A 72,089-nucleotide genomic window follows, 5' to 3' on the forward strand; every position below is an offset into this window, starting at 1 on the left:
AGTGTAGAAAGAAGGAGGTGGTTTTAATGTTATGGCTGATTGGTGTTAGTGTTGCAGGTGCAGCAGTGTTGTTAAGATTTTTAACACCTCAGTGTCAATGCTAAGAGAAGAATAATTCTCCAACCAAAACATTAAACATAAAGTCATGAGAATTCTTTAAACTTAATTTGTTTAATGATTAAAGACAAGGGGAAGATTACCATACATTGTGCATGGAAAAATAAGTTCACCACCTAAACCATCTGGTCCAATGGGGGTCCTTCAATTAGTAAATAAGGAGAGGGAACAAGTGTACAGAGGAATAAATATGCTACAGTCAGTAGTTGTATACTTTAAGGTTCATCTGTATGGTAGTTGTAGCTTATAATCTAATCAATACATGTACAAAATCCATCTCTGAAAAGGTTAATACTTTAATAAGAAAATAAGCTAATAAGAAGGTCTTAATTCTAAAGAACCTTTTATTTAACTGACAGAAGTACAAGGAAAATATTTCCAATTTTTTATGGACCAAATTAATTGTATTTTGCAAATAAAAACAAATTAAGAATGTTAGGCCTGCAGCAGACTTAAAAATGTTGGGACAAAGCCATGTTTACCTCTGTGATTCCACACCTTTCCTAATAAATACACTTTTTTATGGGGATACTAACAGTTGTAGTTTTGCAAGTAACATTTTTGTCCAATCTTGCTTGATACGTGACTCTGCTCAGCAGTCTGTGGTCTCCTTTTAAAGATGCAGCATACATTTTCAATAAGAGACAGATCTGGACTGCAGTAAAGCCAGTCAAACACATAAACTTTAAAGTCATGCTATTGTGCATGCATAATGAGGCATGGCTTTTTTTTCACTAAAACAACCATGCCTTGTTTTGCACCTTCACACATATGTAGGTCACCCATGCCGTGACAGATGTTGGCTTTTGCACCTTTGGCTGATAACATTCTAGATGGTGCTTTGCTTCTTTGGCACAGAGAACTCGACGTCTGTTTTTCCCAAAAACGTGGACTCCTCTAACCACAGCACACATCTGTCTTACAATCTACAACCCCAAATCAGGAAAAGTTGGGACAGTATGGAAAATGCAAATACAAGAAAAATGCAGTGTTCCTTACATTTACTTTTACCTTTATTTGATTGCAGACAGTTTGAACTTATTTCATGTTTTGTCTGCTCAACTTCATTTCATTTGTTAATATACCTCCATTCCTGTATTTGAGGTCTAGTCGGGGGGCAATTTAGGGCTAGTAATGAGGTGAAAAAACTAAATAATTATGTGATTCCAAACAGGTGATTGTAATCATGGTTTGGTACAAAAGCAGCATCCAGGAAAGCCAGAGTCTTTGATGAGCAAAGATGATCAGAGGATCTCCAGTTTGTCAACAGATGTGTGAGAAAATGATTGAAATGTTTTAAAACAATGTACCTCAAAGAAAGATGGGAAGGAATTTGCATATTTCTCCCTCTACAGTGCATAATATCATTAAACCATTCAAGGAATCGGGAGGAATTTTAGTGTGTAAAGGCCAAGGGCACAAGCTTAAGCTGAAAACCCGTGATCTTTGATCCCTCAGACGGCACTGCATCAAGAACCGCCACTTAACAATAGCTGATATAACCACATGGATGAGGGATTACTTTGACAAACCTTTGTCAAGTACTACAATACAGAGTTACATGCACAAATGCTACTTAAACCTTTACTGTGCAAAAAAGAAGCCTTATGTTAACCATGTCCTGAAGCGGCGTCGACTTCTCTGTGCTCAGAGGCATCTAGGATGGACCATCACACAGTGGAAATGTGTATTGTGGTCAGATGAATCAGCATTCCAGGTCTTTGTTTGAATATAATGGACGCCATGTGCTCCGGACCAAAGACGAAAAGAACCATCCAGACTGTTATCAGCAACAAGTCCAAAAGCCAGGGTCTGTCATGGTATGGGGCTGTGTCAGTGCCCATGGCAAAGGTCATTTACACGTCTGTGATGGCAGCATTAATGCAGAAAAGTACATTGAGATCTTAGAGCAACATATGCTGCCTTCAAGACGCCATCTTTTCCAGGGACGTCCATGCATTTTTCATCAAGACAATGCAAAACCACATGCTGCACACATTACAAAGGCATGGCTGTGGAGGAAGAGGGTACGGGTACTGGACTGGCCTGCCAGCAGTCCTGGCCTGCCTGCAGTCCTGACCTGTCCCCAGTAGAGAATGTGTGGAGAATTTTGAAACAAAAAATGCGACAACGACGACCCCGTACTGTTGCACATCTTAAGACATGTTTGCATGAAGAATGGGACAAAATAAAAGCTGAAACACTAAATCACTTGGTATTAAGTGTGGTGAAAAGGAATGGTAACATTACAGAGTGGTTAATGCTTTACTGTCCCAACTTTTTTTGGAATGTGTTGCAGGCCTGAAATGCAGGAATGGATGTTTATTAATAAATGAAATGAAGTTGAGCAGATAAAACATGAAATATCTCAGGTTCATCCTGTCTGCAATCAAATAAAAGTCAAAGTAAATGTAAGAAACTCTGTGTTTTTGTATTATTTGCATTTTCCATACTGTCCCAACTTTTTCTGATTTGGGGTTGTAATTTGGGTGTGTTTATTTTAACTAGGATTTAATTAGTTTTTCATATGGCATGAAATGAAATGTTTGGTTTTGATGTAAATAAAAGTGTTGTGTTAACAAATACGTTTTTAACATATACGCGCATTTTCTTATTTTGTCCACGAGGTGGCGACGGAGATCGTCTTTAAACGTGATTGCACTGCAGTGTGGGCTGTTATGTCTCATTTTATTTTCTCATTTTAAGTCTCTGTTGAAGTTTCGAATGACACACAATTGTAATAGAGTGCCAATATACACTGATCAGCCATAACATTAAAACCACCTCCTTGTTTCTTCACTGTCCATTTTATCAGCTCCACTTACCATATAGAAGCACTTTGTAGTTCTACATTTACTGACTGTAGTCCATCTGTTTCTCTACATACATTTTTAGCCTGCTTTCACCCTGTTGTTCAATGGTCAGGACCCCCACAGGACCACCACAGAGCAGGTATTATTGACAATGACATGGTGGAGGTGTGTTAGTGTGTGTTGTACTGGTATGAGTGGATCAGACACAGCAATGCTGCTGGAGTTTTTATATACCGTGCACACTCACTGTCCACTCTATTAGACACTCCTACCTAGTCGGTTCACCTTGTAGATGTAAAGTCAGAGTCGATCGCTCATCTATTGCTGCTGTTTGAGTTGGTCATCTTCTAGAGCTTCATCAGTGGTCACAGGACGCTGCTCACGTGGCTCTGTTGGCTGGATATATTTTTGGTTGGTGGACTATTCTCAGTCCAGCAGGGACAGTGAGGTGTTTAAAAACTCACTCAGCTTTACTGAGTCTGATCCACTCATACCAGCACAACACACACTAACACACCACCACCATGTCAGTGTCACTGCAGTGCTGAGAATGATCCACCAACTAAATAATACCTGCTCTGTAGTGGTCCTGTGGGGGTCCTGACCATTAAAGAGCAGCATGAAAGGGGGCTAACAAAGCATGCAGAGAAACAGATGGACTACAGTCAGTAATTGTAGAACTACAAAGTGTGTCTATATGGTAAGTGGAGCTGATAAAATGGACAGTGTGTGTAGAAACAAGGTGGTTTTAATGTTATGGCTGATTGGTGTATACTTTATTGGGAATTTATTAGGTACACCTACCTTACACAGTTGTAGACCTTTTTATCAGTTACACTTACCATATACAGTAGATTTGGATACATACAGTTACTGACTGAGGCTTATTACCCAGTCCATTAATGTAAAGATACCATAATATTACCACTCCTGGACAGACATTATTGTAGTATTGTTGTATTTAATAAAATAGTCAATGACCGTAAGCACAATGGGTGGACCCAATAAATGACCTAAACTTAATGTAATGCTTAAAAATTTAAGCAATCATCATCTGCACATTTCAAGTATTTATTCATACACTGTCTGTATTACCATCTCTTTATCCTGGTCTGGGTGGGTCAGATTCTTTGGGCGAGAAGCAGGAAACTCCCTGGACAAGTCCGTGTGCAAAACTGCAACGATTAGTATTCTCATTTCTCATTCAAGTTGTTAATATGGAGGATGGTGTAACACAGTGAAAAACATACACCAATCAGGCATAACATTATGACCACCTCCTTGTTTTTTCACTCACTGTCCATTTTATCAGCTCCACCTACGATATATAAGCACTTTGTAGTTCTACAATTACTGACTGTAGTCCATCTGTTTTTCTACATACCTTCCTGGCCTGCTTTCAGCCTGTTCTTCAATGGTCAGGACCACTACAGAGCAGGTATTATTTGGGTGGTGGATCATTCTCAGCACTGCAGTGACAATGACATGGTGGTGGTGTGTTAGTGTGTGTTGTGCTGGTATGAGTGGATAAGACACAGCAATGCTGATAGAGTTTTTAAACACCTCACTGTCACTGCTGGCTTGAGAATAGTCCACCAACCAAAAATATCCAGCCAACAGCGTCCCGTGGGCAACGTCCTGTGACCACTGATGAAGGTCTAGAAGATGACCAACTCAAACAGCAGCAATAGATGAGTGATCGTCTCTGACTTTACATCTACAAGGTGGACCAACTAGGTAGGAGTGTCTAATAGAGTGGACAGTGAGTGGACACGGTATTTAAAAACTCCAGCAGCGCTGCTGTGTCTGATCCACTCATACCAGCACCATGTCATTGTCACTGCAGAGCTGAGAATGATCCACCACCTAAATAATACCTGCTCTGTGGGGGTCCTGACCATTGAAGAACAAAATGAAAGCAGGCTAAAAAAAAGTATGTAGAGAAATAGATGGACTACAGTCAGTAATTGTAGAACTACAAAGTGCTCCTATATGGTAAGTGGAACTGATAAAATGGTCAGGCTCCTTTCTATGCAGAGTTTGCATGTTCTCCCCGTGTCTGCGTGGGTTTCCTTTGGGTTCTCCGGTTTCCTCCCACAGTCCAAAAACATGCAGCCAGGCTAATTGGAGACACTGAATTGTCCTATAGGTACCTATCCGCCAGGATGCATAAACCAGTGCATTGTAGTGCCAGTCCCAAGCCCGGATAAATAGGGAGGGATGTGTCAGGAATGGCATCCGGCGTAAAAACTGTGCCAAATCAATAATGCGGATCATGATCCGCCGGCGACCCCTAACGGGGGCAGCCGAGAAAATAGAGAGATTTAATGACTGCCGTGAAATGTGACACTTTTGTTTAAAGATCCGTGAAATCTGTGATTTTTGGAAAACCTGGGTCCGCAGACATCCCAAGTCTCCCGGAAGTTCCGGGAGTCTCCCGCATATACATAGCAGCTCCCTGATACCTGCAAGTCAGATAAAATCTCCCGGAATCTAGAACGAGCGGCCAAGAGCGCGCACACACACACACACGCGCAACGCAGGTGACACAGACTTTAATCCCGATCTCGTATCAAATCCGTTTTCTGATATAAAAAACGGCGCACAATCTAGCGCACTGTGTAGGGAACATAAATCAATTGTCTAATATACTGTCTAGTGCGCTATGTAGGGAACATAAATCTGTTATCTGATATACAATTTAGTGCACTATGTAGGGAACATAATTAATTATGTAATACACTATCTAGTGCACTATGTAAGGAACACGAATCATCATCTAGATATACTTTCCAGTGCACTATGTAGTGAACATGAATGCGTTATCTAATATACTATCTAGTGCACTATGTAGGGAACATAAATCCGTGATCTGATATACAATCTAGTGCACTGTGTAGTGAACATAAACCAATTGTCTAATTCACTATCTAGTGCACTACGTAGGGAACATATATTCATATCTAAAATACTATCTAGTGCACTATGTAGGGAACATAAATCTGTTATCTGATATACAATTTAGTGCACTATGTAGGGAACCTAAATCCGTTAACTAATACGCTACCTAAAGCATTATGTAACATAAGAAACATAAGTCTATTATCTAGTACACTATCTGGTGCACTAAGTAAGGAACATAAATTATTTTCTAATATACAATCTAGTGCACTATGTAGGGAACATAAATCCATTATCTTTCACACTATCTAGTGCACTATGTAGTACGCATTAATGTGTTTGTGACGCGAACAGTTAGCTTAGTAGCTCAGTTAGCAGCTCCTAAAAGTTCTGTTATCACCAATATCCTTTGGTGTGTGCGAGAGGTTTTTTAGCTTTTTTTTTGGGGCTTGGGGGGTCGGGGTCGAGGTCCGGGGGTACCTTCCTGAAATGAGTTTTTGCAACTTGGGATGTCTGAGGTCCGTGAAATTAAGCGCATTTTCCCGTGAATTTAGTAGGGTCATACTACACCGTTGGCTCTATTTCGGCTGTGCAGTGGCTCCCTCTGGCGGAGCGTTTTTTTTTTACTGTGACAGCTGTTACAGAGCCGCTGTGAGTACTGAATCTTATCCAGAGCGCAGTGTTTGATCGCCCACTCTTGGTGATTTTCCTGCACATCACCAGCTGACGGTCTCCCTCCGGCTGCTGTTATAACTGTCAACAAAAGGGAACGGTTTACAGTTTGTGTTTGGTAAGTATGTAGATTATTATAACGCGCTGTGTATTTATATTTAGGATAACAGTACGTTGTTGAGACTGGTGAGCAGAAATAAAAGGGTGCGGGTGTTTATATTTCGTCTCTTGCTTGTGTTAACGCCGTCTTTGCGAGACAAAATACTCTGCGACGCCATAGCACTGTTCTCCGTTTGTTAATAACAAACCTTGTTTGAAAATAACGGTTGTACGCGCGTTTGATTTTCAAATCGTTTTATTGATCTATTAATGTTTCTTTTATTGATTTAAAGTTCAAATTAAGCTTAATTTGTCAGATGGAGTAGCTGAAGCGCTCACAAAATAGCGTTTTTAAAACGTGTCTCATATTGGCGTAGAATGTGTGAATACATGTCGCTCACTGTCTTTTAACAAATATGTCTATATTCGTTCACAGGCTGGTGGAAAGGACAATATTGAATAAAAATGGTTAAACTTGGTGGTAACCTACAAGACAAAGGGGTTAAAGCAGTGAGCGTTGAGGATGGATTTCAAACTGTTCCCCTAATCACCCCCTTGGATGTTGGCAATCTTCAGTACCAGGCTCCAGACAAGGTAAGGGCATTTTCTCTTAAAAATGGTCAAATATGGCAGCAGATTGTGTTATATATATTAATAAATAGTGCCCATTATGTTTGTAAATAAAGATTGTATTGGACTGTAGGGCTCTTAAGAAGAAAGCCTGATCAGCCATAACATTAAACCCACCTTCTTGTTTCTACACACATTGTCCATTTTATCAGCTCCACTTACCATAAAGAAGCACTTTGTAGTTCTGCAATTACTGACTGTAGTCCATCTGTTTCTCTGCATCCTTTGTTAGCCCCCTTTCATGCTGTTCTTCAATGGTCAGGACTCTCAGGACCACCACAGAGCAGGTATTATTTAGGTGGTGGATCATTCTCAGCACTGCAGTGACACTGACATGGTGGTGGTGTGTTAGTGTGTGTTGTGCTGGTATGAGTGGATCAGACACAGTAATGCTGATGGAGTTTTTAAACACCTCACTGTCACTGCTTGTTTGAGAATAGTCCACCAACCAAAAATATATCCAGCCAACAGCACCCCGTGGGCAGCGTCCTGTGACCACTGATGAAGGTCTAGAAGATGACCAACTCAAACAGCAGCAATAGATGAGCAATCAGCTCTGACTTTACATCTACAAGGTGGACCAACTATGTAGGAGTGTCTAATAGAGTGGACAGTGAGTGGACTCGGGTATTTTAAAACTCCAGCAGCGCTGCTGTATCTGATCCACTCATACCAGCTCAACACACACTAACACACCACCACCATGTCATTGTCACTGCAGTGCTGAGAATGATCCACCACCTAAATAATACCTGCTCTGTAGTGGTCATGTGGGGGTCCTGACCATTGAAGAACAGGCAGGATCCTGTGTGCATGTTTATTACTTGCCTAAGAGTGCTTTTGTCCTCATGCTTACAATACACATTTTAACACATTGCTTTATTCATTATTTGCATTGTGTTTTGTAGACATGTATATTATATTTGCCGCAGTAAGAGCAATTAGGTATTGCTCAATACACCCTTAACTAGTAATTCTATTTACATGTATAGTTTTGTGTATACTGTAACGTTTTGCAACAGAGGCTCTCAACATACAGACAGTGGGTTATTTGCAGCCCTTGACACATACAGTTGCGCCCCACACTTATACATATTTGCCCTATAATTTTGATACAGTAATGCATATGTGTAATGCAATGTCCACTTCTGTGGCTAATTTTGGCCCATCTGACAAAGCTGTGCACCAATGCTCTACATGAAACATTTCATGCACATTTTCTTCTGTAAATTTAATGCACACAACTTCTATTTATTTGGTAGATTTAACATCTTTGAAAAGATAAATAGCGTCAAGTTCATAAAAACAGTTCTGTCAGTGGATGCATAGTTCCAACATAGTGAACTAAAATAGCTTTTCCCAGAAATTTCCCGATCCACTAACACAGACTGGTTTCAGAATTTGACTTTTTTAGGCATGTAGATTCAAAAAAAAAAATTGTGAATAATTTATGTTGACTGATCCAACACAGATTCACTTAGAACACAATGTTTTAAAGCATGCTACCATAACACCAATAAATCTCTGGATAACTTGCAGTGAGTTGGCTTAGATACATTGAAAATCATTTTGAGTCTACAGAACAAAAAATCGTCAAAATTTGTTACCTTTGCCCCAGTCTGAGGTCCAGAGCACTCTGGAGCAGGATATCATCAAGGATGTCTCTGTACATTGCTGCAGTCATCTTTCCCTCGACCCTCATTAGTCTCCCAGTTCCTGCTGCCGAAAAACATCCCCACAGCATGATGCTGCCACCACCATGCTTCACTGTAGGAATGGTATTGGCAAGGTGATGAGTGGTGCCTGGTTTCCTCCAGACATGACGCTTGGCATTCAGGCCAAAGAGTTTAATCTTTGTTTTATCAGATCAAAGAATTTTGAGTCCTTTAGATGCCTTTTGGCAAACTCCAGATGGGCTCTCATGTGCCTTTTACTGGGGAGTGGCTTCTGTCTGGCCACTCTACCATATAGGCCTGATTGGTGGAGTGCTGCAGAAATGGTTGTCCTTCTGGAAGGTTCTCCTCTCTTCACAGAGCAACGCTGGAGCTCTGTCAGAGTGACCATCGGGTTCTTGGTCACCTCACTGACTAAGGCCCTTTTACCCCGATCGCTCAGATTGACTGAAGAGTCCTGGTGGTTCCAAACTTCTTCCATTTACGGATGATGGAGGCCACTGTGCTTATTGGGACCTTTAATGCTGCTGAAATTTTTCTGTACCCTTCCCCTGATCTGTGCCTCGATACAATCCTGTCTCGGAGGTTTACAATTCCATGGACTTCATGGCTTGGTTTGTGCTCTGACATGCACTGTCTACTATGGGACCTTATATAAACAGGTGTGTGCCTTTCCAGATCATGTCCAATCAACTAAATTTACCACAGCTGGACTCAAATGAAGTTGTAGAAACATCAGAAGGGTGATCAGTGGAAACAGGATGCACCTGAGCTCAATTTTGAGTGTCAGGGCAAAGGCTGTGAATACTTATGTACATGTTATATTTTTGTGTTTTATTTTTAATACATTTGCCAAACAAACTTTTTTCACTTTGTCATCATGGGGTAGGGATGTCCCGATCCGATCTCAAAGATCGGAATCGGGGCCGATCAAGGCATTTTTTAACTGATCGGTATCGGCTTTACTAAGGCCGATCCTAAGCCGATCCTTTGTTTTAAGTCAGCATGTCCGCTGTGTGGAAATACTTTAAATTGGAAAGTGAAACAAATCCAACAGCGAAGTGTAATGTCTGCACTGTGAGCGTTTCACGAGGCGGTAGGAGCAGAGCTGCGTTCATTACTGTAGAATTTTACTATTTATATGGTGTGTGAGTCAAGGATCACGCCGGTTTACAAAACAATAACTTTTAATCCGAGTATGAAAACTTCAGGACCATAACATACAGCTTTTACGAGTGTGTTGTACGTGTTACAAGACTGAACGAAATCTCAGTATCAAGCACTCTGATTGGCTTAGTTATGTAACCGAGCGTCGTAGTGATGCACTTGCTTAAAATAAGGAAATAAATACACGGTATATTCACAAATTGTCGGGAGCATAACACTTTATTAACTACTTCTGTTACGGTACCGAATAGCGGACAGCTAGAGTCATCGCGTTAGCCAAGCACACTATTCCATGCACCATGGAAGCCCCAAAGGGTCAAAACACACTCACTTTGCGTAGAAACAAACCAGATAGCATTTAACCAAACAATCTACAATTACTACCAATTTGATCTGGCACCTAAAAAATAAACACTCAGTCGAATACAGCAAGTTTATTATTATATGATGAGAAGAGGAGCCACCTGTCCGCTAACATGGCAGAGATGCTGATTTTCCTCAAAAAGAACCTTCACTTCATTTTGAGTGTTCTAGTTTTACTACTACAATGCTGCACTAAGTTTGTTTACTTTTATTTTGTAAAAATAAAAGAACATTAAACATTAGCTTGGATGCAGGCAATTTTTTTTGGATGCAGGCATTTTTTTTCCTACACCACTGCAGAGCTATTCAGTTGTTAAACATATACATTGGATTAATTTGAATAACTGTAATGTACTTGAAGTGAGCACTGTGTGAACAGTATTATCTACTGTAGTTCTTATCTAGACAATATCTAGAAAATACAAGTATCGGTTTGAGACTTGGTATCGGATCGAGATCAAAATTAAAGATCGGGAACAAAAAAATGTGATCGGGACATCCCTATCATGGGGTATTGTGTGTGTGTGTAGAATTTTGAGGGAAAAAGTTAATTTAATCCATTTTGGAATAAGGCTGTAACATCACAAAATGTGGAAAAAGTGAAGCACTGTGAATACTTTCCGGATGCACTGTACACACAGGTGGACTATCCCCTATGTAGGAGATGCAACCTGAAAGAGATTGAAGACTGTATGTGGTGGCAGATCATCAGATGCTGGTCTGTAAGATGTCTTTGGAGGTGAAGAGGAGAGAAATAGTGAGGGAATCAGCCAAGAAGATACTTGCTGTGACATCTGGATAGAGGAAGGAGGAAAAAGATACTTGGTGGTGGAATGAGAAAGTGTAAGAGAAGGAAGAGTTTAAGAAGGCACTGGGATCTCCATAGAGGCAAAGAGAGTAGACGTGGGTACATACAAGAAGCTGTATGAGAAGTTGAACACTAAGAAATGACTTGTACCTATTGGCCAGACAGAGCTGGAAAAGATATACAGCAGACTAGAATGATAAAGCCTGCAGGTGGGAATATGCTGACAAATGAGGAGAGTGTTCTGAGAACGTGGAAAAGTATTTTGAGGAGCTGATGAACGAAGAAAATGAGAGAGAAGCTTTGATGATGTAGAGATAGTGAGCCAGTGAGTGCCTCGAATTAACAAGGAGCAAATGAGGGCAGCTATAAAAAGAATGAAGAGGTGTGGATTTGTGAACAACAGTATGATTTCATGTTAGTACAGTGCCTCACAGATGTTTGCTTCGAGAATGTTGATGGAGATGTATAGGGGAGCAGAGAAGGGGTTGCATTAAGTTTAAGGATTATAGAACTATCCACCAAGGTCAGAGCTATTAAGAATATTTCCACTGCTTTGAAGACTAATAGTTATGTGCTTTAACCTGTGCATCTTCTTAGATTTGGATATCAAAGCTTGTGGTGGAAACCTATTTGTAGCCTTGGTCAAAGGATTTGGAACCCCTGCACTTAAACAAATGCTTTATTGTTCACATTTATTATTTCTTTTGTTTACATTGGAACAATACAAAAAGCTTAGAAAAAGGTCAATATCATTTCACACTCAACTACAAAAATGACTAAACTATTGGCTCCTTTAACTTAGAGCTGGGTGGTATGACGGTTCATTTGGTATACCGGCTTTGATTCCCTGTACTGTATAGATTTTTTATACACCCCCATACCGTAGCACAGTTAGTACAACAGCTGTAGGCTTTAATAGGCAAAATCGATAGCAAATCATATAATATTGTTCGCCGCTAAAAGCGCTAGGGAGCGTTGTGCAGATTAAATTCAGCTCACTTATTAACCAGGTAGCCTTAGCATAACAGTTTTAACAAATGTGAGTGGTTTTCTCGATATGGTGGAAAAAAAATAAACAAACACAGCAAAGAAATTAGCCGTGTCGGCAGTTTAGAAGTTTTTTTTAGTTCTGACACAAATTAAAACACTATATTCTGTATGGTTTGTCAGGACACGGTTGTTGCAAAAAAGCAAGTGGTTAAGTGATGTTACTACTGGCATACCAACAACACCTAAGCAAGCTGAAAGTGTACATACATCGATCAGCCATATCATTAAAACCACCTCCTTGTTTCTACACTCACTGTCAATTTTATCAGCTCCACTTACCATATAGAAGCACTTTGTAGTTCTACAATTACTGAGTGTAGTCCATCTGTTTCTCTGCATGCTTTGTCAGCCGCCTTTCATGCTGTTCTTCAATGGTCAGGACCCCCAGAGGACCACCACAGAGTAGGCATTATTTGGGTGGTGGGTCATTCTCAGCACTGCAGTGACACTGACATGGTGGTGGTGTGTTAGTGTGTGTTGTGCTGGTATGAGTGGATCAGAGTTTTTAAACACCTCACTGTCACTGCTGGACTGAGAATAGTCCACCAACCAAAAATATATCAAGCCAACAGCGCCCCGTAGGCAGCGTCCTGTGACCACTGATGAAGGTCTAGAAGATGACCAACTCAAACAGCAGCAATAGATGAGTGATCGTCTCTGACTTTACTAGAGATGGACCGATCGGGGTTTTTGGCACAGATTCCGATCTCCGATCTCCTTTCAGGGACATCGGCCGATAGCCGATTCCGATCGGGGAGTAGGGGGGACGGACGGGGATTAGCAGTAAATAAACTTAAAAAGAGCCTCACAGTAAAGATAAACCGGAGCAGCGCGCGTGTGTGTGTTTGTGTGTGTGTGTGTTTGTGCCTTTAGAAGAGACGCAGTTACAGAGTTACAGAGACGCAGAGTTCACAGTATCGCTATAAGTGATTCATTGATTCATGAGTTGATTCGTTTTTATGTGAAGCGTAAGTTTCTTTTCTCAGTTATTTCTCCGTGTTTACTGTTATTAATTAAATGTTGTGGTTTTAAATAAACACCAGCTACTACAGAACATTTTGTGTGACTCTCTTACATTAAAAAGCTTCATTAAACTGCTATTACCACAGATCTGTAACCGACTCGTTCCGTCTAAGGAGCTAAAAGTTTTCTAAAAGTTCAGCAGATGATCCTGAACTAACGAATTTGGTAATGAATAAACTTTTGCCTCGGATTGGCTCTGTAACGTCTTCTGTTCTCATCTACATCACAAGTAAGAACCACTTACGATTTACCAAAGTGAACCAGGAGTTTATATAACGTGCTGATAGAATCGACTCAGATGTGACCGGGTTGAATTATCTTTTTAAAGTAAATATTACAATAAGCAAAATTACATCGTATGTATGATGCACAACGTTAATGATGTTATTTTAGGTCATGAAGAGCTTTCACGATGGTTTCTGTCCGATTGTTGATGAATGGTGATGTGATGGTTGGTGCTTCGTAGCTCAAAGTCTGGATCAATCCACTGAGCTGTTAACTTAACTTACTTTTAGGAAATATCGCCGATCGGCGATAGCATATTTTGATTAAAAATCGGCCGATACCGATTCGTAGCCGATCGATCGTCCCATCTCTAGACTTCACATCTACACGGTGGACCAACTAGGTAGGAGTGGCTAATAGAGTGGACAGTGAGTGGACACAGTATTTAAAAACTCCAGCAGTGCTGCTGTGTCTGATCCACTCATACCAGCACAACACACACTAACACACCACCACCATGTCAGTGTCACTGCAGTGCTGAGGATGATCCACCATCTAAATAATACCTGCACTCTGTGGTGGCCCTGTGGGGGTTCTGACCATTGAAGAACAGGGTGAAAGCAGGCTAAAAAGGTATGTAGAGAAACAGATGGACTACAGTCAGTAATTGTAGAACTACAAAGTGCTCCTATATGGTAAGTGGAGCTGATAAAAAGTTTTAGTGTTCACTGATTTTTAGTGTTGACTAAAAATGACAAGTATTTTTATGTATCTATATCTCTTAGTCCCCATCTGAACTGTAGTCCTAAGCAGCCACTCTTGTGCAGTTTATCTTTTCTGTACTTTTATAACATTTGCTTAATAGTGAGCTTTTTATTAGATAAATAATGTGCGTAGGCAGTAGGAACAGTTTGAGACTTTCAAGGTTAGTGAAGTTAAGAGCGGTGAAGTCGAGTGGTGTTGAGACTCTAATGAGAAGTCTGTTGATTTATGCATCTTATCAGAAACAATTTTAGATTTCAGATTCCAAACGCTTCCCTGCCACCAGTCATAGGCAAAATGACACAGCACAATTTTATCTTTGACAGCATAGGTTGCATTTTGTGGCAGTGGACAAATGTAAGTGCAATACTAATGATAACTGGTAACCTTATGTAGCAGAGATACGCAGGCAGAAAAATGGAGGTAGATGAGATTATATTTCAGAGGGGAAGGGATGTCAAAGTTGCAGTGTCCATGATAAGTGGTTGAGACGGTCCTTGCAGACATTAAGACATTTAGGTGGCAGTGATTCAGGACTGAAAGTTAGTTGCATAGCTGAAGATGTACTGTGAGGTGTAATCATATTAAGATACAGGTGTACCAAAAAGTTAAAGAGAAGGCAACACAAACTCTTCAGCAAACTATTATAATAAATAACATTTATTAAAGCACAGCTATTTTAAAATATAGGGGGGTTACTGATAATTACCCATTAAAATATTTAATACACCTATCAGCCATAACATTAAAACCACCTCCTTGTTTCTACACTCACTTTCTATTTTATCAGCTCCACTTACCATAGAGAAGCACTTTGTAGTTCTACAATTACTGACTGTAGTCCATCTGTTTCTCTACATACTTTTTTAGCCTGCTTTCACACTGTTGTTCAATGGTCAGGACCACCATAGAGCAGGTATAATTTGGGTGGTGGATCATTCTCAGCACTGCATTGACACTGACATGGTGGTGGTGTGTTAGTGTGTGTTGTGCTGGTATGAGTGGATCAGACACAGCAGCGCTGCTGGAGTTTTTAAATACCGTGTCCACTCTATTAGACACTCCTACCTAGTTGGTCCACCTTGTAGATGTAAAGTCAGAGACGATCGCTCATCTATTGATGCTGTTTGAGTTGGTCATCTTCTAGACCTTCATCAGTGGTCACAGGACGCTGCCCAAAGGGCCCTGTTGGCTGGATATTTTTGGTTGGTGGACTATTCTCAGTCCAGCAGTGACAGTAAGGTGTTTAAAAACTGTGCTTCTATATGGTAAGTGGAGCTAATAAAATGGACAGTGAGTGTAGAAACAAGGAGGTGGTTTTAATGTTATGGCTGATCGGCAGGGATGGACTGACCATCGGGAGCGTCGGGAGTTTTCCCGGTGGGCCGCTCTGTATGTGGGCCGCTGAGAGAGTGAAAAATAAATTCTGTTTTAAATACTGTATTCCTGAATAATAATCCTGAAGTGTGCATTGGCCCACCACAGTATCCTCACTGCATGTCCATTGGCCAATCACAGAAATGTCCCTCCCCCAGGATAAACCGTAATCACAACCACCAGTACAAAAAAACTATGAATGAGTGCGAGATGGAGAAAGGGTCGAAAAAGCGTAAAGGAGGTGCAGAAAAAGCCTGTGATAAAACACAGAAAAAGCTGCAAGCAGATGCAGAAAAGTGCAGGAAACTGGACAACCTGTTTGGCAGTGAGGAACTACAGCATAGCCAAAGAGCAGAAAAGGAAAAGTTAGTGTTCAGCTTCGTTAGTAACGCCGTTTAAGAAGAGACTGTGGGCCCATCTCAAATGTCGCCTATGCCCTACTTAGGGTACTTCCTAACAGTACTAAACATTTCTTTTAACAGTCACTGCATGATTAATAAGTAGTTATCTACTACTTATTAATGATACCAGGGACTTTAAACCAGCCGTTTTAAGGACGATTTTTGTAAAAGTTCTATGATGTCATGTCCAAGTGCACTACATAGGGCGGTGGATATAATTTGAGACGGTACCATTACTCTCTGCTCTTCAGAAAAAGTAAACACTATCTTGTCCTCTATAATACAGAAAGGAAAATACAGCTGTTCAGGAAATTTTTTAGAGGGATTATGTGCATAGCTCACATGGTTAATTTCCCTTGTCAACATGTAACATGTAAAGTATTTACACATGCGAACAAACGTGAATCACGTGTGAATAAAAGTGCGAAAAAAGCATATTTACCAGTGTTAAAGGTTAAATGAAAAAAAGGTTTAATTTTATTTCTTGTGGTTTAATGAGACAGGATGGGGAAATCCAATAGAACCATTTAAGAAATTGTAAATTTTATGTGTGTGATAGATGGATAGAACTATTAATCCCAAAGGAAAGTGTTGGAAATATATATAATTGTTTGTAGTTATTTTTTTATTATTTAAATTTTTATTATAGTGAGTTAATAACTTTAGTGGTAAGATAGATGAAAACTATTAATATCAATCATCTAACATTTGAGTAGGGGGTGATATGTGTGGCGCGATGTGCTTGTAGTGGGCTGGTGAAGAAAAAAGTCCAGGGCTGAATTTTGTTCCCAGTCCAGCCCTGCTGATCGGTGTATGTCTTTTGTAGAATAGTGGACGACTGTATATATCTACACTTCCAGCTTGCTTCGGTGTTGTTGGTATAACTTTGGTATAGCAATTAAATTAAAGTATTTTTGCCCTGGTAGTAACGTCGCTCCACCGTTTGCTTTTATGCAATGACCGTGCCCCGTCAAACAGAACGGTATATAGTGATTTAATCAGTGTCAGAACAAAAAATAACTTCTAAACTGTTGACACAGCTCTTTTCTATTTCTTGTTGTTTTTGTTTATTTTTTTCCACCATATTGAGAAAACCTCTCATCTGTTAATACTGTTATGCTAACACTACCTGGTTAACAAGTGAGCTGTATCTAATCTGCACAGCACTCTATAGCACCTTTAGCGGCGAACAATATTATATGATTTAAAATGACATGATATGATACTACAGTATATTAGGGCTGCACCTAACGATTATTTTTTTATTAATCTAAACTAATTTATTTATTTTTCTAAAAAGGGTTATTTGGTTATGTGTGCGCTCAGATAAAATCATTTACCAATATACCAATGTTTCAATATTTTCTCTAATCCTCTCTTAACACAATATGCACTTTAGGGCATTATTCTTTAAAATTCTTTATTGTAATGTCAAACATAAAATCTTTAAAACAAAAGCAAAAGCTTGTAAAATTCAAGTAAAGGAATATAGTGCAATACATTTAACAACAACAATGTACAGTCACCTTTTGGATGAATACCACCAGTCTTAAATAAAATTGTTTTACAGTAAAAATGAGTGCAGTTTAAGTAATATTCCTTTAGTCCTAACAATCAACTGGAGGATGCTGTCAGAAAGCTCAGCAGCCATCTGGGGTTTGTATGGACTTGGGTTTCTTTTGTGGAAAAAGTCCTTCACACGTCTTTGCTTGACCCTTAAAAACATATCAGAATTACAGTGATAGTGGCAAAATCACTACTGTGCTGTCAGATGTCTTATCAGAAAAACACTAAACCTCAAATTCAAATTTTTGTGACAGTTTTATTTTATCACAATGTCACAGCAACTCTACCTAAAATATAGAATAAATATTCTACTTAGAAACTAGACTTAAAATGGTTATAACTTGCAACTACTTCATTCTGGTATATGTCGTTAAGGTAATCACGGGTAAATGTATTTTTACATCGATAAAGTGCAAAGAAATAATAAAAAAAACGATTTACAGGCTGTAGCGACAGGCTTCTCGTCCTCCAATGTGACATTAAATTAAACAGAAAAATATAAAACGGCCGAATAGCAATCTTACATAACGCCTGGTGATACAATACGTTACTTCAACAACGGTGCAGAAATTTATTTGTTAAATGCATTTTACTAACATAAGGCAATGAAAACAGTTAAAATCTTTAACTTATAAAGTTTGTAGTTACTACTTCTAACATTAGAACCTTAGCTACATGCGTTAATAACCTCTAAGAAGTACGTAAACAAAACTTAAGTTCGTGTGCTTGTCGTACAGCTGTGATGAACCATCTTCACTTTGCAAAGTTTACAGAGCACCACATTATTGTATCTTTGTGAAAAACACTCCTAAAGTTTAGATGCTCGTGTGCTCGAGATGCTCGAGTTTTTTAGCCACAGCTTGCTCCTCAGAAAAATCCATGTTTTTAGTGGGCGTAGCCATCTTTGCAACGTGTCAACGCACATTTTTGCAAAACGACGTATTTTCGTAATCGGTTACGTCGACTGTTATAGGTAACTGAGGAACAACTATTTCCCCAAAGCTTTTTCCACCTCGCATCAATGTTCACCACCCATCTAAACCCTACACCATGCCCATCACTCACAGGCTGTCTTCCACATACACCCACTCTGTCTGTGGAAGCAAAAATACTCTTACACCTTTAACATCCACTTAGTGTTCATTTTAAACACACTTGGACATTTGCAACTAATCTTCATGCAGAAAACATATTTGCATAACACTTACATTTTGCATATTATAGATGCTTTACCCAACAAGGACATTTTTGCAGAGCTTCAGCCTCAGACACAGTACATATTCACTCCACAGTTCATAAACCCATTCTCATTCATACCTTACATTTTATTTATATGTTATTTAAATACTGTTCCAGGAAGCCTGGACTCTGACACACACACACACACACAAATAAATGAATGAGTGTCCCTATTAGAAGTCACCACAGCCGATTATTCGACCACATATTTCATTAGAGGCACAAGTTGGGTTCTCTTACTGATGCAACCTTATTATTCATAGGGGCTTGTGAACGGCGTTAAGGGTGCCCTGATATGTGTCTCCCTAATAGCTAAGTTCATGTTATGCCATGCACCTTCTGGATTTGTGAGCCCAGCCTCTGATTTGAACCCTGGAACTCAGGCCTTGGCATTACCAGCAGTGTAGCACTTAACATTACACCACACAAGCTTATAATGGAAGAAATTTAGAGACCACTGCAACATTTATAGTATCTCCGGTTTACTATTCATTGGTATGCCTTGGTATTTGAGTAAAATTTTAGTTTTATTCTATAAACTAATTTTAAAATGGTCATTTACAGCATTTATTTGCAGAAAATGACAACTGGTCAAAATAACATAATATGCCCTGTTTTCAGACTCTGAATAATGCAACATCATCAAACATATTAATGTTTAAACAACACAATACTAATGTTTAAGCTTAAGAGTTAATATTAGGTGGAATATTCCAGATTTTCAATCACGTCTGTTCAATCATGTGTTTTATGTTTGCCAGTTTTGCACATTGCTGTTGGGTGACTTTATGCCACTCCTGGGCCAACTGATTCATGTGTCCCTCACAAAGACAAATCTGCCCAATTCTAGTCTTTTTAAAGTACTGATCATCATTGATCTTCCCCCAAATTCTAGAGTGGTTGCGAGGCACTGTGGTTTGTAGGACTCCCTAGGTCTGCAAAACTCAGCCTGACTTTTCTTTGCTTTATAATGACATTGAGTTTTTTTTTTTAACTTAACAACTTTAACCCTAAGAGCCTCTATAGAACTGTCCTTGCCTGCAGTTTAACCCAGATGCTGTTTGACATTCAAATAAGTTGGAGGTTATCCTGTTCAGTGGAGAGTTGTTTTTTGTCCCTCTGTCTGTAAAACCTTCTCTGAAATTTTAAGGGTGGAGGCAATCTGACACTCACTGTACTCCTTTGCCAATATAAAGCCAGAATTTAATCCATCTTTTAACTCAGACTTTTCAACTCGTTTGACATGGCCAATAGTTAATTTTGGATTTCTTGCACATGGTACTACTAATGCCTAATTCACACTACATGATTTGGCTCTCGTTCGATATGTGTGAACTGTCCAACGACTCGATCCAAGCGACTCGCAGACTCAGGAAAAATATCTATCATCTTAAATATCTGAACCAGTCTGCAAATCAAAATCCTCTAGTGTGAAAGGTGTTGCAAGCAGGTTGCGAGTGGCAGTGAGTGCTATGTTGAACATCTAATGAGAATGCAAAATACGGGGTGAGGGGAAACCTGGGGGAGGAGATGTAAAAATGTAGGACAGGGGCATAATATGGTTATCAGAATACATCGGCACACACAAGCTTTACAGTATTTGCGATCTTATCGTCCACGCCAAACCATAATACCAACAATGCAGTGCAAAAAAAATTTTATTTACCTCCAACTCACTACAGAACAGATGATCCTTGCTGATCCAGTAGCCCAATTCAGTGTGATTCATTTACACATCAGCGCACAAGCAACTTTGATCGCTTGCTTCTTGTTGACATGCATTTTTGGACATGGTATCATTAAACCCCTCGTCACTTCTCACGTGTGTTTTCGTGACGAAACGTAGTTTGGGAGACCAGACAGACTTGCCTGCGATTTCTCCTGATGGTAGATTGTGTAGTGTGTGATCCCTATTGCCAATCAGTCGTGTAGTGTAAGATACACGACTTAAAAGACGATTACTAGAGATCCAGTCGTGTAGTGTGAACTGTACAGCCATCTGACAGCTCCAAAAGTTGTGTAGTGTGAACTTGGCATTACTCTGTAGTTCTTCTTTGCACTCTTTGTCTTTTTATGTCAACTTTTCTGAGTGTGTTGTAGGCATCAACATTTTAATTAGTTAATATTTACAAAAATTCCTGTTTTATTGCATTTTACAGAATGTCCCAACTTTTCCAGAAATGGGGTGTATTACTTGTACTGTTATAAAGTATATATATAAGTAATTGTGTGTTGCTAGTCCTTGTGATACTGTCATTGTAATTTGCAAGTCATGGTATTGCTCTTGTCCTTGCCATCGTCCTTATTCTTCTGTTTTCATGTTGTTTAGCTTAGTATGTAGTAAATTATTTAACATTTTATGTTTCTCCTTATATAGGTAACTTAGTTAGGAATATGTGCTTTGTCCCCTGTGTTAGGCATCAGTAAATTGCATTAGTTATTAGCAGTAAGTATATGACTTAGCTTTCCTGGTTATGTTTAGTGTTCGCATTAGCTTAGCTTACAGCACTCAGTATTCCCAGGCGGTCTCTCATGTAGGTACTGACTGAGCCCAACCTCGCTTAGCTTCTGAGATTGAACAAGATCACGCTCAAGGTGGTGTGGTCGTAAGCCATAGGGGCTGGAATTTAAAGCTGTTTTGAATAATGTGCATTTTTGCCTTGTTCCTGTAATATACTGGGCTGAAAAAAGGTTTACGGCACTCAGTATTCCCAGGTGGTCTCCCATCTAGATACTGACTGAGCCCAACCTTGCTTAGCTTCTGAGCTCGGACAAGATCAGGCATTCTCAAGGTGGTGTGGCTGTATGCCATAGGGGCTGAAATTCAAAGGCCTTTTATATAAATGGATGGATGGATAGATAGATAGATTCTTTATTATGCTAACTAACAGCTAAAAACTTTAAAACTAACAAAATGTGCAATTTGCCTTGTTCTTGTAATAAACTGGGCTGAAAAAAAGGCTTACAGCACTCAGTATTCCCAGTATTCTCACTCAGTATTCCCAGTATTCTCACTCAGTATTCCCATTCTCTTAGCTTAGCTTAGTGCTTAGCATATAGGGTAAGTTAGGCTTTAGATACTCCTTGTTATATATTGTCAGCCTGTTCACTGCCTTCCTCTTGTGTTTAGATATAGCCCTCTGTGTTACCCTGTTTTTTTTACTTTTACCTTGCCTTGTTTATTGCTTATTGTCTGTCTGGATAATTTCAGTTAATGCTTTATTTATTAAGTCTTCGTCCATGTCCAATCTTCTCACCCAGTTCAATGTTAGACTTTGTGGGCACTGACATTTAAATAGGTGCCACTAAAAAGTCAGATAAAAATGACTTGTAGCTCAAGGCAAGTAGTTAATTTGGCAGATTCCTACAGGACCAGATAAAAATTTAAAAGACTAAAGCTTTACTTCAGTATTAAAAATGTTCAAACACTTTGTGCAGGTGGTGGTGAAGACACAAAATGACTACCAGACAGAGCAGAAGAACAAGGCAAAGCTGAAGGTGCCCAAGATGGAAGAGTTTACCATTAGCTTCACTGATGGAGTGTCAGAAAGACTGAAGGTATGAATCAGTTCTGTCGTAATTATTCGCACCAAACAAATAAAATCTGCTTAGCAATAATTTTATTTAAATGAAGGATATCGCTGATATTCACTGATATTTATTTAACAATAAGTTGATTTAGTTAAAAAAAAAAAAAATTTTTTTTTGTCTATGCTTCTCCTTTAATATTTCATTACTTTAGTATCATATTCCCAATTTGTGTGCTCACCAAACAGAAAACCTATGTTAGCATTACCCTGTACAGCTACAGGGGCAGCTGTAGCCTAGCGGTTAAGGTACTGGACCAGTAATCAGAAGGTTGCTGGTTCGAGCCCCACCACTGCCAAGTTGCCACTGTTGGGCCCTTGAGCAAGGTCCTTAACCCTCAATTGCTTAGATTTTAAACTGTGGCTTTGGATAAAAGCATCTGCTAAATTTCTGAAAATGTAAAATTGTGTCATTAAAATACAGGTTTAAGCCGCTCAGGTGGCGAAGCGGTAAAATACGCTAGCACAACAGAGCTGGGATTTCGAATACATCGTATCGAATGAACAACGGCTATATGAACAATGTTTGGCTGTTGTTCATCCAGATCCTGATGCAATTATGACCTCTGCTGGCTGAATGATGGCGTCTGTAGAGGAATAATGCTGATCAGGGTGTGTCTCTCTGTGCACAAGGCTGATTGGCATGAGAACTCGCCTCCTGCAGGTGAAAAGATGCAGTCGGGTATTGCTCACCTGTCAGAGGGGGTGTGTGTCAGTTCGCTCTCCTCAATCAGGAGTGGGGGTTACCACCAGTAGAGAGGAAGCATAACACAATAGGGTAAAAATTAGATGCACTAAAAATAGGGAGAAAAAGGGAGAAAATGCATTAAAAAATACAGGTTTAATATTAATTGTGCTTGTTACAGTTATGACATTTTTTTGCTGTAAAGGTTTTTCAGTCCTGTGATAAAATCTTGAAGTGTCCTGTAGTAAAGAATGAATGTACCTCCCTGCCAATCAATAAGAATTTATTTTCCACTAACATGGTGTAAACTGTAATCGATAGACAAAATAGTAAAAATAGTGGCACTGTTAAGGATTAGGTTTTGCTTTTGTCAGTAATAAGCTGTATATCAGAAACCAGTGTTTGTACTAGGGCTGGGCGATATATCGAGATTTTATAATACAGTATATCGATATATTTTCATACGCGATATAAGATAAGACAATATCGCGTATATCGATATAGATGTTACGTTCCAATTAGATCCGACAGTTCGACTTTCTCTTCTCCCAGTTTGTCTCTGCACATGTTCACCTGCCCCGCCCCTCTCCCTCACTGAACACAACTCGCCCCTCCCCACCGCTTCAGTAATTCCTGCAGGCAGCGATAGCATGGAGACGGATAAAGACATGACAGAAGCTATCGAAGAGGAGCTGGTTAGTAAAAAGAAAAATAATGGCTCAATTATTTGGAGATGGTTCGGATTCAAAGTGTCAGATGAGCAGCAGAATAATGTATTCTGTAGAGAACGCCGAAAACAAGTCCAGACAAAAGGTTCCAGCTCCGTGTACCAAATACCAAAGTTGAAAAACAAGAAAACGAGTCGTTATTCGTTTCAAAAACCAATATAAACATACAAGCGCATGCACGGGCTGACATGCACGTTAGTTTATACTGGAGGATATCCCGACGTCCGAGACTCATTTATTTATTTATCTTCTATTATAGTATTTCTTGTTCTCGGCCAATAAACATTCAAAAATTTATAAAATTGCATGAACTAACTCTGCAGTAAACAAGGAGCAAACAGCAATTAAACAACAAATAAATCTGTTAAATAATGATAAAGTGCATGAAGCAGAACGCTGATTAAAATGCATTATATATTGTAATATTTACACAGTAACATGTACGATTAGTTCTGCCTGTATTACAGAACTGAGTTCTATACGGTAAAAAAATATATTAATGTAAATGTTAATGTTGTGGTGACTGATGTAAAACAATGTATAAAGTCCAAACATGTGAGGGGGGGTTTAACGAGAACGCTATATTTAATGTCACACAAGCTCAGTGCAAAACACGCAAGCTCACACAAGCACAGCCGGAAACGGTCAATTTCTGTTATCTTCCCTACACACTCGCTTCCTGCGCCCTATAGTACACTTAACATTCTTAAAGGGCCAGACAATATATTTGTAATTCACATTACACAACAGGTGAGTTGTTAGAAAACTACAAACTTTTTCTTACAATAGTTATTTTTTTTCTTAAGGAAAAATAGTTCTTGTGTGAAGCTTTCCCAGCATGAATATTAATAAAAGTGCCTGTAAAAAATTTGGAACATGTAGCTTCGTCGCAGAAGTGTCTTTTTGTTATTACCTTATGGAATGGAAAAATATCGAGATATATATCGTATATCGCCATTCAGCTAAAATATATCGAGATATTATTTTTGATCCATATCGCCCAGCCCTAGTTTGTACCATAGTGTCCTGTAAAATTACCTTATAGTTTTTGTGTTATACAGCCAAGTAGATATATTTTTTGCCATATAATCATGGTACCCCCACTAGTTACTGGACTAGTAATGTGGTACAAAAACCCTTAATAAAATACCTGCAGAGAAGGATTACACCAACCGAGTCTCACATACAGGCTCAGTGGATGCGATAGCGATAATAACAACAAATATCTTTTTATTCTTCTTGGTGACCTTGTAGGACAGTAGAAGATTCCACAGTTAAAAGAGATTTCATAGCTAGAACATAGGAACTGGTCTTAACCAGCTAGAACTGGGTTTTAGAGGTCATACAAAGCAAGTGACAGATTTTGTATCACATACACCATGTTAACATTCTATTGTAGCAGTATTATTGGAATATAACTACTGGCAAAAATGCCCTAAGCATATCTACATTTTCTAAGGAGTAATTGGTCATGTATTAATACACCAATTCTAGTGTAAATTAACATTTTTCTGTCACAGTTTTCACAAGGTTACTGGTTCAAGCATCACCACTGCCAAGTTGCCACGGTTGGGCCTCTGAGCAAGGCTTTTAACCCTCACTTGCTCAATTGTTATTTATCACAATTTTAAGTCTTTTTAGATAAAATAATCTGCCAAATGCTGTAGGTATAAAGGTAAATGCTCTTTACATCAATTGCTGCAGCTCTGTTCTTATAGATGTTTTTTTAACCTATATTAGGCTGATACTCTTATTTACTGTGCTTACTTTTGTCCTTAACTTTTATTTACTTAGTGTTGTACTATAATACTTGTGTACCTTTTACTTTAATGTATATTGAGCTGCTGTAATAACTGCCCCACAGTGACTAGTTTAAGCTGTCTCTAGTGAATGTCCTAAAGCTAAGGTTGCCATGCACTTGGCCCACAGGGACATCTGTGTTACGCCCCTATCAAATCACTTGACCACTTAGGAAAGTACAAAAAATAGTTACGAGAAAAAGTACCACACAAAGTGTGTGTAGCATCACAGACCTTTTTTAAAAAATCAGGCAGGGATCTCCAGATCTGGCAGGGCCACTCCTATGTCTGGCACTACCTGCAGCCAGGTTGGATCCTGTGTGGCAGCCAGCCCACTGTCCATGTGAACGGCTGCTGGAAAAAGTTAAAAGGACCAACATAAACACAGACAAAAAATAATGCTGGGCACAGTTCAGCCAAGCATACTGGCCTTACACATTGCACAGTCTTGCACACCACACCTCACAAGACAAACCACAATGCACCATTGGTACTGGCACTAAGGCCACAATTTAAAGAGCTCCCATGGCTGTAGCAAATAAACACTTAATAAGGCAGGCTTTAGGGTATAACGGGTGGACATGATACTGCAATCTGATACTACAATCCCCCCCCCGCTGCACAATTAAAAACATCAGTGAAAACATTGAAAGTCTTTACTTTGTACTGCTGTTATTATTGCATTTTGCTAACTGTCTCAAATTAACCTGGAAACAGAATTTGTAGATGTCTCTTACAGGTGTGTGTAATCTAACTAATCGCTTAGCTTTGTTGCTTGGAGCTTCCCAGTGGATCTCACTGATATTCCCTGTTGTTTCTTTGAGTGCAGGTGAAGGAGGATTATTCCCCCTCATTAGATGTTCAAAACAAAGAAAAGCAGAGGTCTCTTGGTATCTGATGCAGGCAAATGGAACATATTAAGATATCATGCGAAAATAAAGAATTTAAATTAAATTATGTAATTTAAGATGTACAGTTGTTGTGTAATTAGTAGTAGATCAACATAAATTTAAAAAGTCCTTAATGTGACCTTTATTTTTAACAAGCTTTTTCCATCTTATGCGCATTTGTTAGTAATCTAAATGGTCCCAGTCTGTTTAAAAAGGTCCAGGCCAGCTATTTGAATACCATTCTCTATGGCTTCAATGCAAATGTTAGAGTTCATAGTTTTTTAATGCCCGTAGCTGCCAACTTCTTAATATTTAGAGTATATTGTTGTATTGTCTCATTTGTGATTAGCAGAGACCCACACTATGATTGTGTTATAATGCTGCAGTAACCGTTGGTGCAAAATTAGATTTTTATAAACACTTTCACTCACACACACACACACACACACACACGTTCTCTTTAGCACTTCACGCAGAACTGTCAGGTGCACAGTTTTCCCACTAATCTGGGCACTTCTCAATTGCTTCAACGTATCGTTTGTCTGTAGGTGTTTGGGCTTTTACGTTTGAAAGAACAATCTTCCAATCTAGTCATAGACAATTACCCGATTGCATTGTGCTTCCTCTTTACTGATGTTTACCTCCATTCTAACTGAGGAGAGCTGTGACTAACACACATCCCCTCTGACAAGTGTGCAGTAGCCAACTGCAGAGATAAAGCAGCTTAATCATGCATAGCATGTAATAAACATCCTCTAGATCAGGGGTTTTTCAATGACATTTTTTTTTTTACTTCTAAAACTAAAGCTATTCATTTTTCACCCATGGGAGACATATTTGATCTTAAAATCATCTTGCTGACCACACACATTTAATGTTATCCAAAAGAAAAATCTTAAAAACAGGGCTAACGGTGAAGATAAATCGGTGACGAACACAATGACTGCTGTTATAGGACGTGTGTGTATCTTTAAGAGAGGTGTATAGTGGGTTCACAGTATCGATATAAGTGAGTTGATTCATATGAAGCAAAGCGTAAGTTTTGTCTCTGTTTTTGCAGTTATTAATGAATGTTGCGGTTTTAAATAAACACCAGCTACTGGAACATTTTGTGACTTGCTTACCTTAAAAAGCTCAGGCCTAATTAAACTGGCTATTACCACAGAGCGGTAACCGAGTCAGACTCGTTCTGCCTGTGGAGCTAAAAGTTTTCTGTCAGTCAAAGCAGATTAATTATCCTGAACTAACAAATTTAGCAATTTATGTACTTTTGCCTCCGCTTGGCTCTGTGAAGTAACGTTTTCTGCTCTCATCTTTATCAAAAGCAAGAACCACTTACGATTTACGAAAGTGAGCCATGAATTTATTTAATGTGCTCATAGAATAGGCTCAGATGGGATCGGGCTGTATTATCTTTTTGAAGTAATATTTTCAATCAGCAAAATTGCATCGTAAGTATGATGTGCACAACGTTAATTATGTTATTTTAGCTGGGACACGGAGAGGGGCGCATTTTCAAAAAAGGTTGAAAATCCCTGCTCTAGATCACTACCTACTTGTATAAAGTTGAGAAAAGCTCAACTTTTACCTGTTTTACACACACAGTTTTTTGTGCAAAATTACGCCTGTCACCACCAAAAAAACAACCAACCAACCAAAAAAAAAAAATTATGTATACCAGTAGACTGAGGCATCTTTTATGCTTTATAACTTAACCAGTCACTGAACTAATAAATGCAGTTTGAAATGGGCCATCACAATCACAATTCTTTACTTTAAAATACTTTTTTCAGAGTGATTTAAGTGGGAATTCATCCAAACCTGTGAATGTGTTCAATAATTTAATTAGCGTCTCAGATACAAACCTTTGAAGCTATTCAGTCACGCAGTGTTGCAGATGAGCTCAATATTGAACACAGGAAGTTGTTTATTGATTGTCTTGATATACAGTTTTCTTCTTGCATTGACCTCAGGCATGTAGAAAAATATTGTTTTTGCTAAATGTGGCCTACAGTGATCAGACGGATGCATACTGTCTGTTAGCTTAAAACCCATGAAGCTTGAGTGATGTGTTTTGTATAACTATGTGAAAATCAAAATAAATGATTAAGTACAAAAAGAATAATGAGTGTGCACAAAATCTAATCTCATTTAAACAGACATGACTGTTCACTGTGGGGAAAATTGGATTTAGTCTATGGAATACAGATTTTATGGATAAATGGATATGTTTGTATAATTAAATTTACTCAGTTTTAATCTCAAGCGCCATATCACTACTCGCTCAAATGTAAGCAGTGCTGATTGATTACACTATTATCTGCTGTTCTGTAGCCTGGCTTTATTATTAGGATTACTATGATAATTCTTACAAGACAAAGCTTTGGATTTATCAGAAAGTACAAGCGATGAGACAAATTTTTCTCGGGGTAACTCCAAAATGCCATGCTGTTAGAGAACATAACAAACAAATTGACTTTTGCATGTGCAAATTAAAAAAAATTAAAAAAATTTAAATTATTACAATTTCTGTTAATTGTTGCCCACAATGTTAAAACAGTAGTACATAATAAATGTTACATTTTTATACTGCAGTTTCATAACACCTAGGGCTGCCACGATTGGTCGACCTAGTCAACGTCAATATTTTAAGTCGATGCATTGTTTTTAGAACTGTTTATAATTTTTTTATTTCTACAGTGTTTCCATTTATATAACAGTTCATATGCTGCGTGCATGACCTAAGTCGTATTTGGTCCGGTCACTGGTTGGCGGCATTAAGCGCAGTCTTATAAAAATGCCATCTGCAGCAGTCAGAGGCCGATTGTAGAAGTTTTCCATGACCCAAATCATCAAAAGTTTGGGAATACTTTAAACTGGCACAAAACAAAAAGGTGTGTACACTGTGCAAAGCTTTGATGGTACCACAGCAGCACTAGCGCCATGTTGCACGTCTATATTGTTTCATTACGCTTCTTAATCGCGGAGATCTTGGAATACCGTATTCCTTAGTGAGTTCAGTTAGGGCGCATGAGACGTGGCAAAACTTTTACTCCTATATTGTTTCATTAAGCTTCTTAATCGCGGAGATCTTGAAATACCGTATTCCTTAGTGAGTTCAGTTATTGCGCATGAGACGTGCCAAAACCTTTACTTCTATATTGTTTCATTAAGCTTCTTAATCGCCACTTTGTTTACATTGCTTAAAATATGAAGTAATTTTTGAGTAAATGTGTAGGTTAGAATCTGGGCTCATTCTGTCTTTACTGTACGTTGGACTTAATGAGACGTGCCTACCTCTAACTATAAACGCATGCCATAAACACATGTTGCACTTTGTTTAATATGGAGCACTTGAGAATTTCATAATATGGACAGAAGCTTAAATGAGATTCTGAATTGAATTTTTTGGAGGAAAATTAATCGTTCAGATTAATTGACTAATCTATATAATAGTCTATAGATTCATTGATAGAAAAATAGTCGTTAGTGGCAGCCCTAATAACACCCTCATCCAAGTTTACATTTACATTTTCAGCATTTTTTATTGTAATAATTACGAGCGTTAGTAAGTACAGTGTATCACAAAAGTGAGTACACCCCTCACATTTCTGCAAATATTTCATTATATCTTTTCATGGGACAACACTATAGACATGAAACTTGGATATAACTTAGTGTAGTCAGTGTACAGCTTGTATAGCAGTGTAGATTTACTGTCTTCTGAAAATAACTCAACACACAGCCATTAATGTCTAAATAGCTGGCAACATAAGTGAGTCCAAATTGTGCCCAAATGTGTCGTTGTCCCTCCCTGGTGTCATGTGTCAAGGTCCCAGGTGTAAATGGGGAGCAGGGCTGTTAAATTTGGTGTTTTGGGTACAATTCTCTCATACTGGCCACTGGATTTTCAACATGGCACCTCATGGCAAAGAACTCTCTGAGGATGTGAGAAATAGAATTGTTGCTCTCCACAAAGATGGCCTGGGCTATAAGAAGATTTCTAACACCCTGAAACTGAGCTACAGCATGGTGGCCAAGGTCATACAGCGGTTTTCCAGGACAGGTTCCACTCGGAACAGGCTTCGCCAGGGTCGACCAAAGAAGTTGAGTCCACGTATTCGGCGTCATATCCAGAGGTTGGATTTAAAAAATAGACACATGAGTGCTGCCAGCATTGCTGCAGAGGTTGAAGACGTGGGAGGTCAGCCTGTCAGTGCTCAGACCATACGCCGCACACTGCATCAACTCGGTCTGCATGGTCGTCATCCCAGAAGGAAGCTGACGCACAAGAAAGCCCGCAAACAGTTTGCTGAAGACAAGCAGTCCAAGAACATGGATTACTGGAATGCCCTGTGGTCTGACGAGACCAAGATAAACTTGTTTGGCTCAGATGGTGTCCAGCATGTGTGGCGGCGCCCTGGTGAGAAGTACCAAGACAACTGTATCTTGCCTACAGTCAAGCATGGTGGTGGTAGCATCATGGTCTTGGGCTGCATGAGTGTTGCTGGCACTGGGGAGCTGCGGTTCATTGAGGGAAACATGAATTCCAACATGTACTGTGACATTCTGAAACAGAGCATGATCCCCTCCCTTCGAAAACTGGGCCTCATGGCAGTTTTCCAACAGGATAACGACCCCAAACACAACCTCCAAGATGACAAAGGAAGCTTGCTGAGGAAGCTGAAGGTAAAGGTGATGGACTAAACCCAATTGAGCACCTGTGGCGCATCCTCAAGTGGAAGGTGGAGGAGTTCAAGGTGTCTAACATCCACCAGCTCCGTGATGTCATCATGGAGGAGTGGAAGAGGATTCCAGTAGCAACCTGTGCAGCTCTGGTGAATTCCATGCCCAGGAGGGTTAAGGCAGTGCTGGATGATAATGGTGGTCACACAAAATATTGACACTTTGGGCACAATTTGGACATGTTCACTGTGGGGTGTACTCACTTATGTTGCCAGCTATTTAGACATTAATGGCTGTGTGTTGAGTTATTTTCAGAAGACAGTAAATCTACACTGCTATACAAGTTGTACACTGACTGCTCTAAGTTATATCCAAGTTTTAGTTCTATAGTGTTGTCCCATGAAAAGATATAATAAAATATTTGCTGAAATGTGAGGGGTGTACTCACTTTTGTGATACACTGTACATGTTAGTTCTTAGCTTCAGTGTTAAGTAAAGAGGTGGGTTTTTAATCGTAGACATTGAGAGACTCAGATGTTCAGACAGACAGAGGAATTTTGTTCCACCACTTGGGTGCAAGTACAGAAAATGTCTTTCCCGAGTTCTGGGTGGAGGACAGAGCGGGGTGTGATGTGTTCTCTAAGGTAGTTTGGAACTGGTCCATTTTTGGCTTTGTAGGTGAGCATCAGTGTTTTAAACTGAATGTGGGCAGCTACAGGAAGCCAGTGAAGAGAATGGTGCTGTTGGGTGATGTGCCAGTGTTTAGGTTAGTTAAAATGAGTTGCAAGGGTTTAATAGTGGACATCAGAGCACCTGCCAGGAGGGAGTTGCAGTAGTCCAGCCGAGTGATTACAAGTGACTGGACAAGAATCTGAGTGCCTTCCATAGAGAGAAATGGTCGAATCTTCTTAATCTTGTAAAGGAGGAACTGGCACGATCTAGCATGTTGGCTACATGAGGAGAGAAGGACAACTGGTTATCCAGGACAACACCAAGGTTTTGTGCCTTCAGATGGTTTGATCTGAAAGTCATCAAGAGAGATTGTAAAAGGTAAATATTCTGAGTTTATTGTATCTTCATTGTATTTACACACAGCTAATGCTGCTGCAGATGATGATCAGCAGCTTGTTTACCTATGCAAAGAATGGTCACACTTTACCTTGGTAGTGTGCAAAAATTTATAACATGCAACTGCAGTTTTAGGTAAATTATATTAAGCTATGGCTTATTTTACTTAGGACATTTCAACAAAAACAACATATTTTTCTCCCCTAATCTAGTTGTGTCCAATTACCCTGATTGCGTCCTCTATACTGATTCTACCCTTCACCACTGACTGAGGACGCCTCTCAACTGACATACGCCGGCACGTACAATCAGTACAGACTGCATTTTTCACCTGAATGAGTCGAGTTCATGCACTTGACGGGCACTGTGTACGGAGGGCCACACCCTCATCAGCATTATTCCTCCGCAGTTGCACCAGTTATGAGGATCTATGATCCGACTTTTTACCCCTAGCCCTATGAACAACAGCCAATCATTGTTCATGCAGCCGCCCAGCCCAGTCAGAAGGCAGAGCTGAGATTCGATACGATGTATTCGAAACCCCAACTCTGGTGTGCTAGCGTACTTTACCGCTGCGCCACCTGAGCGGCAACAATATGTTAGTATGTTAAAAAATCATGTGTATAGTGTTTTGTTTAGCTTCATGTCCAGTTTATATCTAGTTTTAAATTGCAGTGGAAAATAATTACTAAAATGCTGCTTTTCCAGAAATTATCCCCACTTTTTGGACAAACAGCCAAATAATAGCATTGTTCAACACTGTTATTTGAGTTTTACATTTGGCCCAGATACTTGATTATGCATTGTTGTATTATTAAATGAATATCAGTGATTCTGAATTTGTTAGTGCAACATCATTTTGTGCCATGCCCACACAAGCTGACAGGTTTGTTGTTGTGGGTCCAGATTGACAGAAAGTGTAGTGGAACTCTTGAGTTCCTCTTCAAAGCTTTCCCTGTGCATCAGCATTACTCGCTAAATCAAAGCTAAATTTAGCTGGACACCTCCTGCTAGCTGCTTCTTCAGCTTTTGTTCCTGGGCACATAGCTGGTGAACATTAGCAATTTTTGGTTTTCTGCAGTTTCCATAGACACCTTTTAAGTTCAAAGAGTTTTCATGGATGCCATGGCAACATCCCAAGTTCTTGAGTTGCTAGTTTTCTGAGTTCCTGTCTTTTCTCTCTATGGTGATTGTGTTACTTGGAGTCCTTTGGTTCCTGTACGTATCCTGTAAATTGTTCTCTCTTTTTGTTTTCAAGACCTACTTTATGCTACAGTTTATTGGTTTGGTTTAAATATTATCCTGATTTTTTTTTTTCCTGAGTTTTTAGAAACTGAAACTGTGGCTCAGTTTCTCAAAACTCTAAACACAAACTGAAAAGAGTTGAGTACTTTGTCAAATCTCCACAGACGTCTTGCAAAATAAAACCAGCACTCAAAACCATGTTCTCGCTTCTCAAAATTAAAGGTCCCATTAACTGCGGCTGCTGTAAAGCGGCTCAAATTTGGCTTGACTCATTGCCCAGCTTCAGTCATTGTTAGGCCACGATTAATAACATGCTCCAACAAAGTTGCATGTATTTAATTGGAAATGGTGGCTCTCTTTTGCCACCCTCCTCTTCGTTCTCAATGGCCTCCGTGGCCTGCCAAGCTTTCTCTTTCTTGCTGCTCCATCGTCTTGCCGTATACCTGTCTAAGTCACCTGAGGCCTCTTTTATACTCTTTATTGTCTTGCCAGTGATTGAATTCTTCCATTTGGTGCAACATGAGTGAAATTGGTTATCAAGGTGTTGCATTTTGAATGCCAGTGGTGAAAAGTGCCGTGATGCCATTTGGGTTCCCAGGAAAAGAGTACACAGATGGAAAACCAGATTGGATTGAGCCTGGCATCAAGGTTTTACAAAAAAAGAACAGGTGCCAACAGAGGATTTAGCAACACGGTGAAAAAGTAACTGTTGTGTTCAAAAGAGTCTAATCTCTTATACCATGACTGTTAAACTAATACAAAAAACTATTAAAGAAAAACTCCAAAGATGGGTCTGATGGGTTCCTGCTGAGTCTGGTTCCTCTCAAGGTTTCTTCCTGTAACTGGAGTTTTTCCTTGCCTCTGTTGCCCTCAACTTGCTTAACAGGGGTTTTTGGTCTGTTGGTCATGGATTCTGTAAAGTTGCTTTGAGACAATGTTAATTGTAAAAAGCGCTATACAGATAAATTTGACTTGACTTGACTTGATCTGAAGAATATGCCAAGTACAGATTCAGTAAATACTTATTTTATATCTTTTTGGATGCGGCGAAGTTAATCACCCCATTTCTTTTGCATCTCATCTATCAATTTGAATACCAATATATTTATAAAACAACAATCTCTCTCCCGTTCAAACACCCTTATCTCCAAACAACAGTTGTTGTATTGTTTTTAAAAAGTAGTGTTCTCCTTAGTACAATTTAATCTTGCAGGTGTAGTAGTTTAGAAAATACAATGGCCTTGTTAGCACAGTCTAATCTTTCATGTGTTTTAGAAAATACAGTGGCACTTTGTAATCTTCTACAAGGACGCCATTCTGAGGCCCAAGACTGTGAGACCCAAGGACACAGTACTTTCCCATGTTTAACAGTATCATAGAAAGGCTTTTAGACTCATCTCACCAATTATTTATTTCATAAAAACCATGATTAAATCTACATACCTTTACCTGGAGTGAATTAACACTTAACAAGGTGCAACTGACTGATTGGCATGGCAGATATAGGCATGATTCTCTAACTCAAAATGTCAAAATTGTACTATTTCCTACTAACCATACACATTATATGGACGAAAGTATGTGGACACCAAACCTTAGACATCCCATTTTAAAACCATGGCCATTTTCAGTTTGTCCCCCTTTAGTCAAAAAAGCATTCGTGAAGTCTGGCACTAGTGTTAGAGGAGAAGTCCTGCCTTACAATTTACATTCCAAACCTTCCATTACCCAAACCTGTACAGTAGCCGATCGCATCTTTTCACCTGAACGAGAGTTCAGTTCATGTGGAGCTCAGTCTTGCATATACAACCCTAAATCAGAAAAAGTTGGGACAGTATGGAAAATGCAAGTAGTTTCACTGACTTTTATTTCATTGCAGACAGGATGAACCTGATATATTTCATGTTTTGTCTGTTCAACTTCATTTCATTTATTAATAAACATCCATTTGTGCATTGCAGGCCTATCTTGGGTTCAAACTGTCTGCAATCAAATAAAAGTCAAAGTAAATGTAAGGAACACTGCAATTTTATTTTATTTGCATTTTCCATACTGTCCCAACTTTTTCTGATTTGGGTTTGTAGTAAGTCACACACTGATCCTTATTATCCCTCACCTCTGATATAGGCACCATTAATCAGTCAGCAGAGGTCATAATTGCATTGCATGAGGAATCCCAAGCCAGTCATTGTCCATATAGGCACCCAGCCTGCCACTATCAGAGAGTCGAACTCACAAGTTTGAGATGTCAGGTCTGGTGTGCTAGTGTGTTTTACCGCTGCACCACCTGAGTGCAGGAACATTGTTTTTAAACGTTATAATAATTTTTTGACAAACTGGAGATCCTCTGGCCACCTTTGCCTCTTAAGGACTTTTGTGGGTACTGCTGCTGTACCAAATTATGTCCACAATCATCTGTTTGAAAATAAATTATTTATTAATTAACCCTAAACCTCATTTAACTTATTACTAGTGCTAAATGTGTTGCAGGGATGGATGTATCTATATCTTGAGTTCATACTGTCTGCAGTGAAATCAAGGTCCATATGCCTTACTGGTATTCTCCTTAATTTCAGTACACCGCTTATGACTCACATATTGGCTGTCTGTTTGTTCAGGTGTGACGGGGGTAATCGTGACTTAGCTCTGGTTAGCACTACTGCCTTAGCCCTACAATACTGCCTTGATCAGGGAGCCTAGGGAGCAATTACTGCAGTAGTTCTCTCTGCTGCAGAGTCTCTTCCTCTTCTGCTGCTCTCTTACTATTAGCGTGCCCTGTTAGCACAGCTAATAGTGAGAACGCCCAGAGGATTGTAAGAGTGGTACAGACTGCCCTGGAGAGCTGGTCTTGTTATTCTGCCATATCATGGGTCACCCTCATAGAAGCTATTAAGCTAGCCAGCTATTCAAAACTGCACATAAAAACTGTTTGGAGGACGTTCAGAATAGTACTTGGGGAAATTATGCTTTAAACTTTATAAAGGTCTGATAGAAAACCACAAATAGCATTTTCATTTGTGCTTTTAGAAGTAGAAGATGACATTGACATTAAGTTGTACCATCTGTAATGTCACAGTGGAGTTGCGCCCTTTGTTAACTGTCATTCAAGTTGTGGAGTGCAGTGCTCCTGTTTTCTATATGCGGTTGCCTGTTGGGCTGTGTTCTTCCTTAGACTGACTTTAGGCATAACATTAAAACCACCTCCTTGTTTTTACTCTCACTGTCCATTTTATCAGCTACAATTACTGACTGTAGTCCATCTGTTTCTCTACATGCTTTGTTAGCCTCCTTTTGTGCTGTTCTTCAATGGTCAGGACTCATTCATGGTGGTGGTGTGTTGGTGTGTGGTGTGCTGGTATGAGTGGATAAGACACAGTAGCGCTGCTGGAGTTTTTAAACACTGTCACTGCTGGACTGAGAATAGTCCACCAACCAAAAATATAACCACTGATGAAGGTCTACAAGATGACCAACTCAAACAGCAGCAATAGATAAGCAATCGTCTCTGACTTTACATCTACAAGGTGGACCAACTAGGTAGGAGTGTCTGATAGAGTAGACAGTGAGTGGACACGGTATTTAAAAACTCCAGCAGCACTGCTGTGTCTGATCCACTCATACCAGCACAACACACACTAACACACCACCACCATGTCAGTGTCACTGCAGTGCTGAGAATGATCCACCACCTAAATAATACCTGCTCTGTGGTGGTCCTGTGGGGGTCCCGACCATTGAAGAACAGGGTGAAAGCAGGCTAAAAAGGTATGTAGAGAAACAGATGGACTACAGTCAATAATTGTAGAACTTCAAAGTGGCTTTTCAGCTACAGTATTCTTTTCCCTTGGTTAAGTCCCCTGCTGTTGGGTTCATCTTTTAACTTAAAGATGTAGTGTAACGCTTAAAGCCTCATCCACTAAATAAACTCAACAGGGCTTAGCCAGGCTAATTTGATCAGCCTGCTGACCAGGGCCTGGCCATTGTGCTTTCTAAGTTTGAGTGTTGTCGACTATGAGTAGTTTTCAGAACTTTGTGCAAGCACATTATTTTCACATGATCACTCAATCTCTGGAGCAGTAGGCACACGAGACTGTGATCATTTTGGAGACCTTTAGGAGATCTTAAATTGACAAGTAAATGAATGCTGATGGTAATGGTATTAGTTGCTTGATTAATAATTTAATAAATTTGTGCGCATCTCTAGTTCATATTTAAGTCATGCACCCCTATTTAAAACATGGCTACAATATTATTATTATTATTTAAACCAAATTGACATCCCTCTCTAAAATATTAATATCTACCTTATTGTAGTAGTATAAGTATTCATTTGCCCTATACAATTTTATGTTGTCTATGATTTCACATTTTTAACAACGTAGATTTTTTCCCTCCACTTGATCTGTAAAAGACAGTTTGACACCTGTGTGCAAAGTATAGGTGCATCAGCAGCTGTTTGTCACTTTAAAAGACATGACTGTTGTCAGGTTGTCAGGATAGGAGACAGGTGTAAATGCACTAAACATATGACAAAGCTCAGCTACGTCTATCATAAAAAAGTAAAGGACAACATTGTAGGTCAGATCTTATTTGAAAGGAATCCAGGAATACCATTTAGTACAAACATATTCTTTTAAAGAATTTTAAATATGTAAAAGTAACTGTATGCCTCATTTCCTCATCACTGAAGTGGCAGGTGTAGTCCTGTATCTGTGAAAACTGGGAGGAACTGATGCGGAACTGATGCTTAACTAAGGTAGAACAATACTGTGGTGTTATGGAAGAAATTCGATTTTATGCTTAATATTACTTAATATTAAGTAGTATGCTGTTTTATGTCTTGAATTTTTAGTTATATTATGCCTAAACGGAGTCTATAGTACAAAGATAAGCAACATATCTGTCATTAAGCAGTAAATAGTTGTAAAGCAGTTGTAAAGCGTATAGGGGGTAACACTCAATGGGTCCAACACCCAAAGTCATGTGACCAGAACAGTGTAAAGAGATAGCCATAGCATCTGTTCATCTGGTCATCTTTTGCTGCTGTTTGAGTTGGTCATCTTTTAGACCTTAATCAGTGGTCACAGGACGCTGCCCACGGGGCGCTGTTGGCTGGATATTTTTTTGGTTGGTGGACTATTTTCAGTCCAGCAGTGACAGTGAGGTGTTTAAAAACTCCATCAGCATTGCTGTGTCTGATCCACTCATACCAGCACAACACACACTAACACACCACCACCATGTCAGTGTCACTGCAGTGCTAAGAATGATCCACCACCCAAATAATACCTGCTCTGTCTGTAGTGGTCCTGGGAGAGTCCCGACCATTAAAGAACAGCATGAAAGGGGGCTAACAAAGCATGCAGAGAAACAGATGGACTACAGTCAGTAATTGTAGAACTACAAAGTGCTCCTATATGGTAAGTGGAGCTGATGAAATGGACAATGTGTGTAGAAACAAGGTGGTTTTAATTTTATGGCTGGTCAGTGTATATGTAGCATTTCTAGATTTCATTTAAATTACTTCAGTACTGAAGCTTTAGGTTTTATTCGTTCATAATTATTTACTTACAGACCATACTAGTGGGTTCATTCCCATGTTTCTTTTTTCTGGTATCATTTAAACAAAGCCATACCATGTGGCCTAGACATCTTCCTGCTCAGCTGCATATAAACAGCACTTTAACTGTGTCTGTCTTCTGCTCATCTGTAATGCTTAGACATTAAAAATTGAAGGACAGAGTCTAGTGCTGCTCTTTATTGACTCACACTAATTGATTAAACATTATTTAACTAACAATGCTTTAAACAAAATGAAGTAAACACATTAGATAAAATATAATTTAAAGACATTATCTAACATTCATAAATTATATTATAAAAAGTAATTGCTTTTTACAGTGGCATAACTTTTGTTATATATACAGTGTATCACAAAAGTGAGTACACCCCTCACATTTCTGCAGATATTTAAGTATATCTTTTCATGGGACAACACTGACAAAATGACACTTTGACACAATGAAAAGTAGTCTGTGTGCAGCTTATATAACAGTGTAAATTTATTCTTCCCTCAAAATAACTCAATATACAGCCATTAATGTCTAAACCACCGGCAACAAAAGTGAGTACACCCCTAAGAGACTACACCCCTAAATGTCCAAATTGAGCACTGCTTGTCATTTTCCCTCCAAAATGTCATGTGACTCGTTAGTGTTACTAGGTCTCAGGTGTGCATAGGGAGCAGGTGTGTTCAATTTAGTAGTACAGCTCTCACACTCTCTCATACTGGTCACTGAAAGTTCCAACATGGCACCTCATGGCAAAGAACTCTCTGAGGATCTTAAAAGACGAATTGTTGCACTACATGAAGATGGCCAAGGCCACAAGAAGATTGCCAACACCCTGAAACTGAGCTGCAGCACAGTGGCCAAGATCGTCCAGCGTTTTAAAAGAGCAGGGTCCACTCAGAACAGACCTCGCGTTGGTCGTCCAAAGAAGCTGAGTGCACGTGCTCAGCGTCATATCCAACTGCTGTCTTTGAAAGATAGGCGCAGGAGTGCTGTCAGCATTGCTGCAGAGATTGAAAAGGTGGGGGGTCAGCCTGTCAGTGCTCAGACCATACGCCGCACACTACATCAAATTGGTCTGCATGGCTGTCACCCCAGAAGGAAGCCTCTTCTGAAGTCTCTACACAAGAAAGCCCGCAAACAGTTTGCTGAAGACATGTCAACAAAGGTCATGGATTACTGGAACCATGTCCTATGGTCTGATGAGACCAAGATTAATTTGTTTGGTTCAGATTGTCTCAAGCATGTGTGGTGGCAATCAGGTGAGGAGTACAAAGATAAGTGTGTCATGCCTACAGTCAAGCATGGTGGTGGGAATGCCATGGTCTGGGGCTGCATGAGTGCAGCAGGTGTTGGGGAGTTACATTTCATTGAGGGACACATGAACTCCAATATGTACTGTGAAATACTGAAGCAGAGCATGATCCCTTTCCTCCGGAAACTGGGTCACAGGGCAGTGTTCCAGCATGATAATGACCCCAAACACACCTCTAAGACGACCACTGCTTTATTGAAGAGGCTGAGGGTAAAGGTGATGGGCTGGCCAAGCATGTCTCCAGACCTAAACCCAATAGAACATCTTTGGGGCATCCTCAAGCGGAAGGTGGAGGAGCGCAAAGTCTCGAATATCCGCCAGCTCCGTGATGTCGTCATGGAGGAGTGGAAAAGCATTCCAGTGGCAACCTGTGAAGCTCTGGTAAACTCCATTTTCAGAAGAGTTAAGGCAGTTCTGGAAAATAGTGGTGGCCACACAAAATATTGACACTTCAGGAACTTTCACTAAGGGGTGTACTCACTTTTGTTGCCGGTGGTTTAGACATTAATGGCTGTATATTGAGTTTTTTTGAGAGAAGAATCAATTTACACTGTTATATAAGCTGCACACAGACTACTTTTCATTGTGTCAAAGTGTCATTTTGTCAGTGTTGTCCCATGAAAAGATATACTTAAATATCTGCAGAAATGTGAGGGGTGTACTCACTTTTGTGATACACTGTATATAATAACAAATATATATACAGTGTATCACAAAAGTGAGTACACCCCTCACATTTCTGCAGATATTTAAGTATATCTTTTCATGGGACAACACTGACAAAATGACACTTTGACACAATGAAAAGTAGTCTGTGTGCAGCTTATATAACAGTGTAAATTTATTCTTCCCTCAAAATAACTCAATATACAGCCATTAATGTCTAAACCACCGGCAACAAAAGTGAGTACACCCCTAAGAGACTACACCCCTAAATGTCCAAATTGAGCACTGCTTGTCATTTTCCCTCCAAAATGTCATGTGATTTGTTAGTGTTACTAGGTCTCAGGTGTGCATAGGGAGCAGGTGTGTTCAATTTAGTAGTACAGCTCTCACACTCTCTCATACTGGTCACTGAAAGTTCCAACATGGCACCTCATGGCAAAGAACTCTCTGAGGATCTTAAAAGATGAATTGTTGCGCTACATGAAGATGGCCAAGGCTACAAGAAGATTGCCAACATCCTGAAACTGAGCTGCAGCACAGTGGCCAAGATCATCCAGCATTTTAAAAGAGCAGGGTCCACTCAGAACAGACCTCGCATTGGTCGTCCAAAGAAGCTGAGTGCACGTGCTCAGCGTCACATCCAACTGCTGTCTTTGAAAGATAGGCGCAGGAGTGCTGTCAGCATTGCTGCAGATATTGAAAAGGTGGGGGGTCAGCCTGTCAGTGCTCAGACCATACGCCGCACACTACATCAAATTGGTCTGCATGGCTGTCACCCCAGAAGGAAGCCTCTTCTGAAGTCTCTACACAAGAAAGCCCGCAAACAGTTTGCTGAAGACATGTCAACAAAGGACATGGATTACTGGAACCATGTCCTATGGTCTGATGAGACCAAGATTAATTTGTTTGGTTCAGATGGTCTCAAGCATGTGTGGCGGCAATCAGGTGAGGAGTACAAAGATAAGTGTGTCATGCCTACAGTCAAGCATGGTGGTGGGAATGCCATGGTCTGGGGCTGCATGAGTGCAGCAGGTGTTGGGGAGTTACATTTCATTGAGGGACACATGAACTCCAATATGTACTGTGAAATACTGAGCAGAGCATGATCCCCTCCCTCCGGAAACTGGGTCGCAGGGCAGTGTTCCAGCATGATAATGACCCCAAACACACCTCTAAGACGACCACTGCTTTATTGAAGAGGCTGAGGGTAAAGGTGATGGACTGGCCAAGCATGTCTCCAGACCTAAACCCAATAGAACATCTTTGGGGCATCCTCAAGCGGAAGGTGGAGGAGCGCAAAGTCTCGAATATCCGCCAGCTCCGTGATGTCGTCATGGAGGAGTGGAAAAGCATTCCAGTGGCAACCTGTGAAGCTCTGGTAAACTCCATGCCCAGGAAAGTTAAGGCAGTTCTGGGAAATAATGGTGGCCACACAAAATATTGACACTTCAGGAACTTTCACTAAGGGGTGTACTCACTTTTGTTGCTGGTGGTTTAGACATTAATGGCTGTATATTGAGTTATTTTGAGGGAAGAATAAATTTACACTGTTATATAAGCTGCACACAGACTACTTTTCATTGTGTCAAAGTGTCATTTTGTCAGTGTTGTCCCATGAAAAGATATACTTAAATATCTGCAGAAATGTGAGGGGTGTACTCACTTTTGTGATACACTGTATGCTGATTGCTGATCATAATGAATTAAAGGTACTCGAAGTTCATGCAGCCTGCCTTGCACTCAACAAAATCAATTCCTCGCTCTGGTATTTTCAATGCACAGTTTTAGATATTTTAATATTTTACTTAAGGAAAATATTGTAGTATAATATTAACGATCTGGCAAGTGCAGCCAATGGGAGGGGTGGGCAGTGCGGTGGGGGGTTGAGTTCATGTTGTGGAGCCCCCCAAACCCGGTAGTTACACCCCTGGCTTTTTAATAATTTCAAAAGAAAGACTAAAACCAAAGGCTTGGTGGAATTTTTGCATTAGTTTTAACACAACACCAGAAACACTGCTAGGTCTTTTGACATAAAGGCCTTATCACACCTTGTGTATTGGTTTAAGTCAGGACTTTGACTAGAACAATCCAAAAGTTTAATTCCAAAAGTTTCCGAAATTTTAAATGAAGGTAAAAGTATCTAATACTGCAACTAACTTAAACCACAGTGAATTTGACCAGGTCCAAGTCTCCAAGTACTAAACTAATTATAATTGCTTTTAACCACTCAAAATGAAAAGCTTGTTTGCTAAAAAATTTAAATTTCTCGTCCAAACATTATCCAAAAGGTTTGACATTTTCTGCAAATGTCATCTAAGCATAATTGTTTCTCCTGGTTGGCAATATTGTTTTCCTTTTAAACCTTCTCATGAATTAAATTTTTGCTTAGAATTTATTGTGTTTTGGAATCATAAACTAGTAATCAACAAGCTTATAACACAAATGTTACAAATCATCTTAAGAACTGCTGATCAAGTTACCAGTTCACTAATCAGTTTTCTCTTGGTATTGTGTGGAAGAACTTATTCATTAAATGATAATTGTTTAACTCAAGTTCCCTATGTGCAACATTGTGTTTTAAATTCACACCAGACACTGAATTGCTCACCAACACCAATTGCTAATTATAACCAATGCTTAGTCTACAAAAGGTAAAAAAGGTTAAACTATTAGTCCCCAACCATAACATAATTGTATTAACATACACCGATCAGGAATAACATTATGACCACCTCCTTGTTTCTACACTCACTGTCCATTTTATCAGCTCCACTTACCATATAGAAGCACTTTGTAGTTCTACAAATACTGACTGTAGTCCATCTGTTTCTCTGCATGCTTTTTTAACCTGCTTTTACTCTGTTCTTCAATGGTCAGGACCCCCACAGGACCACCACAGAGTAGGTATTATTTGGGTGGTTGATCATTCTCATCACTGCAGTGACACTGAAAGCAAAGCAAAGCTGATGGAGTTTTTAAACACTTCACTGTCACTGCTGGACTGAGAATAGTCCACCAACCAAAAATATCCAGCCAACAGCGTCCCGTGGGCAGCGTCCTGTGACCACTGAAGGTCTAGAAGATGACCAACTCAGACAGCAGCAATAGATAAGCGATCGTCTCTGACTTTACATCTACAAGGTGGACCAACTAGGTAGGAGTGTCTAATAGAGTGGACAGTGAGTGGACACGGTATTTAAAAACTCCAGCAGCGCTGCTGTGTCTGATCCACTCATACCAACACAACACACACTAACACACCAATTAAATCAATTTTATAAGTGCCAAGAGCTAAAACATTTATTTGTTATTCATTTGCAGTTTTTGTACTGCTAGTCGCCACAGTGAAAGTGTGTTAAAACCCTTGAGCCATCCAGGGAAGTTAAGCACCGAATAAATCTGTCACAGGGATTATGGTTTCCAGCATCTGGTAAAAACAAAAACAACCTTGAGGCTGATCAGTAGGGCACTATAATAATGACCAGACATGCAAAGGGAAATTTAATGAGTGAAAAAATGTTGTTTTCCTGAAACAGATGGTGCTGTATCTGCCATGTCTCAAATGCAATGATGTTTGAGCTATAATGACCTCATTAGGTGCTAGCTCAGACCTTGACCTAGAATAAAAGGGGATTTTGGCCTGCTGGATGTGGTTGTACAATTTTTTTGTCTTTTCTAGGACTATAGTAAAGCCACCATCAGTACATGAAATGGCTATTTCTGCTTTTAAAGCCCATACAGTCAAGCCGGAAAGTCTGCACACCCCTTTCACCTTCTCAACATTTTATATATAATAGGTATATATAAACGTATAATAGATTGAGTTCATTTTTGTCCCACAATGACAAAGTGAAAGCAGGTTTTTAGACATTTGTTCTAATTTATTAAAAATCTAAATGTAAAATATCATATGTATACAAGTGTGCACACCCTTTGAAATGACACCCAAAAGTGAGCTAAGTTGCATTTTGTTTTCACTGATACTGCTTGAGATGTTTCTACAGTTCAGTTGGAGTCCACCTGTGGTAAATTCAATTGATTGGACATGATTGGGGATTGCCAACACCTGCCTATATAAGGTCCCACAGTTGACAGTGCATATCAAAGCAAACTCCAAGCCATGGGGTCAAAGGAATTATCTGTAGACCTCAGAAACAGGATTGTGTCAAGGCACAGATCTGGAGAAGGGTACAGAAAAATTGCTGCAGCTTTACACATCCCAAAGAGCACAGTGACCACCATCATTTGAAATTTAAAGAAGTTTGGAACCACCAAAAATCTTGCGATCGGTGAAGGCGGGCCTTGGTCAGGGAGGTGAGCAGGAACCCGAGGGTCACCCTGACAGAACTCCAGCGTATCCTTGTAAAGATGGAAGAACCGCCGCTCAAGTGGCGCAGCGGTAAACGCTGCAACCAGAGCTGGATTCTGAGTACATCGTATCGAATCCAGCTCTGCCTTACCGGTTTGAGGCTGAGTGGCTGTATGAGCAACGATTGCCCGGTTGCTCAGTTGGGGGGCGGGACAAAGAACCAGATGTGGGTCTCTCTCTGTCAAAATGCGATTACGAACTCTGCCGGCTGATTAGAGGCGCCTGCACAGAGATGAGGAAGAGTGCCCTTAGGGTGTGTCTCTCCGCATGCAACGCTAGGTGGCGCCACACTCATCAATGTGTGGGTGGCAAAAATGCATCCGGCTGCTGCCCATGTTTCGGAGGGGATATGGGTTAGCTTCGATCTCCTCGGTCAGGGCAGGGTTCAGCATAGACAGAGAGGAAGCACGATGCAAATTGAACAATTGGATGCGCTAAAGGGGGAGAAAAAAAAAGATGGAAGAACCTATCAGAAGATCAACCATCCAGGCAGCACTCCACAAATCACACCTTTATGGTAGAGTGGCCAGACGGAAGCCACTACTTAGTAAAAAGCACATGACAGTCTGCCTGGAGTTTGCCAAAAGGCACCTAGAGGACTCTCAAACCATGAGAAACAAGATTCTCTGGTCTGATGAAACCAAAATTGATCTTTTTGGCCTAAATACCAAGCGTCACGTCTTGAGGAAACCAGGCACCGCTCATCACCTGGCTAATGCCATCTCTACAGTGAAGCCTGACGATGGCAGCATCATGATGTGGGGATGTTTTTCAGCAGCAGGACCGGGGTGACTATTCCTGATAGAGGGAAAGATGAATGCAGCTAAGTACACCAAGATCCTTGAAGAAAACCTGCTCCAGAGCACTCTGAACCTCAGACTGGGGCGAAGGTTTCCTTCCAACATTACAACGACCCGAAGCACAGACAAGAGAACAAAGGAGTGGCTTCAGAGAAAGTCTGTGAATGTCCTTGAGTGGCCCAGACAGAGCCCAGACCTGAATCCAATTGAACATCTGTGGAAGGACCTGAAGATGGCTGTTCCATGTGGATTCTTCAACGTGATGAAGCTTGCAAGGATATGCCAAGAGGAATGGGCAAAAATGTCCAGAAACAAGTGTGCCAAGCTCGTAGCTTCTTTCCCAAGACGCCTTGGAGCTGTAATTGCTGTCAAAGGTGCATCAACCAAGTATTAGGCTAAGGGTGTGTACAGATATGTAACCCCTAAATAAATCATTTTTGTCAATAAAATAAAATTTCATATTTTCTAAATCGTTTTCACTTTGTAGTTATTGGTGATTGTGTGTAGATGTTTGAGGCAAAAAAAGAACTAAATCTATTATAGAATGAGTCTGTAACGTAATAAAACGTGGAGAAGGTGAAAGGGGTGTGCAGACTTTCCGGCTTGACTGTACAGGAATCACATTCATCTCAGCTACTTCAATCCTGATTAGATCCTGACAAGAATTGTTCTAATCAGATTGTAAAGGACAACATTAATCTTATAAATTGATGCCTCGATAAAATGCCATTCAAATTGAAAGCATTTTATCAATAACCTTTATCAGTGGTTTAAGTCATTAAGCAGATACACATTACTATAAAGTCAACCCTTCTTTCCTACTGTTTCAACCTTTGCTCTTTTAAAAGGATTTACACTAAATTTGGAAACATGACTACGGGAATTCATTTTTATTTAGTCTCACATTTCAACAAGTGACATAAATTTCATCCATTGTAGTCTACATTTTAAAAAAATGCCACAGCGATCTCGCCATGGTAAAACAGACAATAAATAAATAAGGAAATCTCAAAAAACGTGTACAATAATAATAAAAACCTAATTACATTTTAAAGCTGTCTTTTTTCTTGGATTTAAATTGGGCATTAGTAATTGGACAGTCAGGCACATGCAGGACTTAAATGACAATTTACATTCACAGCCTTTATCAGATGCTTTGATACAAAATACCTTTTAATTGTAATCAAATACAATTTAAACAATTGAGGCTTAAGGGCCTTGCTCAGGGGTCTAACAGTGGCACCCCCTCCAGTGGTGGGGTTTGAACCGGCAACATTGTCAGCACCTGACAACCACTGTTTGTGTGTGGGTAGGAATCCTCTTTGTTATACTTGACATGTACAGGGGTTGGACAAAATAACTGAAACACCTGTCATTTTAGTGTGGGAGGTTTCATGGCTAAATTGGACCAGTCTGGTGGCCAATCTTCATTAATTGCACATTGCACCAGTAAGAGCAGAGTGTGAAGGTTCAATTAGCAGGGTAAGAGCACAGTTTTGCTGTGCAATGCACACAACATTATGGGTGACATACCAGAGTTCAAAAGAGGACAAATTGTTGGTGCACGTCTTGCTGGCGCATCTGTGACCAAGACAGCAAGTCTTTGTGATGTATCAAGAGCCACGGTATCCAGGGTAATGTCAGCATACCACCAAGAAGGACAAACCACATCCAACAGGATTAACTGTGGACGCAAGAGGAAGCTGTCTGAAAGGGATGTTCGGGTGCTAACCCGGATTGTATCCAAAAAACATAAAACCACGGCTGCCCAAATCACGGCAGAATTAAATGTGCACCTCAACTCTCCTGTTTCCACCAGAACTGTCCGTCGGGAGCTCCACAGGGTCAATATACACGGCCGGGCTGCTATAGCCAAACCTTTGGTCACTCGTGCCAATGCCAAACGTCGGTTTCAATGGTGCAAGGAGCGCAAATCTTGGGCTGTGGACAATGTGAAACATGTATTGTTCTCTGATGAGTCCACCTTTACTGTTTTCCCCACATCCGGGAGAGTTACGGTGTGGAGAAGCCCCAAAGAAGCGTACCACCCAGACTGTTGCATGCCCAGAGTGAAGCATGGGGGTGGATCAGTGATGGTTTGGGCTGCCATATCATGGCCTTCCCTTGGCCCAATACTTGTGCTAGATGGGCACATGTGCATCCAATGGCGGTGCCGTGTATCAGGATGACAATGCACCAATACACACAGCAAGACTGGTGAAAGATTGGTTTGATGAACATGAAAGTGAAGTTGAACATCTCCCATGGCCTGCACAGTCACCAGATCTAAATATTATTGAGCCACTTTGGGGTGTTTTGGAGAAGCGAGTCAGGAAACGTTTTCCTCCACCAGCATCACGTAGTGACCTGGCCACTATCCTGCAAGAAGAATGGCTTAAAATCCCTCTGACCACTGTGCAGGACTTGTATATGTCATTTCCAAGACGAATTGACGCTGTATTGGCCGCAAAAGGAGGCCCTACACCATACTAATAAATTATTGTGGTCTAAAACCAGGTGTTTCAGTTATTTTGTCCAACCCCTGTATATTTGCTATTATATTGAAATGTGCAGTCAGCAAAATGATTCACATCTGTGGAAAACACATTATTAAAAGTAAATATAAAATATTAAACGCATGCCACACACACCTAATGGCTTTATTCTGCAGACCCTGTTATTAAATTAGCTTACACATTTTATCACTCACAAACTAGTAAATCAGAGATTTTATGTAAGAACCCATGCTGGTAATGGATATGGTTGCATATTTTGATTAATAGTGCTTTTGAAGCATTCACATTTAGTACCACCAGCAGATTTAATTGCTGAATTTGTGTTACTGGGATAAAAATAAACCAGGTCAACAAAAATTATAAACTATAAGCTGACCTATAATCTGGAACATTTGTAACTGTTACTGTTGTGTCCTTTTTTCTGTCTACAGGTCACTATCCTTGTTGTGCTGGCCCTGGCCTTTCTTGCCTGTATAGTGTTTCTGGTGGTGTACAAAGCATTCACTTATGACCACACCTGCCCAGATGGCTTTGTGTACAAGGTGAGTTTATTTAACTTATTTACCTTAGTAAGTACCTAAAATTTGTTCTCAATTAAAAGTAAGGTATATAACAGTATAAACAAGTTAGTATTGTACAAGCCCAAATCAGAAAAAGTTAAGACGGTATGGGAAAAAGTCTTTCTTACATTTACGTAGATTTTAATTTTATTGCAGACAGTATAAACCCAACATAATTTATGTATTGTCTGGTCAACTTTATTCAGTTTGTTGATATACATCCACTCCTGCATTTCAGTCCAGCATCACATTGCAAAAAAAAGTTGGGACAGTAAAGCATTTACCACTTTGTAATGTTGCCATTCCTTCTCACAACACTTAAAAAACGTTTCTTTCAGGAGACCAAGCACTTAAGTGTTTCAGATGTTTTTTGTCTCATTCTTTCTGCAAACACATCTCGGTGTGCAACAGTACGTGGTTGTTGCTGTCACACTTTTCATTTAAAGATTCTTCTCACATTCTCCACACATTTTTATTGGGGATAGGTCAGGACTACACTCTTCTTCCATATCCATGCCTTTGTAATGTGTGCAGCAGGTGGTTGGGCATTGTCTTGCTGAAAAATGCATGTATGTCCCTGGGAAAGATTTTGTCCTTGAGGCAGCATATGACACAACCCATACCATGACAGACCCTGGCTTTTGGACTTGCTTCTGATAACAGTCTGGAGGGTCCTTTATTTTTATTTTTTTACCTTATTACCTTGCCATAAATTTGCCTTCATCCCAACTATTTTGGAATGTGTTGCAGGTCTGAATTAATGTACATTAACAAATGAAATAAAGTTGACCAGACAAAACATGAAATATATTGGGCTTAAACTGTCTGCAATTAAATAAAAGTAAATCTAAGAAACACTGTGTTTGTATTTGCATTTTTCCAATTTTTTCATGATTTGGGATTGTAGATTAGTGTGAGAATTTTTATAATATTTAAGCATTTTTCACATCCTTTGTGTTTGTTGTTGTCGATTCACACTTATTAGATACTTTATCACACTTTGCCTGAAAGCTTATGTCAGATTAATAAAGTTTGTGCTTATTAATTAACCTTAGGAGTGCAAACACTAGTAATTCTTCCCTTATCTGCTATTGTAAATAAATTTAAAGTAGTATGATGATGTTCCGATTGTGACACCAAAAGCCTAATTATGACCTAAAATTTTTTTGCAAAGAATATATTTTATTTCTGTATATTTTAATATACGTTAATAGTTACTATTATTAAGATTAATAATGTAATATTTTCTATACGTTAAATGCTATACTATCTGGTATCTCTTATAGCACTTTTCCATCAAAAGAACTCTGGTTCTTGAACCGGTTCTGTTCGGGTCTCTTTGAACCTTGTGGTCGACCCACATTTCCACCAGTTTTTGAGAACCAAGCATGCGGCATCAACAGTGAGCGTTGCACAACAAAAGTCAAGAGTAGTAACATGATGGCGGAGCGTGTAGATCACCTGCAAGCATTTGTGCTGCTGTTACAGATGTTTGTTTTTATGCAAAAACCATCGCTTAACTATTGCTAATAAGAAGACATAGAAGGTGACTTCGTTTCTCATGTTTGTTGCCAGTGTTGTTTTTGTTTTCATGTGAAAAGCGTTTTGCTCTTTGCTCTCATCGCGACCCTTGGTGCAAATACCCGATTTGCTCAGCGCTCGACTTGAGCGTTAAAACATCACTAAAGTTCCACGACACGAACATCAATTTGTGTGAAAAATAACCATTGTACAACCACACACACACACACACACACACACACACACACACACACACACACACACACACATATATATATATATATATGTGTGTGTGTGTGTGTGTGTGTGTGTGTTTAACTGTATTTCACGTGTGGTGTTTATGCAGATCAGGGTTCCAGCTTCTCAGGAAAGTCAAAAACGCTTAATGTAAAAATAGCTTAACATGGCCTAATGTACTAAAAATACAACACAGGAACACTAAATTTCTCTCAGTTATTACTGGTTATAAGTGCTCTGTACTGCCCAAATTCATCGCTTGTTGTTTTAGTACAACAAGCCACGTTATTTTTCACGTTAAGCATTTTTCGTACTCTGGGTCGCTTTTACCGCCTCATATCACACAGGTTATCTCATTTGAGGCTCTTTGAAAATATTAGCAGCCAAACTGGCTCAAAATTCAAGCAGGTGAACTTTAAAGGATAGAAGTGCAGCGTCCAGCTCCATACAAGACAACAGCACAACGGTTTTACAGCTTCTCATGTAAAAGCATTCAAACCTCTACGACTTTGACACGCTCACAGATGACGTCACGGTTCGCGCTGAAAAACAAATGTATTCTGTGGTGCCAGATTAGAACGTTATTTCGCTGTCTGGAACCTCTTTGTTTCGGTGGAAACACGCAGAACCGGTTCAAAATCAAGTTCGCAAACCGGAACCGTTCCGCGTCGGTGGAAAAGGGGTATTATTGACTTGGTGCTAAGTTATGCAAGCTTTTTTTTCAGGTTAGATTTTAGATTTAGACTCAGCTGATCTGACATTGCAAGCAAATTAATATGCTTTTAAAAACTGCTAACTTGCACTTCAACAGCACAAGAGATGCATCCCAGCGTCCCTCGAGGCCTACTACACCGCTCAGGATGCTAACTCCCGAGGCCGCTTCTACACAGTGATTAGCCACTATAGCATGTCTAAGCAAACCTCATCCCACTCTGTCTCACCGTGGCTGCCAGCTGGCAGTATCCAGCGTGATGAGAAACCCCCCAATTCTGTCACCCAGTAATGCTGCTCATGCTGAATCTTTAATGTCCATACCAGCTTTCCTCTCATCTGATTTAACTGTTTACTCTCATTTCTATTTTTACCCCGTTTGTTTTATTTTCATCATAAAATGTATTATATGGTTTTATTTATTAATTTATTTATTTATTTATGTGTTTGTCTGTGTCCAATCCCTGTTTTTGTACTGAATGTCACATAATTGTACAGCACGATGAACAAAAGCATCCAAAACTTTCAATAGGAAACCCTCTAGTAACGTGGTTCTAGTCATTGTAAAAGGCATGATACAATATGAATTTCTTTGGTTTTTATTTTTAATCATAACATTTTTGTGTTTTAATGTCCAGACTGAAAAATAAGTAAGACTATGGCGTCAAAATAGGGCCAAAAGTATTGAGAACCAAAAAGCTGATTTTGGGAACCCAAAAAGCTGATTTTGATACTCAAAAAGCAGATTTTGAGTCCACTTTGTATTTTATATTTATAAATAGTGCGTTTTTTGCTTTCCACCAATGCCTATCCCTGCTCTGATTGAGGAGAATGAAGCTAACCCACGCCCCCTCCGACACGTGGGCAGCATGCCGTATGCATCTTATCACCTACAGTTTGACGAGTGCAGTGCAGCTCAGCGTTGTGTACGGAGAGACACACCCTGACAGCACTCTTTTCTTATGTCTGTGCAGGCGCCATCAATCAGCCAGCAGAGGTCATAGTTGCACCAATCATGAGAGAGCGACTACATCTGACTTAGTCCCGCCCATATCTGAACAACAGGCCAATCGTTGTTCATGTGGCTGCTCAGCCCAGCTGGCAGGCAGAGCTGAGATTTGATACGATGTATTCGAGATCCCAGCTCTGGTGTGTTTTTACCGCTGCACCATCTAAGCTGCAAGGACAAATTATTTTTGCTTGCCTGCCTTTAAAGTAGCCCACCAAGTTTTTAAAATGCATTATTTATGATAGGACTTTGCCCACTTTGGCACTGTGAGCGCTAAACAAGCCTAAACCGTTAGCCTAGAAACTAGTCCAAAAAAAAAACTATCTTATGTCGTTGCCGTCTAACAAATCACTGTATTGATGGGTGTGGCAACAGTGTCTTTTGGACTGGGAAGAATAACCTGTAAATCAAACTTTTGACAATGGGTTGGATGTGGTGGGAGAAGGTAGGCCTGTTTATATTCCATCTGCTTTAGACAGCAATAGTTTTTTTTATTTATATTTTAAGCTACCAAAATGGCAACACTGTATGTATCCAGGCATTCAGGATTTAAGGTACTCAGTGAGCAGGGCTTATCTCCAACAGCCAATGAGTGACGAGATCCCGCCCACGCGTAAAAACAGGGCCAAAACTCTAACTCAAGAAAAATTTTGGGCTGAGAAAAAGGCTGAGAAAAGCGTAAATGAGCGGAGTACAGTAGACCCTTGACTTACGAATTTAATTGGTTCCAATGGGCTGTTCTTAAGTCAAAATGTTTGTTAGTTAAACCTCCCAAACCACCCCCTTACCTAACCTTTCTAATGTCTTAAATGGTCTTTTTTTGTTATAAATACAAGTATATTTCCCCTTAAATCTTAAATTATAGAATGGACATTCCTGTAATAAACAATATTAAACAACAATACACAGTAGTACTGTACATAAAAAACACACACATCACATTTCAGTACAGTACGTGTGCTTTACTATACACCATAATACATTTCCTTCTTTTTTTTAATAAAATGTATCTACCAGAAACAACATTAACTCTCATATTTCTCTATTATTTCCTTCTTTATTTCAATAGTGTTGTATTTCGTAGGTGTACGAAAGAAAAGAATACACGTAGGTGCACGAAAGAAAGAATACTTTACTCAGCAATTTCCTTCTCTCTCACTCACTGTCCCCTCTGTCTGATACACAGTGACATCTACTGGCAGGAGTAATTATACAACAACAAATGTAATAGATTCATTTTCTCAGAACTACGCTTCCTCTGCACCTTCTTTGAGGCCATTTTAATATTGATTTTTACAAAATATAAAGAAAACACCGAAAAAACACTCACTGTGTGTGTATATATATATACAGTGTATCACAAAAGTGAGTACACCCCTCACATTTCTGCAGATATTTAAGTATATCTTTTCATTGGACAACACTGACAAAATGACACTTTGACACAATGAAAAGTAGTCTGTGTGCAGCTTATATAACAGTGTAAATTTATTCTTCCCTCAAAATAACTCAATATACAGCCATTAATGTCTAAACCACCGGCAACAAAAGTGAGTACACCCCTAAGAGACTACACCCCTAAATGTCCAAATTGAGCACTGCTTGTCATTTTCCCTCCAAAATGTCATGTGATTTGTTAGTTTTACTAGGTCTCAGGTGTGCATAGGGAGCAGGTGTGTTCAATTTAGTAGTACAGCTCTCACACTCTCTCATACTGGTCACTGAAAGTTCCAACATGGCACCTCATGGCAAAGAACTCTCTGAGGATCTTAAAAGACGAATTGTTGTGCTACATGAAGATGGCCAAGGCTACAAGAAGACTGCCAACACCCTGAAACTGAGCTGCAGCACAGTGGCCAAGATCATCCAGCATTTTAAAAGAGCAGGGTCCACTCAGAACAGACGACGCGTTGGTCGTCCAAAGAAGCTGAGTGCACGTGCTCAGCGTCACATCCAACTGCTGTCTTTGAAAGATAGGCGCAGGAGTGCTGTCAGCATTGCTGCAGAGATTGAAAAGGTGGGGGGTCAGCCTGTCAGTGCTCAGACCATACGCCGCACACTACATCAAATTGGTCTGCATGGCTGTCACCCCAGAAGGAAGCCTCTTCTGAAGTCTCTACACAAGAAAGCCCGCAAACAGTTTGCTGAAGACAAGTCAACAAAGGACATGGATTACTGGAACCATGTCCTATGGTCTGATGAGACCAAGATTAATTTGTTTGGTTCAGATGGTCTCAAGCATGTTTGGCGGCAATCAGGTGAGGAGTACAAAGATAAGTGTGTCATGCCTACAGTCAAGCATGGTGGTGGGAATGCCATGGTCTGGGGCTGCATGAGTGCAGCAGGTGTTGGGGAGTTACATTTCATTGAGGGACACATGAACTCCAATATGTACTGTGAAATACTGAAGCAGAGCATGATCCCCTCCCTCCGGAAACTGGATCGCAGGGCAGTGTTCCAGCATGATAATGACCCCAAACACACCTCTAAGACGACCACTGCTTTATTGAAGAGGCTGAGGGTAAAGGTGATGGACTGGCCAAGCATGTCTCCAGACCTAAACCCAATAGAACATCTTTGGGGCATCCTCAAGCGGAAGGTGGAGGAGCGCAAAGTCTCGAATATCCGCCAGCTCCGTGATGTCGTCATGGAGGAGTGGAAAAGCATTCCAGTGGCAACCTGTGAAGCTCTGGTAAACTCCATGCCCAGGAGAGTTAAGGCAGTTCTGGGAAATAATGGTGGCCACACAAAATATTGACACTTCAGGAACTTTCACTAAGGGGTGTACTCACTTTTGTTGCCGGTGGTTTAGACATTAATGGCTGTATATTGAGTTATTTTGAGGGAAGAATAAATTTACACTGTTATATAAGCTGCACACAGACTACTTTTCATTGTGTCAAAGTGTCATTTTGTCAGTGTTGTCCCATGAAAAGATATACTTAAATATCTGCAGAAATGTGAGGGGTGTACTCACTTTTGTGATACACTGTATATATATATATATATATATATATATATATTATATATATATATATATATGAGAGAGAGAGAGAGACACAGACAGACAGACAGACAGACAGACGGTCCGAGCCAACTTGTTCGTGACGTCACATGTTTTGCGAATTTCGGTTCGTAATCTGAAATTTGTTTGTACGTTAAGTTGAAAAAGATCGTCCGTAACCCAAAATGTTTGTATGGTAAACCGTTTGTATCCCAAGGGTCCACTGTACAAAAACAGCGGAAGTGAGAAACTTTTTAAACTGAAAGCGAGACTGAGAGAAGCGTGATGAGAAAAAGCGCAGCGAAAAATGAAAAACGGACTATTTATAAATGTAAAATACAAAGTGGACTCAAAATCTGCTTTTTGTACATGGTATCGAAACTCAGCTCTGCCTTGCCGGCTGAAGGCTGGGTGGCTGCATGAACAACGATTGGTTGTTGTTGTTTGATTGTTGGTTGTTCAGATGGGGGGCGGGACTTAGCCGGATGCGGACTCTCTCTCATCCTAGTGCGATTACGCCCTCTGCTGGCTGGTTGGTAGCACCTGATGGGAAGGAGTGCGGTGGAAGGGTGTGATCCTCCGTACGCAGTGCTTCGCCACGCTACACTCGTCAAGTGTAGGTGATAAGACGGTCGATTGCTGTGCACGTGTCGGAGGAGGCATGGAACGGCTTCGTCAGCCCCAATCCGGAGCGGGGACCAGCATTGGTGAGAGAATGACTGACTGGTAGAAATTGGATGCGCTAAAAAGTGGAAGAAAAAGGGGAAAAAAAAAAAATCTGCTTTTTGAATATCAGAATCTGCTTTTTGGGTTCTCAAAATCTGCTTTTTGGTTCTCAATACTTTTGGCCCTATTTTGACGCCATATAAGACCATTATAAGTATCATATTTGGTAACAAAATATACAGCTACAGATGTTATGGATGCTTCTATAAGACTTGAGTGTAAATAGCCCCTGAGAACATTAGACCCACTGTGTGTTTTGCCATACCGACACATTGTACGATTATTACTGTTTCTAATTAGCAGCATTTTAGAGCTTTGCTTTAGCCTGCAGCCGGTGGTCTGTTAGTGAAGGATACTCCTTGGACGAATTACTCCAAGTTGGCTGAATTTTCTGCTGTTTGTTCATAAGTCTGTACCATTTTTCTTAGAATCTGTTGTCAGAACAAATGGAAAATCTTGTGTTGTTGTTAGTTAAAATGTAGCAAAGCCTTGAGTATTTCATTGTGTATTCTTTAGATTAAAAAATAAAGATAAAAAATAAAGATATACAACAATATGATTGTTTCAGGTTGCTTATTTATTACTGTGTAATTGGTTTTCCATCAAACTCAGACTCTGTTAGTGTCATTAATCAAGTTGGTATTTGCAACAGTGGAAGTGTTAACAAGGTAAATACAGTCAATCCTTGGGAAGTCTGCACACCCCTTTTACCTTCACGTTTTATTACGTTACAGACTCATTCTATAATAGATTAAGTTCTTTTTTCACCAGTAATTACGAAGTGAAAACAGGGTTTAGAAAATATGCAATTTTATTTTGCTGACAAAAATGATTTATTTAGGGGTTACATATCTGTACACACCCTTAGCCTAATACTTGGTTGATGCACCTTTGGCAGCAATTACAGCTTTAAGCCATCTTGGGAAGGGAGCAACAAGCTTGGCACATTTGTTTCTAGACATTCCTCCCATTCCTCTTGGCATATCCTTGCAAGCTCCGTCAGGTTGGATGGGGAGCGTCGGTACACAGCCATCTTCAGCTCCTTCCACAGATGTTCGATTGGATTCAGGTCTGGGCTCTGGCTGCTCCACTCAAGGACATTCACAGACTTTCTCTGAAGCCACTCCTTTGTTCTCTTGGCTGTGTGCTTCGGGTCGTTGTCATGTTGGAAGGGATAATGAAGGCGCTCTGGAGCAGGTTTTCTTCAAGGATCTCGGTGTACTTAGCTGCATTCATCTTTCCCTCTATCAGGACTAATCGCCCCGGTCCAGCTGCTGAAAAACATCCCCACCACCATGCTTCACTGTAGAGATGGCATTAGCCAGGTGATGAGCGGTGCCTGGTTTCCTCCAGATGTGACACTTGGTATTCAGGCCAGAAAGTTAAATTTTGGTTTCATCAGACCAGAGAATCTTGTTTCTCATGGTTTGAGAGTCCTCTAGGTGCCTTTTGGCGAACTCCAAGCAGGCTGTTATGTGCCTTTTACTAAGGAGTGGGAGTTCAGGACCCCAAATTTTCACAACCAATTCATTTTAAACATGTCCTTCCATGAATATGGATAATATAAGGATATCAGCATTTCAAAATAAGCTAAGCTGCTTTGTAAAAAAATAGTATAATAAATTCACTCAAATCTAGCATTGCTCAGTTGTGCATATCCATGTAGATGTCTGGTATGTGGGTAAATCTGATACAGGTGAATAAGATTTAGCAGTTGAGCTCTTGATTGATGGGTTGTTTGTTTCTCCCTGGCTAATTAGTGTTTCTGCTTGTTTTAAATGGCAAGCTTTAGAACAGCTGCAGTAAAATGAATTTTAATCTTAAAATGATTTAAAATCTTGTTTAAAAACATTACAGCTATAAGAGTTCACTAAGTTTACCAAATACTTTTCATCTACTACTTTCTACTAATTTTTATCATAATTTAATATATATGGTTAAATATAAAGTATACATACGCATGAACTTAATTCAAAGAACAGGGCATGTACATCATGGCGGTTTATACACTGATCAGCCATAACATTAAAACCCCCTCGTTGTTTCTACACTCACTGTCCATTTTCATCAGCTCCACTTACCATATAGAAGCACTTTGTAGTCCTACAATTACTGACTGTAGTCCATCTATTTCTCTGCATACGTTTTTAGCCTGCTTTCACCCTGTTTTTCAATGGTGAGGACCACCACAGAGCAGGTGTTATTTGGGTGGTGGATGATTCTCAGCACTGCAGTGACACTGACATGAGTATGAGTGGATCAGACACAGCAGCACTGCTGGAGTTTTTTTTAATACCGTGTCCACTCACTGCTCACTGTATTAGACACGCCTTCCTAGTTGGTACACCTTGTAGATGTAAAGTCAGAGACGATCGCTCATCTATTGCTGCTGTTTGAGTTGGTCATCTTCTAGACCTTCATCTGTGGTTACAGGACGCTGCCCACGGGGCGCTGCTGGCTGGATATTTTTGGTTGGTGGACTATTCTCAGTCCAGCAGGGACAGTGAGGTGTTTAAAAACTCCATCAGCATTGCTGTGTCTTATCCACTCATACCAGCACAACACACACTAACACTCACCACCAGGGTGGCAGTATTTCTGAAACTGCATTTTGTAAACTGTTAGCTTGCTGCTGTGGTGAAAGTGTATTGTGAGTGGACAAATGGCACCATTGCAAATAAGCGACGTAAAAACTGTGAAGCATCACGTGCCATTGATGTAAGAGGTAAACGCCAACTACGAAGGTGTGCATAGGCAGACCAACATGCTACAGTGGAGCAGCTCACTGCCAAAGTGAACCTAGGGGCTACCAGTTCTAGTTCTAATAAAGTCTAGTACAGTCTATTAGGGCCTAGTAGGGTCTAATAAAGTCTAGTAGGGTCTAGTAAGGTTTAGTAGGGTCTAGTAGGGTCTAGTAAGGTTTAGTAGGGTCTAGTAGGCTCTAATAAGGTCTTGTAGGGTCTAGTAAGGTCTAATAAAGTCTAGTGAGGTCTTGTAGGGTCTAATGAAGTCTAGTAGGGTCTAGTAAGGTCTAGTAGGGTCTAGTAAGGTCTAGTAGGGTCTTTTAGGGTCTAGTAGTGTCTAATAAAGTCTAGTAGGGTCTAAGGTCTAGTAAGTTCTATTAGCGTCTAATAAAGTATATTAGGGTCTAGTAAGGTCTATGAAGGTCTAGTAGCGTCTAATAAGTCTATTAGCGTCTAGTAAGGTCTAGTAAGGTCTAGTACGGTCTAGTAGGGTCTAATAAAGTCTTTGAAGGTCTAGTAGGGTCTATTAGGGTCTAGCAGGGTTTAGTAGGGTCTAGTAAGGTCTAATAAGGTCCAGCAGGGTCTAGTGGAGTCTAGTAAATTCTAGTAAAGTCTAGTAGGGTCTAGTAAAGTCTATTGGGGTCTAGTAAGCTCTATTGGGGTCTAGTAAGGTCCAGTAGGGTCTAGTAAGATCTAGTAGGGTCTTGTAAGGTCTTGTAAGGTCCAGTAGGGTCTAATAAAGTCTAGTAGGGTCTAGTAAGGTCTTGTAGGGTCTAGTAAGGTCTAGTAGGGTCTAGTAATTTCTTCTAGGGTCTAGTAACGTCTAGTAAGGTCTAGTGAGTTCTAGTAGGGTCTAGTAAAGTTTTGTAAGGTCTTGTAGGGTCTAATAAAGTTTATTAGGTTCTAATAGGGTCTAGTAAGGTCTAGTAGGGTCTAAGGTCTAGTAAGTTCTATTAGCGTCTAATAAAGTATATTAGGGTCTACTAAGGTCTAGCAGGGTCTATGAAGGTCTAGTAGGGTCTAATAAAGTCTATTAGGGTCTAGTAAGGTCTTGCAAGGTCTAATGAAGTCTAGTAGGGTCTAATGAAGTCTAGTAGGGTCTAGTAAGGTTCAGTAGGGTCTAGTAATTTCTTCTAGAATCTAGTAGCGTCTAGGAAGGTCAAGTAGTGTCTAGTAAGTTCTAGTAAAGTCTTGTAAGGTCTAGTAGGGTATAGTAAGGTCTAGTAGGGTCTATTAGGACTAGTAGGGTCTAGTAAGTTGTAGTAAGGTCTAGTATGGTCTTCTAAGGTCTAGTAGAGTATAGTAAGGTCTAGTAGGGTCTAGAAAGGTCTAATACGGTCTAGAAGGGCATAGTAAGGTCTACTAGGGTCTAGCAAGGTCTAGTAAGGTCTAACAATTGGTCCTCTAGCAAGGGCTAGTAGGTTCTGGTAAAGTCTAGTAGGGTCTATTAAGGTCTAGTAGGGTCCAGTAGGGTCTAGTAAGGTCAAGTAAGGTCTACTAAGGTCTAGTGAAGTTTAGTAGGGTCTATTAAGGTCTAGTATGGGCTAGTAGTGTATAGTAAGGTCTAGTAGTGTCTATTGAGGTCTAGTAATGCCTTTTAAGGTCCATTAAGGCCTGTTAATGTCTAGTAATGTCTGTTAAGGTCCAGTATTGCAAGTTAAGATCTAGTAAGGCCTGTTGAGGTCCAGTAAGGTCTGTTAAGGTCTAGTAAGGTCTGTTAAGGTCTAGTAAAGTTTGTTAAAGTCTAGTAAGGCCTGTTAAGGTTTAGTAAGGTCAGTTAAGGTTTAGTAAGGTCTGTTAAAATCAAGTAAGGTTTGTTAAGGTCCAGTAAAGCCTGTTAAGGTCAAGTAATGTCTGTTAAGGTCTAGTAAAGTTTGTTAAAGTCTAGTAAGGCCTGTTAAAGTCCACTAAAGCCTGTTAAGGTCCAGTAAGGCCTGTTAAGGTCCAGTAAGGCCTGTTAAGGTCTAGTAATGCCTGTTAAGGTCTAGTAATGTCTGCTAAGGTCCAGTAAGGCCTGTTAACCCTTGTATTGTGTTAGAAAGCTGCCCACATCTTTAGTGGTTGCGGGTCAAATTTGACTCGATTTAAATCAGCCTGAAAATACTCAAAAACAATAGTTATCATCCAATTTTGTTTCTCACCTCATAGCTAACTTAGTTTGTATTTAAATCCATGTAAACACTGTTTTCAATTTAATTTTTTTGGCTCCATAAACTTTTCAGCTCACAATATACCACTCATTTTCAATAAAAAAAACTATTTAAATTCACTATAGTGAATTTCCTATAGTGAAGAAACAATGTAAGGATATTATCTGAGTGTAATAGACTAATATCAGAGCACACTGGGCAAAAATTGCTTGTTTTTTTATTTTTTTATCTAAACATTATTATCTATAGTGACATCAGTGCTGCTACGGGTCAATTTTGATCCGTATAGATTTTTTCACTTTTTCATAAAACTATAAACTATAAATTGAACATTAAAAAACAATATTTTGTGTGTGTGTGTGTGTTGTTTACATGCTTGAATCACAGTATGTGATTGTTTTAGTGTGCTCCTTGCAGATGTGTTTCTTACATGTGTGACAGGTGGTGCTAGTTTTTCTGTCCTTGTTGAAGGGGCAGGACTGGCACCTCTTTCTCTTGTTCCCCCTGGCATCGCTTGTCTGGTTCCTTGTGCAGGATGCTGGTGTGGGTGTAGCCTGATGCTCTCTCACCAAATTGACAGAGGCTTGGGTTCGGGGCAGCCGCTGCCTCCTTTTAAAGGTTTTTCTGATGTTCCATCCAGGATTTATTTCCGTCCACACCACAAATGCGTTGTATGCAGAAACATACAATATATTATAAAAGACTGCCATTGGCCACCTTTTAGTCTTTTGCTTGCATGTGTATGTGCCAGTGACCTAATCCAGGATCATATCTGGCTTTCTGTCCTCCCTACTGCTCACAGCAGCATCCTTGTGGAGAGTGGACATCACAATGACATTTCTGGGTTTTTTTCGGACAGTTTGACACAATTGTGGTTCTCTCTAAGAATGCAAACTTCGAGGAGAGAGGTGCCCTGTCCTTTGTTCCAAGAAGTGCAAGAGGAAGCTCAGGTTTGTTTTTCCTGACCATTCCCACCATGGTCAGCTTCTTCTTCAGCAGTTCTTGGTCATAGAAAGTGAAGAAATTATCGCATGTTATATTGTGCCCCTGAAGACCATTTGTCATGTCTAGGACCACTTGCTTGTGTCTCTGTGTGTGTGTGTCTCTCTCTGTGTGTGTGTCTGTGTGTGTGTGTGTGTGTGTGGGGGGGGGGGGGGGGTGTTGATAGACGCAACAGCCTGTATTCTATGCCGGGTCATATTTGACCCATAACACCACAAATGTCACTTTTTTTATTAGAGACATTCAGAATGGACTACAATTATGAAAATTTATTTTGTTGTGTTAAAATAGCTGTTTCTGAGGATATCATGAAATATTGTTCCAATACAAAAAAGCAAAGGGTACTTTTTACATACCTGAACTTAAAAACGGGTCAAATTTGACCCAAACACAACATAAGGGTTTAGGTCTAGTAAGTCCTGTTAAGGTCTAGTAAGGTCTGTTAAGGTCCAGTAAGGTCTACTAAGGTCTGTTAAGATCTCCTAAGGTTTTTTAAGGTCTACTAAGGTCTATTAAGGTCTGTTAGGGTCTACTAAGGTCTAGTAAGTTCTGTTAAGGTCAAGTAAGGTCTGTTAAGGTCCAGTAAGGTCTGTTAAGGTCCAGTAAAGTTTACTAAGGTCTGTTAAGGTCTACTAAGTTCTGTTAAGGTCTGTTAAGGTCTTTTAAGGTCAAGTAAGGCCTGTTAAGGTCCAGTAAGGCCTGTTAAGGTCTAGCAAGGTCTGTAAAGGTCCAGTTAGGCCTTTTAAAGTCTATTAAGATCTGTTAAGGTCTAGTAAGGTCTGTTAAGTTCTAGTAAAGCCTGTCAAGGTCTAGTAAGGTCTGCTAAGGCTTGTTAAGGTCTAGTTAGGCCTGTTAAGGTCTAGTAAGGTCTTTTTAGGTCTAATAAGGTCTGTTAAGGTCCAGTAGGGTCTACTTCTATCAGCTGAAAACTATCAGCAAACTGAAAAACATGGTGTCTTTTAAAGATCTAGAAACTGTCACCCATGCTTTTATCTCCTCTCGTATTGACTATTGTAATTCTCTTTACTTTGGGATCTGCCAGTCCACTCTGTCCCGCCTACAGCTTGTTTAAAATGCGGCTGCTCGGTTACTCACAGGTACAAAGAAAAGGGAGCACATCTCACCCATCTTCATTGGCTCCCAGTAAAACATCGCATAGAATTTAAGGTTCTTTTATTCGTATACAAGGCTCTCCATGGTGTAGCCCCATCCTATATTTTTGACCTTATTTGCCCCCACTCTACCTCCAGAACCCTGAGATCTTCTGATCAGTTGCTTTTGGCTGTCCCACGTTCTCGGGTGAGGTCCAAAGGTGATCGGGCTTTCTCTGTGGCTGCCCCAAAACTTTGGAACAGCTTGCCACTTTTCATTAAAACATCCCCTACAGTTGATCATTTTAAATCCAATTTGAAGACTTATTTATTTTCACAGGCTTTTGTAGCATGGCTTTTTTTCAGTTTTATTTACTCTGATTTTATTTTGTTATATGTCTTTTACTTCATTTTATTTTATTGGTTTGTTGTACTATTGTATTAACTGATTGTTTTATTATTGTTTGATTTTATTGTACAGTGCCTTGGGTGACCCTTTGGGTCTTTGAAGGTGCTTTATAAATAAACCTGAATTGACTTGACTTGACTAAAGTCTGTTAGGGTTTGGTAAGGTCTGCTAAGGTCTGTTAAGGTCTGCTAAGGTCTGTTAAGGTCTAGTAAGGCTTGTTAAGGTCTAGTAAGGTCTAGTAAAGTCTGTTAAGGTCTGCTAAGGCCTGTTAAGGTCTGCTAAGGCCTGTTAAGGTCTAGTAAGGCTTGTTAAGGTCTAGTAAAGCTTGTTAAGGTCTAGTAATGTCTGTTAAGATTTAGTAAAGTTTGTTAAAGTCTAGGAAGGCCTGTTAAGGTCCACTAAAGCCTGTTCAGGTCCAATAAGGTCTGTGAAGGTCTTGTAATGTCTGTTAAGGTCTAGTGAGGTCTTTTAAGGTCTAGTAAAGTCTTTTAAGGTCCAGTAAGGCCTGTTAAGGTCCAGTAAGGCCTGTTAAGGTCCAGTAAGGCCTGTTAAGGTCCAGTAATGTCTGTTAAAGTAATGTCTGTTAAGGTCTAATAATGCCTGTTAAGGTCTAGTAAGGTCTACTAAGGTCTGTTAAGGTCGCCTAAGCTTTGTTAAGGTCTAGTAAGGTTTGTTAAGGTCTAGTAAGGTCTGTTGAGGTCCAGTAAGGTCTACTAAAGTCTGTTAAGGTTTTGTAAGGTCTTTTAAGGTCTGCTAAGGTCTTTTAAGGTGTAATAAGTCTTGATAAGGTCTAGTAAGGCTTGTTAAGGTCTAGTAAGGTCTGTTAAGGTCTGCTGAGGCCTTTTAAGGTCCACTAAAGCCTTTCAAGGTCCAGTAAGGCCTGTTAAGGTCTAATAATGCTTGTTAACGTCTAGTAATGTCTGTTAAGGTCTAGTGAGATCTTTTAAGGTCCAGTAAGGCCTGTTAAGGTCCAATAAGGCCTGTTAAGGTCCAGTAATGTTTGTTAAGGTCCAGTAATGTCTGTTAAGGTCTAGTAATGTCTCTTAAGGTCTAGTAATGCATTTAAAGGTCTAGAAAAATCTAGTAAGATCTACTAGGGTCTGTTAAGGTCTCCTAATGTTTTTTAAGGTCTAGTAACGTTTGTTTAGTTCTACTAAGGTTTTTTTTTAGTTCCAGTAAGGTGTGTTACTAAGGTCTAGTAAGGTCTTCTAAGGTCTGTTAAGGTCTCCTAAAGTCTGTTAAGGGGTATTAAGGTCTGTTAAGGTCTAGTAAGGTCTGTTAAAGTCTGGTAAAATCTGTTAAGGTCTCTTAAGGTCTGTTAAGGTCTCCTAAGTTCTGTTAAGGTCTGCTATGGTCTGTTAAGGTCTTTTAAGGTCTACTAAATTCTGTTAAGGTCCATTAAGGTCTGTTAAGGTCTTTTAAGGTTTGTTAAAGTCTTCTAAAATGTTTTAAGGCTTAGTAAGGTCTGTTAAGGTCTTTCAATGTCTGTTAAGGTTTAGTAAGGTCTGTTAACATCTACTAAGGTCTGGTAAGGTCTCCTAAGGTCGGTTAAGGTTTTGTAATGTCTGTTAAGGTCTAGTAAAGTCTTTTAAAGTTCCAGTAAGGTGTGTTAAGGTCTCCTAAGTTCTTTTACGGTCTACTAAGGTCTGTTATGGTCAACTATGTTCTGTTAAGGTCTACTAAGGTCTGTTAAGGTGTAGTAGAATCTGTTAGGGTCCAGTAAGGTCTACTAAGGTCTAGTAAGGTCTCGTAAGATCTGTTACGGTCTACTATGGTCTGTTAAGGTTTGTTAAGGTCTCCTAAAGTCTTTTAAGGTCTAGGAAGGTCTGTTAAGGTCCACTAAGGTCTTTTTAGGTCTAGTAAGGTCTGTTAAGGTCCAGTAAGGTTTCCTAAGTTCTGTTAAGGTCTACTTAAGTCTGTTAAGGTCTATTAAGGTCAGTTAAGGTCCAGTAACGTCTGTTAAGTTCTAGTAATGGCTGTTAAGGTCTACTAAGGTCTGTTAAGGTCTTGTAATGTCTATTAAGGTCTAGTAAAGTCTGTTAAGGTCTATTAAGGTCTGTTAAGGTCTCCTTAGGTCTTTTAAGGTGTCCTAAGGTCTGTTAAGGTCTACTATGGTCTGTTAAGGTCTTTTAAGGTCTCCAAAAGTCTGTTAAGGTATGTTAAGGTCTTTTTAGGTCTGTTACAGTCCAGTAAGGTCTGTTAAGGTCCAGCAAGATCTGTTAAGGTCTACCACATTCTTTTAAGGTCTAGTAGAGTCTTTTAACGTTTCCTAAAATCTTTTAAGGTCTACTCTGGTCCGTTAAGATCTAGTAAGGTCTGTTAAGGTCTACTAATGTTTTTTTAGGTCTAGTAAAATCTGTTAAGGTTCAATAAGGTCTAATAAGGTCTGTTAAAGTCTAGTAAGGTCTTTTAAGGTTTCCTAAGGTCTGTTAAGATCTACTAAGGTCTGTTAAGATCTACTAAGGTCTGTTAAGGTCTACTAAGGTCTGTTAAGGTCTACTATGGTCTGTTAAGTTCTCTTAATGTCTGTTAAGGTATCCTTAAGTCTGTTAAGGTCTATTAAGTTCTGTTAAGGTCTACTATGGTCTGTTAAGGTCTCTTAATGTCTGTTAAGGTCTACTAAGGTCTGGTAAGGTCTAGTAAAATCTTTTAAGGTCTTCTATGGTCTTTTAAGGTCTCCTAAAATCTGTTAAGGTCTAGTAAGGTCTGTTAAGGTCTACTACTTTCTGTTAAGGTCTCTTAATGTCTGTTAAGGTATTTTAAGGTCTGTGAAGGTCTACTAAGGTCTGTGAAGGTCTACTAAGGAATGTTAAGGTCTACTAAGGTCTGTTAAGGTCTCCTAAGTTCTGTTAAGGTCTATTAAGTTCTTTTAAGGTCTATTAAAGTCTGTTAAGGTCCAGTAAGGTCTTTTAAGGTCTTGTAAGGTTTGTTAAGGTCTCCTTAAATCTGTTAAGTTCTGCTAAGGTCTTTTAAGGTCTAGTAAGGTCTGTTGAAGTCCAGTAAGGTCTACTAAGGTCCAGTAAGGTCTACTAAGGTCCAGTAATGTCTACTAAGGTCTGTTAAGGTCTATTAAGGTCTGTTAAGGTATTTTAACGTCTAGTAAGGTCTCTTAAGGTCTAGTAATGTCTGTTATGGTCCATTAAAGTTTGTTAAGGTCCAGTAAGGTCTCCTAAGTTCTGTTAAGGTCTACTAAAGTCTGTTAAGGTCTATTAAGGTTTGTTAAGGTCCAGTAAGGTCTGTTAAGGTCTTTTAAGGTCTGTTAAGGTCTATTAATGTATTTTAAGGTTTCCTAAGGTCTGGTAAGGTCTACTATGGTCTGTCAAGATTTCTTAATGTCTGTTAAGGTCTCTAAAAATCTGGTAAGGTCTATTAAGGTCTGTTAAGATCTACTATGGTCTGTTAAGGTCTCTTAATGTCTGTTAAGGTCTTTTAAGGTCTGTGAAGGTCTACTAAGGTCTGTTAAGGTCTACTAAGGTCTGCTAAGGTCTAGTAAAATCAGTTAAGGTCTCTTAAGGTCTTTTAAAGTCTCCTAAGTTCTGTTAACGTCTACTATGGTCTGTTAAGGTCTTTTAAGGTCTGTTAAGGTCTCCTAAAGTCTGTTAAGGTCCAGTAAGATCTTGTAAGGTCTACTAAAGTCTGTTAAGGTCCAGTAAGATCTGTTAAGGTCTTTTAAGGTTTGTTAAGGTGTCCTAAAATCTATTTAGGTTTAGCAAGGTCTGTTAAAGTCTACTAAGGTATTTTAACGTCTAGTATGGTATGTTAAGGTCTAGTAATGTCTGTTAAGGTCCATTAAAGTTTGTTAAGGTCCAGTAAGGTCTTCTAAGTTCTGTTAAGGTCTACTAAAGTCTGTTAAGGTCTAGTAAGGCCTGTTAAGGTCCAGTAAGGTCTGTTAAGGTCTTTTAAGGTCTGTTAAGGTCTAGTAAGGTCTTTTAAGGTTTCCTAAAGTCCGTTAAGGTCTGTTAAGGTCTACTATGGTCTGTCAAGGTTTCTTAATGTCTGTTAAGGTCTCCTAAAATTTGTTAAGGTCTTTTAAGGTCTGTTAAGGTCTACTGTGGTCTGTTAAGGTCTCTTAATGTCTGTTAAGGTCTTTTATGATCTGTGAAGGTCTACTAGAGTATGTTAAGGTCTACTAAAGTCTGTTAAGGTCTAATAAATTCTGTTAATGTCTCTTAAGTTCTGTTAAGGTCTACTATAGTCTCTTAAGGTCTTTAAAGGTCTGTTAAGGTTTCCTAATGTCTGTTAAGGTCTAGTAAGGTCTTTTAAGGTCTACTAAAGTTTGTTAAGGTCCAGTAAGGTCTGTTAAGGTCTTTTAAAGATTGTTAAGGTATCCTAAAATCTGTTAAGGTTTAGCAAGGTCTTTTAAGGTCTGTTAAGGTCCAGTAAGGTCTGTTAAGGTCCAGTAAGGTCTTTTAAGGTCCAGTAAGGTCTACTAAGGTCTAGTAAGGTCTTTTAAAGTCTTAGAACGTCTAGAAAGGTCTGTTAAGGTCTATTAATGTCTGTTAAGGTCCATTAAAGTTTGTTAAGTTCCAGTAAGGTCTCCTAAATTCTGTTAAGGTCTACTAAAGTCTGTTAAGGTCTAGTAAGGTCTGTTAAGGTCCAGTAATGTCTGTTAAGGTATAGTAATTTCTGTTAAGGTCTTTTAATGTCTTTTAAGTTCTTTTAAGGTCTGTTAAGGTCTACTAAGGTCTGTTAATTTCTAGTAAAATCTTTTAAGTTCTCATAATATCTGTTAAGTTCTCCTAAGTTCTGTTAAGGTCTACCACGGTCTGTTAAGATCTCTTAATGTCTGTTAAGGTCTTTTATGATCTGTAAAGGTCTAATAGAGTATGTTAAGGTCTACTAAAGTCTGTTAAGGTCTAGTAAAATCTGTTAATGTCTCTTAAGGTCTGTTAAGGTCTCCTAAGTTCTGTTAAGGTCTACTATAGTCTGTTAAGGTATTTTAAGGTTTGTTAAGGTTTCCTAAAGTCTGTTAAGGTCTAGTAAGGTCTTTTAAGGTCTACTAAAGTCTGTTAAGGTCCAGTAAGGTCTGTTAAGGTCTTTTAAGGTTTGTTAAGGTGTCCTAAAATCTGTTAAGGTTTAGCAAGGTCTTTTAAGGTCTACTAAGGTCTGTTAAGGTCCAGTAAGGTCTGTTAAGGTATAGTAATTTCTGTTAAGGTCTTTTAATGTCTTTTAAGTTCTTTTAAGGTCTGTGAAGGTCTACTAAGGTCTGTTAATTTCTAGTAAAATCTTTTAAGTTCTCATAAGGTCTGTTAAGTTCTCCTAAGTTCTGTTAAGGTCTACCATGGTCTGTTAAGGTCTGTTAAGGTCTCCTAAAGTCTGTTAAGGTCTAGTAAGGTCTTTTAAGGTCTACTAAATTCTGTTAAGGTCTCCTGATGTCTTTTAAGGTCTTCTAAGGTCTGTTAAGGTTTATTAAGGTCTGTTAAGGTTTTCTAAGGTCAGTTAAGGTTTAGTAAGGTTTGTTAAGATCTATTGAAGTCTGTAAGGTCTCCTGAGGTCTGTTACTGTCTACTATAGTCTGTTTAGGTCTCTTAATGTCTGTTAAGGTCTACTATGGTCTGTGAAGGTCTAGTAAGGGCTGTTAAGGTCCAGTAAGGTCTGTTAAGGTATTTTAAGGTTTGTTAAGGTTTCCTAAAATCTGTTAAGGTCTAGTAAGGTCTGTTAAGTTCTGTTAAGGTCCTGTATGGTCTGTTATGGTCCAATAAGGTTTACTAAGGTCTTTTAAGGTCCAGTGAGGTCTTTTATGGTTTTCTAAAGTCTGTTAAGGTCTACTAAGGTCTGTTAAAGTCTAGTAAGGTATTTTAAGGTCCATTAAAGTTTGTTAAGGTCCAGTAAGGTCTCTTAAGTTCTATTAAGGTCTACTAAGGTCTGTTAAGGACTACTAAGGTCTGTTAAGGTCTAGTAAAATCTTTTAAGGTCTCTTAAGGTCTGTTAAGTTCTCCTAAGTTCTGTTAAGGTCTACCACGGTCTGTTAAGATCTCTTAATGTCTGTTAAGGTCTTTTATGATCTGTAAAGGTCTACTAGAGTATGTTAAGGTCTACTAAAGTCTGTTAAGGTCTAGTAAAATCTGTTAATGTCTCTTAAGGTCTGTTAAGGTCTCCTAAGTTCTGTTAAGGTCTACTATAGTCTGTTAAGGTATTTTAAGGTTTGTTAAGGTTTCCTAAAGTCTGTTAAGGTCTAGTAAGGTCTTTTAAGGTCTACTAAAGTCTGTTAAGGTCCAGTAAGGTCTGTTAAGGTCCAGTAACGTCTACTAAGGTCTAGTAAGGTCTTTTAAGGTCTAGTAAGGTCTGTTAAAGTATTTTAACGTCTGGTAAGGTCTGTTAAGGTCCCTTAAAGTTTGTTAAGTTCCAGTAAGGTCTCCTAAATTCTGTTAAGGTCCAGTAATGTCTGTTAAGATATAGTAATGTCTGTTAAGGTCTCTTAATGTCTGTTAAGTTCTTTTAAGGTCTGTGAAAGTCTACTTAGGTCTGTTAATTTCTAGTAAAATCTTTTAAGGTCTCGTAAGGTCTGTTAAGTTTTCCTAAGTTCTGTTAAGGTCTACCATGGTCTGTTAAGGTCTTTTAAGGTCTGTTAAGGTCTCCTAAAGTTTTTTAAGGTCTAGTAAGGTCTTTTAAGGTCTACTAAATTCTGTTAAGGTCTCCTGATGTCTGTTAAGGTCTTCTAAGGTCTGTTAAGGTTTAGTAAGGTCTGTTAAGGTTTTCTAAGGTCAGTTAAGGTCCAGTAAGGTTTGTTAAGGTCTATTGAGGTCTGTAAGGTCTCCTGAGGTCTGTTACTGTCTACTATAGTCTGTTTAGGTCTCTTAATGTCTGTTAAGGTCTACTATGGTCTGTGAAGGTCTAGTAAGGGCTGTTAAGGTCTACTAAGGTCTGTTAAGGTCTAGTAAAATCTGTTAACGTCTCGTAAGGTCTCTTAAGGTCTTTTAAGGTCTCCTAAGTTTTGTTAAGGTCTACTATGGTCTGTTAAGGGCTCCTAAAGTCTGTTAAAGTCTAGTAAGGTCTTTTAAGGTCTACTAAAGTCTGTTAAGGTCCAGTAAGGTCTGTTAAGGTATTTTAAGGTTTGTTAAGGTCTCCTAAAATCTGTTAAGGTCTAGTAAGGTCTGTTAAGGTCTACTAAGGTCTGTTAAGGTCCTGCATGGTCTGTTAAGGTCCAATAAGGTTTACTAAGGTCTTTTAAGGTCCAGTGTGGTTTTTTATGGTTTGCTAAAGTCTTTTAAGGTCTACTAAGGTCTGTTAAAGTCTAGTAAGGTCTGTTAAGGTCCATTAAAGTTTGTTAAGGTCCAGTAAGGTCTCTTAAGTTCTGGTAAGGTCTACTAAGATCTGTTAAGGACTACTAAGGTCTGTTAAGGTCTAGTAAAATCTTTTAAGGTCTCTTAAGGTCTGTTAAGTTCTCCAAAGTTCTGTTAAGGTCTACCATGGTCTGTTAAGGTCTAGTAAGGTTTTTTAAAATCTACTAAATTCTGTTAAGGTCTCCTGATGTCTGTTAAGGTCTTCTAAGGTCTGTTAAGGTTTAGTAAGGTCTGTTGAGGTCTTCTAAGGTCAGTTAAGGTCTAGTAAGGTTTGTTAAGGTCTATTGAGGTCTGTAAGGTGTCCTGAGTTCTGTTAGTGTCTACTATAGTCTGTTAAGGTCTCTTCATGTCTGTTAAGGTCTTTTAAGGTCTGTTAAGGGCTCCTAAAGTCTGTTAAAGTCTAGTAAGGTCTTTTAAGGTCTACAAAGGTCTGTTAAGGTCCAGTAAGGTCTGTTAAGGTATTTTAAGGTTTGTTAAGGTCTCTTAAAATCTGTTAAGGTCTAGTATGGTCTGTTAAGGTCCAATAAGGTTTACTAAGGTCTATTAAGGTTTAGTGAGGTATTTTATTGTTTGCTAAAGTCTGTTAAGGTCTACTAAGGTCTGTTAAGGTCTAGTAAGGTCTTTTAAGGTCCATTAAAGTTTTTTAAGGTCCAGTATGGTCTCTTAAGTTCTGTTAAGGTCTACTAAGGTCTGTTAAGTTCTAGTAAAGCCTGTTAAGGTCTAGTAATGTTTGTTAAGGTCTAGTAAGGTTTGTTAAGGTCTGCTAAGGCTTGTTAAGGTCTAATAAGGTTTGTTAAGGTTTTCTAAGGTCTAGTAATGTCTGTTAAGGTCC

The 72,089-nt window shown here is 39.6% G+C and overlaps 1 protein-coding gene and 1 pseudogene across 2 annotated transcripts; one reads left to right on the forward strand and one right to left on the reverse strand.

The window, feature by feature from the left end:
* Positions 1-6,534: 6,534 nt before the first annotated feature.
* On the forward strand, positions 6,535-52,489 carry nsg2 (neuronal vesicle trafficking associated 2). 2 transcript variants are annotated; one of them, XM_063011722.1, is made up of 5 exons: positions 6,535-6,621; positions 7,039-7,196; positions 22,325-22,444; positions 49,242-49,352; positions 51,940-52,489. In XM_063011722.1, the coding sequence occupies exons 2-5, from the start codon at positions 7,068-7,070 to the stop codon at positions 52,129-52,131; spliced, it is 552 nt and encodes a 183-aa protein (XP_062867792.1). In that variant the 5' UTR covers positions 6,535-6,621; positions 7,039-7,067; the 3' UTR covers positions 52,132-52,489. The 2 variants fall into 2 exon arrangements, with proteins under 2 accessions (XP_062867792.1, XP_062867793.1); XM_063011723.1 differs by lacking the exon at positions 22,325-22,444.
* On the reverse strand, positions 21,577-21,695 carry LOC134330986 (5S ribosomal RNA; annotated as a pseudogene).
* Positions 52,490-72,089: the final 19,600 nt, after the last annotated feature.

The sequence above is a fragment of the Trichomycterus rosablanca genome, chromosome 16 (assembly GCF_030014385.1).
Source record: "Trichomycterus rosablanca isolate fTriRos1 chromosome 16, fTriRos1.hap1, whole genome shotgun sequence".
Taxonomy (NCBI): Eukaryota; Metazoa; Chordata; class Actinopteri; order Siluriformes; family Trichomycteridae; genus Trichomycterus; species Trichomycterus rosablanca.

What these genes read in the sequence shown, in the direction of transcription:
- nsg2 (XM_063011722.1), top strand. Translation starts at nt 7,068, where the DNA reads ATGGTTAAACTTGGTGGTAACCTACAAGACAAAGGGGTTAAAGCAGTG. An exon ending in AGTACCAGGCTCCAGACAAG is followed by an intron (nt 7,197 to 22,324) that starts GTAAGGGCATTT and finishes CACTTTGTGCAG; the next exon opens with GTGGTGGTGAAGACACAAAA. An exon ending in GAGTGTCAGAAAGACTGAAG is followed by an intron (nt 22,445 to 49,241) that starts GTATGAATCAGT and finishes TTCTGTCTACAG; the next exon opens with GTCACTATCCTTGTTGTGCT.